Source organism: Eschrichtius robustus, chromosome 3 (assembly GCF_028021215.1).
Source record: "Eschrichtius robustus isolate mEscRob2 chromosome 3, mEscRob2.pri, whole genome shotgun sequence".
In the NCBI taxonomy this organism is placed as follows: domain Eukaryota; kingdom Metazoa; phylum Chordata; class Mammalia; order Artiodactyla; family Eschrichtiidae; genus Eschrichtius; species Eschrichtius robustus.
The window spans coordinates 6,226,604-6,298,692 of record NC_090826.1 but is presented as its reverse complement, the minus strand read 5'-3'; the positions used below and the strand labels follow the sequence as shown (position 1 = coordinate 6,298,692).

General features: G+C 43.1%; 1 long non-coding RNA gene across 1 annotated transcript; it reads right to left on the bottom strand.

Annotated features, from left to right (window-relative positions):
• Positions 1 to 46,620: 46,620 nt before the first annotated feature.
• On the bottom strand, positions 46,621 to 65,233 carry LOC137760827 (uncharacterized). Its single transcript, XR_011073369.1, has 3 exons — positions 65,038 to 65,233; positions 64,778 to 64,846; positions 46,621 to 46,865 (listed from the first exon to the last, which is right to left on the bottom strand). It is a non-coding gene; the product is annotated as an uncharacterized lncRNA (long non-coding RNA).
• Between the last annotated feature and the right edge of the window lie 6,856 nt (positions 65,234 to 72,089).

Below are 72,089 nucleotides of genomic sequence, written 5' to 3'. Positions count from 1 at the left end.
TTCCCAAATTAGCTAGTGATGATATTTGCACAGCTCTGTGACTACACTGAAAGCCACTGAAGGGCCTTCCCTGGTGGCGCAGTGGTTAAGAATCCGCCTGCCAATGCAGGGGACACGGGTTCGAGCCCTGGTCCGGGAAGATCCCACATGCTGTGGAGCGACTAAGCCCGCGCGCCGCAACTACTGAGCCTGCGTGCCATAGCTACTGAAGCCCGCGCGCCCAGAGCCCGTGCTCTGCAACAGGAGAAGCCAATGCAATGAGAAGCCCGCTCACCGCAGTGAAGAGTAGACCCTGCTCGCCGCAACTAAAGCCTGCGCACAGCAGTGAAGACCCAATGCAGCCAAAAATAAATAAATAAGATAAATAAATTTATTAAAAAAGAAGAAAAAAGACACTGAACTATATACTTTAAAAGAGTGAATTCTATGGTCTGTGAATTATCTCCCTTTCTCTGTCTGTTCAATGGTTCTGTTTTGTTTCTTCCTGACAGGCTGTGAGCCATGGGTCTGTGACGTGACAGGGGTTGGCGGGAGGAAAGGCCACAGAGGTTTCCAGTCTTGGAGGTCACGGTCAGGGGTTTGGGCTTGATCCTCCAGGAAATGGGGAGAAGCCATCCAAGGCATCAGCGTGGAAGGAATGTGGTCAGAGAGGTTTAGGAAAGGCCGGAGGCAGGAAGACCACCTGGCAGCTGTCATAATATGGCAAGAGGGCTGAGGAGAGAGTGGACTTGGGTACCAGGGGAGAGAGAGACATGGGAAGGCCCTAGACGTGTTCAGGTGGAAGAATCAGTAGACTAGAGACTGGTTAGTCACAAGTGTGGGCAAAGGGACCAGGCAGAGATGCCTGTGGTCTCTAGATTCGGAGTCGGGTCCCGTACGGATGCCTGCGTCCTGGGACCCAGGAGGAGGCGTAGGGTCACCAGTGGGACAGCAGGACCCTGAGAGCACATCTCCTTCCAGCCTGGCTCCCAGGACGGCCAGGTGGAGCGTGTGGGCACCAGGCGGTGGTGAGTTTGTGTCTACAGCCTAGAAGGAAGGGAGACAGGCTGAAGATACAGATTTGACAGCAGTCCATGCGGAGGTCAGGTATCTCGAGGAGAGAGCACACGGCAGCAGGATTTCAGAGGGCTAAACATGGGAGCTTTGGGAGCACCCACGTGTAAGGGGCAAGGAAAGGGAAGGAAGAGATCCGGGCAGGAGAAAGTGGAAATGGCCAGGGAGCCAGGAGAGGGCAGAGAGATTCATAAAGGAGGGCTTTGAATACTACGGGGCAGTTGTGGACGGTAGGGGCCCCACTCAGATTTAGGAGAGGCACTTACACATCCCCGTGGGGATAAAGCCAGCCTGCAGGGGACTGAGAAAGGAGCCCAGGGGTGGGGGAGAGAGGGGCGCAGGAGCAGGAGGGTGGGGCGGTGGGGGGATGTTGGGGGGAGATACAGTGATGGGGGCTGGAGGGAGGGCGGCTGGTTAGAGGGGAATGTGTTGCTTCCTGCTCCCAGGCAGAGGAGGAAACACCCCTGAAGGTGTCCTCCAAAATAGAAAGACTCAAAGATGAGCGGTAAGGAGGGCATGCAGGTCTGGCTGTCCTGAAGCTCCTGCTGCTCCTCCTGCCTGCCAAGAGAAAACAGAGAAAATGGGAAGCCAGGCCCCCCGAAGAGGGAGGGGACAGAGTGGAGGTTCACCTCACACGGGAGTCCAGAGTTAGAAGGTCAGAAAGTATGATTACACACTCTATTTGTCTCGAGTGTGAATTTTAACAGGATCACAAACCTGAATGTGCAAAAAAAGTCCCAGTGATTGTTCGTTTAATGTGTCAGCTTGGCCAGGATGTCGTGCCCAGATGTCTAATCAAACACCAATTGGGATACTGTCGTGAAGGTATTTGGTAGACATGGTCAGCCTCTGCAATAGTTGGCTTCAAGGAAAGGAAAGGACTCCTGATGATGGAGGTAGGGCTCACCCGATGAGTCGGAGCCTTAAGAGCAAACACTGAGGTTTCCTGGAGAAGAAGGGATTCTGCCTCGAGATCGCGCCGTCCATCTGGTCCACCTGGGATGCTCCCCACCCCACCCTATTCTTCCTTCCTTATCCTAGGTGGGACCTGGATTCAGGGGAGGTTTACACAGCATCTGGGAGTCACGGACAGAGATGGGCACAGCTGGTCCCTGATGCTCTGTCCTGGCCGCTCCTGGGAGCGACCTGTCCCACCAGGTCTTGGGCTTTCCCTCCGTCCCTGTGGCCCTGTGATGATACCTAAGGGTCCGTCAGGGCCTCTCGCTGTCATATCTTATGCTCTCTGTTCTCAGTGACCAAATTTGAGGCTTCCTCTTGTCCTCCTGTCCTCGAAGTCACTTCTGTGTCCCTCTCTGGGTGTGCAGACCTCCCATCTGTTCCTCCCCAATCACACTGGGTGTGCAGGTCTCTGTAAGGCTGCCCTGGAGCCCGTCTGCACAGATAACTTCCGTGGCCATTGCTCCAGAAGCTTCTCGGCAAAGCATCCACTCTCTAGGGCCAGGAGGATACAGGGTCAGGGGTAAGTGTTTTTAGGGTTGAAAATACCACACTCTGTGTATATAGCTCAGGTAATGATACAAGCATTGTTAGAAAATTCAAAGGGCCCAGGATATGGCCAATGCAGGCCCAGAAACTCTTTTTCTAGGGAATTCCCTGGTGGTCTAGTGGTTAGGACTCCGAGCTCTCACTGCCGGGGGCCAGCATACTAAGATCCCGCAAGCCATGCAGCGTGGCCTAAAATAAATAAGTAAGTAAATAAAATTTAAAACTATAAAATAAAATTCTAAAAAACAACCCTTTTTTTTCCAGATTGATTTGTGTTAATATGACATATGGAAAATAAATTACAAATTAATAAACCAGAATAAATGTAAATGTCTTATAAATAATAAATATAATATGTTTATATTAAATATATATATATATATATATAAACCAGAATATAATTGCCAAGCGAACTGTTTTTATTCACACCACCTTTGACATCAAATGTGTGGGTTTCTTCTCACACCAACACCAACAGGGTGTCCAAGAATTCAATTCATTTCTGACATTACCTGTCAGACCCACAGTTAAAGGCTCAGTCCCACGTGACTGTCCTCACTTTGGTTGCCAATCTCATGTCCCCAGGTCACTCGTCCTTCTGATGGACGAACAGGTAAACCAGGGGTTCCCACCTGATTTATCCAAACCTCTTCAGGTTTGATAATTTGCTAGAATACCTCAAAGAACTGACGAAAGAGCTTTCCTTTCTGTTACTGTTTTATTATAAAAGATACAGCTCAGGAACAGCCAAATGGAAGAGACACACAGGGCAAGGTATATTGGAAAGGTGGGAGTTTCGTGCCCTTTCCGGGCTTGTCACCCCTCCCAGAACCTGGACATGTTCACCCACCCACCCCGAGCCTCCCAAACCCTGACTTTGAGGGGTTTTATGGCGGTTTCATTACAGAGGCATGACTTACGAAATCTTTGGCCATGGATGACTAACTCAGTCTCCAGTCTCTCTTCCCTTTCTAGAAGTTGGTGTGTGTGTGTGTCTGTGTGCGTCTGTGTGTGTCTGTGTGTGTGTGTGTGTTTAACCCTCTAATCATGCCTTGAGCTTTCTGGAAACCAGCCCCCATCCTGCAGCTATCTGGGGGCCCCCAGCCAAGAGTCATCTCATTAGCATTCAAAAGAGTCATCATTCCAGAGATGTCAAGGGTTTTCGAAGCTGTACACCAAGTACTGCAGACAGAGACCAAGTACCTATTCCCCACTGCACCACACCGAGTATACTGACTATTTGTGTCGACCAGTCTGCACCTCCCTTCCTAACCGTGAAACCTAACCCAGTCATCCAAGCGGACACTGCTCAGTTCATATAAGAAAAGTCTGAGACTCACGAAGGGGCGTCATTGACCTGGAAGTAGCAGAGGGAACCTCCCTCCACCAGAGATGAGCCCAACCTCCAGATAAGAGTCCTCCATCATTAAACCCCCAGAGCTTCTTTACAACGCAGTTGACTGTGTTTAAAACAAAATAAATCTACATTTACTGTAGAAGCTGGAGGCCCAGGCATAAAGGTTTAGGGCCGGTCAGGCCAGCCAGGGGGAAGAACAGGAGAGGCAGCTGCTCTGAAGGCCGCGGGTTGGTGGCAGGGTGACTGGGAAGAGAAGCGTGGAGAGGCTCTCTGGCCCTTGGAGGACGAGCCCGCAGTGCAGCGCTGCGCTCCAGAGACCTCCTCCCTCCTTCCCTTCTCCTCCACCAGCCATACCCTCAGAGAAGCGGAGGCTGAAACCAGTTGTTTCCATCGGGACTGGGGAACCATGGCCATTGCCTTCCTCTCCCGGTCCTTCAGAGTCTTCCGGGAACCAAAGGCCTGGCTGGGCCCACAGAGCAGATGCAGAGCAGAACACAAAAGAAGCAACTCGTGAGTTCACTACGTGTAAATCTCACCACAAAAACCACATTGCTTTTAAAAAATGTTAAACCACCTGAACATAGTAAATGTCACTGGGGAATGCCAGGGTGGGCTCTTTTAAAAGATGGAATGAGGGACTTCCCTGGTGGCACAGTGGTTAAGAATCCACCTGCCAATGCAGGGCACACGGGTTCAATCTCTGGTCCGGGAAGATCCCACATGCCACGGAGCAGCTAAGCCCGCGCGCCACACTACTGAGCCCGCGCACCACAACTACTGAAGCCCGCGCGCCTAGAGCCCGTGCTCCGCAACAAGAGAAGCCACCATGGTGAGAAGCCCGCGCACCACAACAAAGAGTAGCCCCCGCTCGCCCCAAAGAGGAAGCCCGCGCGCAGCAACGAAGACCCAACACAGCCAAAAATAAATAAATAAATATATAAATTTTTAAAAAAGAAAAAATAAAAGATGGAATGAGGACCCATTGATCCTTATCAGTGCCTAGGATGCAAATGTCTCTATACCTTGGCTTCCTAGGACAAGGGTCAGACAGACGAGGTGGTTCTTCCCTTTCCAATAATCAAGGATTATGTCATTTTACTGCTTTTGCTCTTTTTACTCCATTTTCCTTTTTTTTTTTACTATTATTTCAAAAATATTTCTATTTTTCAATAAATCTGTAATTTAAAAAAATTTCTGACCCTGCACATAGCCTACATCTTTCCTTTCAAGAAAACATATCCAAGATGTAGTCCAAAGAAATGTCTTCCTTCCACATCTAAAGAAATGGGAGATCTCAAAGAACAAAAGCATACTCACATCGATCTTTGTTTTCTAGATGAAAAATGCAGTTTATATTTCTCACTTCTGACCACGGAGTCGTTTCACGTGTAGTGTGGATTTAGTCTTCACAAAATGACGTTTGTATGTATGTATGGCGTGCTTTACCCTGGGCTGTCCGTCCTAAGATAGAGCCAGCTGCACCGATAATAATTCCTGCAGAGTCCACGGGGTCGGCGGGCAGAGAAATGCTTCTCATCCATCAACCCTGGCAGCTCAGCCCGCCACAGGCCAGAGATGCTCCTGAACGAGTTCTTTGTTCTCGAGGGATGAAAAAAGTCCAGGCTTCATTCACCCCAGAGCTACCATCCGCATCTGAGTCTGCCATCTTTGTATACAATAGCACGAAACTTAGTGATGGAGAATTAACACTCTTTATCCGGCTTGAGTCATTAGCCTTAAGATTCACTTAAATAGCTTCATCTTTACCACCCCTTAGTTACAAAAAAAAAAAAAAAGTTTCAAACCACCATCACACCAGAAGTGCCTCGGGTGGGGTTTCTCCTCAACCAGGCAAAATAAACACCCCCCCCCCAGGACCATCAGCCACCTATGACTAAGACCCAAATCACAGCAGCTGGGGTTCTGCTGACGGAGCTGTGGCCTTCCCCATCCACACTCAGGCACTTAGGCCAGCAGGATGTGTGACGAGATTTTCCTTTCATGCTGAATGATAGAAAGCTGCTGTTTTGGCTTGGGGGTGAAAGGTGTTGAGAGGGTCAGGAGGTCAGAGTTTCCTAGCCCTGTTCATGACTGATCTGTAAGCTGGCGCCCATCTCTCCACTCCTTAGGTCAGCGGCCGTCGCGTGAAATGGGGCTTTCTGTGCGGCTGCTCAGAGCCCTGCAGCCCGAAGAGCTCCCGTCTTCGAGACGGCAGCTGGCTGGAGTAGGACAGCGCAGGTCATGCAGGTGGCAATCAGGCAGGCTGCTTGAAGGCAGTCACATGCCCTCCTCCTTCTGGGTGGTGTCCCCACCCACACGAGGATGAATGCCCTAGAATTTGGCCTGACCCAGAGCAGTAATTTTCTGTGAGTGGACGTGTCAGGCATATCACTTAACTGATATCAACCTGGGTCCTGGAACCAGCTCTGCTGGTAACTAGCCATGTGCCGACGAGCAAACCACTTACAACTGTCTGGGTCCCTTCATCTGTAAATGAGGGGAGGGGGTCCCTGATGGGTAAAGCCCTTTTTATTCTAACAACTATAGTATCATGATTTCCTTTGCCAAAGCAAGGAAAGGAACAAGAGGATTATGTCCTAAAACCCTAAGCCTCTCATAACAAGAACACTGCTTGTGTGTTGATTTTTAAAGTAGCCCTTTAAAAAAATTGAGCAGATAAGGAAATGTATAAGCATACAAAAGACATCTGGCCCAGTCTTGACGCAACTTAGAAGCTGAGGGCAAATCAATGTTCATAAAACTGGATCATGGTAAGCACTCATGCAGAAGAAGGATGTTTTCATCCTCTACTCCACTCTATCCCCCAGTTAATCTGCCTTTATTAACTACAATGTGACATCAGGCACTTTGGGATTTTTTTAAAATAAGAGGGTTGATACGAAATGTCTAGTGAAAATCCAATCAAGGTCATCCCCCATTATGTTGTTTGTCCCTTAGGAATAAAAATTGTGGGGCAAATTCACCTCCGAATCCGTCTGTCTCACCTGACAAACTGGTCTATTTCCTCTCTGCAGACAATACACTGTGTACTCCATCCCTTGCTTGCTGGAGAATTCAGAATAAAGGTCGGTGTTCAGCTGAGTACTTTTTCTTATCCTGAGTTCTCCATTGTAATTGTACCTGTCACTTGACTCTTATTTTAATGGTTTTTGGTTTCACAGAGGTACTGCTTCTTTTTTAATGAGTTCATTCATTCATTTGAGATGTTTTTTCAGTTTACAGAAAAACTGAACAGAAAGTACAGAGAATTCCCGTATATCCCCTTCCCCTCCTTGTATACAGTTTCCCCTGTTATTAACATCTTGCATTAGTGGTACACTGACTACAGTTGATGAGAAGGTATTGATACATTATTATTAACTAAAGCCTACAGTTTACACTAGGGTTCACTCCCTGTGTGGTGTTCTAAGGGTTTTGATAAACACATAATATCGTGCATCCACCACTGCACTATCACACTGAATAGTTTCACTGCCCTAAAAATCCTCTGGCTGCACACCTATTCATCCCTCCCTTCCCTATAACCCCTGGCAACCCTGATCTTTCTACTGTCTCCATAGTTTTGCCTGTTCCAGAAAGTCATATAGTTGGAATCATACAGGATATATGTAGCCTTTTCAGACTGGCTTCTTTCACTTAGTAATACGTGTTTGAGGCTTCATCATGTCTTTTTGTGGCAAGAGAGCTCATTTCTTTTTTTTTTTAATAAATGTATGTATGTATTTATTTATTTATTTTTGGCTGCGTTGTGTCTTCATTGCTGTGCGCGAGCTTTCTCTAGTTGCAGCGAGCAGGGGCTACTCTTTGTTGCGGTGCACGGGCTTCTCATTGCGGTGGCTTCTCTTGTTGCGGAGCTTGGGTTCTAGGCGCATGGGCTTCGGTAGTTGTGGTTCACGGGCTCTAGAGCGCAGGCTCAGTAGTTGCGGTGCATGGGCTTAGCTGCTCTGCAGCATGTGGGATCTTCCCGGACCAGGGCTTGAACCTGTGTCCCCTGCACTGGCAGGCGGATTCTTAACCACTGCGCCACCAGGGAAATCCCAGCTCATTTCTTTTTATCACTGAATAATATTCCATTGTATGGACGTGCCACAATTTGTTTACCCATTCGCCTACCAGAGAAAATCTTGATTGCTTCTAATTTTTGGCACTTATGACCAAAACTACAATTTCTACCAATTTTCATTATTATTATTATTTCTACTGATCACTATTATTTTACTGTAAGCTGCCTCCAAGCCCTTTTGGAAGTAGATGGGAATACAAGTTAGTATTGAAATATGCTTAACTGATGGTTCACACTACAGAACATCACTTTTTAAAACCCTGCCAAAGAATATGACTATAATGGGGTAGTAAAAGGGAATTTCTTTGTCATGATGGGATTTTCTGAATCTTGATTATTGTAGTTATATGAATCTATACATTTGAAAAAATGCATAGAACTGCATACATACATACACACACATACCACAAATCTATGTATGCAAAAATAGGTGAAATCTGAATAAACCTGTAGCGTCCTTAATTGCATGGTACCAATGTCAATTTTGTGGTTTTGATATTGTTTTATAATCATGTAAGATATTGTCATTGTGGGAAGCTGGAGGGAGGAAGGGTACACAGACCTCTGTATTATTCCTGCAATTTCTTGTGTGTCTATAATTATTTCAAAATAAAAATTAAACAATAAATAAATAAAATAAAATAATAAAGCCCTGCCAAGTAGAATGAGGTTTACCACGGATCTAGCTAACAGAACTGACATGTGGGATGACTCTGTTACCTATAGCTCTGGGAGCCCAGTGTGTCCCCTGCACTTTCTAAATATGATGTGGACCAAGCATTGCTGTGTTAGGTAAAGAACTCAGCAGGGGTTCACCTCAACATGTACAAAAATTACAGACAGCAAATTTTCCTGCTTCCTAGCTGGAATCAAGCTCAAACTGATGTTCATCAAGACTCACAGACGTAGAGAAAAGACTGTGGTTGCTGTCGGGGAGGGATGGATTGAGAGTGTGGGATTAGCAGATGCAAAGTATTACATATAAAATGGATAAACAACAAGGTCCTACTGTATAGCACAGGGAACTATATTCAATATCCTATAATAAACTCTAATGGAAAAGAAGATGAAAAAGAATGTATATATATGTATAACTGAATCACTTTGCTGTACAGCAGAAATGAACACAACATTGAAAATCAACTATACTTCAATAAAATAAAACTTTTACAAAATTGCTTTTTATCAGACATAAGCAGACAGTATTGCACTTTCTGCTATTGACGACACTCCGGAGTTCTTAATAAGTAGCTAGTTGTTTTTGTTCCCAACAATACGTTCTAATTGTGCACTTAGAGTGTGCACAGCTTGGTTATATGCCAGAGATAAAAAGGGGGCAGAAGTTCTTCATGGGGCATAAACTGGGTTACACTTGCTTTCTGCGAGATCTGGGCAGGAGTTGGGAACTGAATAAAAACCCAAGCTGTTTTTAAATTTTTATTAAGGTGCAACATGGGTGTCTGGTTCCTTTGGGTGTCTCTTGGCTTGTTTTGTCAAGTAGTGTTAAAAGGCTTATTACAAAACTGAAACAAAACAAAAGAGCGATCTCTTGCCCCACTCAGTTTCACTGGATACTTCTAACTCTTGCAGGTCTTTTTTTCTCCTTTCTTCTTTTGTTCTCTTCTCTTGTGATTTGATGACTATCTTTAATGTTATGTTTGGATTCCTTTGTCTCTTGTGTGTGTGTGTAGATTTTTGGTTTGCGGTTACCGTGAGGTTTTAGATAGCAGTCTCTATAGACACGTAATTGTTTTCAGTTGCTGATCTCTTAATTTCAAAGGCATTTTCAAAAACCCTGCATTTGTACCCTCCTCCCCTCACGATTACTATTTTTGATATCATATCTACATCTAAGTGCTTTGTGTGGATACTGCCAACTCTTAGCAGATTCTTCTGAGAGTTACTTCCATATTTTTAAGTACAGGTATAGTACAACTCTGTCTTTTTTTTTTTTTTTTTTAATTGAAGTACACTTGATTTGCAACTCTGTCTTAATTAATCTATTACAGATACCATCTACTGTCTTTCCATCATGGTAGCTGAGAATTTAGTGCTCTGGCATCCAAATAGAGTTACAGTATTACTTTTGGTTAGATCAGTATTCAAAATCTATACTCTTAGGACCATGTGAAATATTGTTCACGGCTGAGTCAAGGAATAGACTATGATTATAGTTCCTTTCTTTTGCAACTTTTTGTTTGTCTCAAAGTTAACAGTTGCCCTATATTTGGATTTCCTTCACTTAATTTGTGTCTGTGCTGTCTCCCTGCAGCCCTTAACGTCCCCTCATTCCATCTGATAATCAGTTGATTCCATTTTTGTTTCCTGGAGACTCCTTCCTGGGCCCCCGCTCCCTGGTTCTGGCTAAACTTGGTTCCCGTGGCAGGTGCCATAAATTCGCCCTTGGACTTCCCCTCACCATCACCCTGGAAATTCCCTCTGCTCCTTGAAGCCCTCCTTCCTGGGATTTCCTCTTCCTTGCTCTTGGCTGTTCGGGTCACTCCCTCCCCCTGATGGACCACATCGTCCAGCGGCTTCCTGAGAAAGTGTACAGAGCTAACTGAGAGGTAGGTGCTGGAATTAGAGAGATGGGGAACCAAACAGCAGCTTTCTCACTGCTGAGGCTGTATGGAGGAGGCGGCTCCTTGTCTGCCGGCCAAGGGCGCATTCTCCCTCGGCATCCTAGAATTAAGCGCACCCACTCAGCTGTGCCGGAAAGCGGCAGCCTCCCCAGATGGGCGAGAGTGACGGGACACCTGCTCTCTGCAGGACGGCAGAACCCAAAGAGCGGAGGGGGAAGGGCGCAGGGTGAAGTCCAGGTCCTTCTCCCCACTGTCCCCAGCCATGTAAGTCACAGCCCCGGAGAGGAGGCATGAGTGGAGGGGCGTGGGCTGGCCTGAACATCAGCATTTTTTAAAAATTTTTATTTATTTATTTATTTATCTGTGGCTGTGTTGGGTCTTCGTTTCTGTGCGAGGGCTTTCTCTAGTTGCGGCGAGCGGGGGCCACTCTTCATCGCGGTGCGCAGGCCTCTCACTGTCGCGGCCTCTCTTGTTGCGGAGCACAGGCTCCAGACGCGCAGGCTCAGTAGTCGTGGCTCACGGGCCTAGTTGCTCCGCGGCATGTGGGATCTTCCCAGACCAGGGCTCGAACCCGCGTCCCCTGCATTGGCAGGCAGATTCTCAACCACCGCGCCACCAGGGAAGCCCCCAACATCAGCATTTTTAGAGCTCCTTAGGTGATTGGATGCAGCCAGGGCAAGAACCTCTGGCTTAAGCAGAAGTGAGCAGGTGCAGAAAAGAAAAAAAAAAAGGGGGGTACTTCCCTGGTGGTCCAGTGGTTAAGACTGCGCTTCCACTGCAGCGGGCACGGGTTCGATCCCTGGTTGGGAAAATAAGATCTTGTGTGCCCTGTGGTGAGGCCAGAAAAAAACAAAAAAAGGAAGTGAGCAGGCCGTTTCTAAGGGCTCCTGTCTTCAACCCCCTCCTCGGCCAGGCTCCCCTCTACTCCACAGGCGTGGGGCTCCTCACCTCCGTCTGCCCCCACTCCATCACCAGTGATGGTTCAGTTGTGTGATTCTCTCCTGTTTCATCTAGGACGGAGTTTATGTCTCAGTTTCTTCTTCTTCTCGTTTTAAGAGAGATTTCCACGCGTGGTTGGAGGGGAAGAAAGGTGTTCTCTGCCGTCTCAAAAACAGACTATGGAGCCAAACTGAATGACTTCTTTTACCAAGCATTTTTCTGACACTTTTTAGAAATGACCCGGAGAGATAACAAATGGGTCTATTTCTCTGCAAATATTTCTTGTTTTGAAAGGGAGTTGCAGACAAAGTGTCATGAGCGGCCAGAGCCAAGAACGGACGGCCTTCAGCTCACACACACGTGACGGAGGCAAGTGGGACCCGGACCTGCACACGTCGGCCAGACGCTCTCTCCTCATGGAGCCTCTATAAATTACATGATATAGTTCAGTTTATTATGGCAACTTCCCCCAATAGCCCCTTTACTCAGCACCACACAGCATAACCATTCATCTTCTCCACGTGAGCAGGGAGTCCAGATTCTGGACTTCACCGACAGCTACACAATCTTGGCCAAGGCATTAACCTCTCTGAGACTTGCTTTTAGCATCTCTGAAATAGAAATACCGTTATGTGCACTCCATGCCTCAAAGAGCTAATATGAGGCACTGACGCAGTCACGTGTGGTGAGCTGGAAGGTGTTAATCAGACGTGTTACCATTACAGTCCACTGAATCCTTTTTCCTCCGAGGCAAGCAGGCAGAGCAAATCCCTCTGCATGGCCGAAATAAATAAATTAAAAGTTTCAATCTACTTTCACAATCAAATACAATTATCAGCAGAAGGGAAAAAACACACGTAAGTCCAAACATGAAATACCCTATATTTTTAAACAAGTGGTGCAGCTAAATTCTTATACAATATCCTGGGAAGGAAGAATTTAGAGAAGCATGCACTAGATTTAAATGTGAAGTGAACTGGGGGCAAACTACACTGTAGCAGTCTGCTCAGGCTGCCATGACAAAATACCACAGACAGCAACAGAAATTTATTCTCTCACAGTTCTGGAAGCTGAAGGTCCAAGATCAAGGTCCAACATGGTCAGAGAGCTCTCTTCCTGGCCTGCAGATGGCCGCCTTCTGGCTGTGTGCTCACATGATGGAGAGAGAGCTATGGTGTCTCTTCCTTTTCTTACAAGGACACCAGTCCTGTTGGATTAGGGCCCCACCCTTATGACCTCATTTAACCTGACTTCCTTAAAGGCCCTGTCTCCAAATACAGTCTTATTGGAGTTTAGAGCTTCAACACATGAATTCAGGGGGACACAATTCAGTTCCTCCTCTCACATGTGGGTTCTGTCTGCCTGAATGAGCAATGATAGACAAGGTGAATTTCTGGGACTGCAGCAAGAGTCTAGTCTAGACCAGAAGTAGAAATAAACTGGAATTCACAGAATTAAAACTATGGATTGAAGCCAAGCTGGTCTCCTGGGCTTGGTAGAGCTTTCCAGACTCTGGGATATCAATACGAACTGTCTCCTGAAAGCCCCAATATCTGCTCTCTGCACGTTAATGCTTTTGGATATCGTTTGAACCCTTGTAAGCATTCAACCACTATTCTGAAGCATAGCTGTCTTCACGCCAATGATTCTGGAAGCATTTTCTTTTGATAACTCATCGGAGAAGGGCAATGAAAATACTACATTTCTGAATCTGAAACCACAAGAAGATTTAAGTCTCTGCATGTTGGCGGTGAGGTCAGAGGATCTGCCACCACGGAATTCAAAGTTCTTTGTGGTTTGACATAATAGCTACCTATTAAGTTTGCCTTCTGCTTGACCTGTGCAACTGGCTTTTAGAAAAGGGAAAGCTATCATCCATCATGTGTCTTTATAAAGAACTTCTTTAAACTTTATCTTATGAAACTGCTTTCATAATTATTTAGCTTAGCTCAGCTTCCAGAATGCTGTACAAGATGTAGAAAGAGAGAAAAATTGCAGTGCTCTAGGATCAGGTATCTTCCAAACTAACAAGAATAAAAGGGGTTTATAATTTTTTTTTCCTTGAAGAAAGGACATAAATCATCATGAAATACGCCCAAATTCAAGTCTACTTAAAAAAACAACAACAAAACTTCCAGATTATGTCCTGGTGTTAGTTGGGTGATTCATTCAGCAAGCATAATTCAATGTCCTTATGTTCACACCACTCTACAGTGATAACTAATGCTCAGAATGCTGATTCTAAGGCCCAGAAAAATCCTGAATCATGATTCATGATGAACAAGTTTGCACCGGAAGACAGAAAAGGACACTAAAATATCTGGTTTCTTGGATAATTTGCTGACTTTAAGTCATATAAAAACCATAGCTTTATGCATATTTTTTAAAGTTCATCATTATGGGGCTTCCCTGGTGGTGCAGTGGTTGAGAGTCCGCCTGCCAGTGCGGGGGACACGGGTTCGAGCCCTGGTCTGGGAAGATCCCACATGCTGTGGAGCGACTGGGCCTGTGGGCCACAACTGCTGAGCCTGCGCGCCTGGAGCCTGTGCTCCACAGCAGGAGGGGCCGCGATAGTGAGAAGCCTGTGCGCCGCGATGAAGAGTGGCTCCTGCTTGCCACAACTGGAGAAGGCCCTCGCACAGAAACGAAGGCCCAACACAGCCAAAAATAAATAAATAAATAAATTTAAAGTTCATCATTATGAAGTATACTGTCAAGGTAGGAGGATAGAACATATTTTGTTTAACAGTTTGTTCACTTGATTGAGAATTTTTACATTTGGACACGATATGTGGGCCTCGTTTGTACTCTTGCCCAGACTCCACAAAGGTTAGGGCAAGCCAACTCCCCACAAGACGCCATTCCAGACTCCTTTTATCTTTGTGCTCTACCACCCTTAGCATGTGACCTTTGGCTTCATGTTTTTTTACCTCATGGTCTCAAGATGGCTGCTTCAGCTCCAGCTTCATGGCCACATTCCAAGCAGGAAGGTGAAGACAAAGAGAAAGAGGATAAGGCGATGCTGTATCACAAAAGCAAAATATTTCTAGAAATCCCTGGCAGACTACCCACACAAATCAGAACCACATCACCTGGCCACCCTTAGTTGAAAAGAACTCAGGAAAGGTAGTTATTTTAACTGGGTACAGTGCCACCCTAAACAAAATTGGGCTTCTGATAATTAGGGAAAAGAAGACAATGGTTATTAAGCAGGCAAGTAGCAGTGTCTGCCACACACAAGGCCCAAGAACAGTGACTCCTAGGGGCACCTGGTCCCAGGATTTATGGTTCACATGAAGCCTACTAATCACACCTGGTTGACTGTCCACACCAGATACTACAGGAAGGTCAAAGTTCTGACAGACTTAAACATGGAAGCTCGGGTAGGGCTGAGACCACAGAGAAGGGGCCTTCAGGGAGCCCAGCTTGGAGCAGCTACAGAAGGAAGAGGCACATGGACCAAGGCACAAGGTTCCCAAAATTGTTCTAGAAGGCAACCCAGCAACTCATATCAAAAGCTTTGAGGGGCTTCCCTGGTGGTCCAGCGGTAAAGAATCTGCCTTAAACTGCAGGGGACGCGGGTTGGATCCCTGGTCAGGGAATTAAGATCCCACATGCCGCGGGGCAACTAAGCCCATACGCCACAACTACTGAGCTCTCGTGCCTCAGCTAGAGAGAGAAAGCCCACGTGCCACAACTAGAGAGAAGCCCGCTCGCTGCAACAAAAGATCCTGCACGCCTCAACGAACATCCTGCGTGCTCCAACTAAGACCCTACGCAGCCAAAAATAAAATAAATAAATAAATAAATCTTTTTTAAAAAAAAAAAAAAGCTTTGAGAAAATGGGAACTTCCACTTCTGAAGAGGCGGCCCGTTCGTTGGGCTACCCAATGTCCCCGGAGCTATTCTGAGACCAGGGGACTCAGCTTCTTCTCCCTTTCTGGGGGCGTCCCCATGACCACCTCACATATTCTTTTGTGCCTCCATCAGCCAGAGTTGGTTTGAGTGGCAGCCCCAGATCTTCCACATCAAGAGCCTGAGGGGCAGGGGCTTCCCTGGTGGCCCAGTGGTTAAGAATCCGTCTGCCAATGCAGAGGACACGGGTTCGAGCCCTGGTCCGGGAAGATCCCACATGCCACGGAGCAACTAAGCCCGTGCGCCACAACTACTGAGCCTGTGCTCTAGAGCCCGCGAGCCACAACTACTGAACCCACGTGCCACAATTACTGAAGCCCACGCACCTAGAGCCCGTGCTTCGTAACAAGAGAAGCCACTGCAATGAGAAGCCCGCGCTCACCGCAATTAGAGAAAGCCCGCACACAGCAACAAAGACCCAACGCAGCCAAAAATAATGAATTAATTAATTAATTAAAAAAAAAAAGAGCCTGAGGGGCAGCTTTCCAGTGGTGAGTGAGGTGAAGAGACACAGCAAATGCTGCCAGGCAGGATTTGCACAGCAAGATGCTGGCATTTGCAGATTACTTTTTATTTAGGTTGCTCAGAGGGTAGTGGGGGGATTAATGGTAAATTTCTACTGCAATCCCCAAATCCCAACTTATATAAAAATATTTATTTCAGCTTTATCACTTTTAAGGAAAGACGTATACTCTTTAATTTACTATATATGAATTACATGGGGAAAAGTATGATTTATCAACAAATTTTGAAGTAATATATTTTATGACAAATGTAGACTCAAATATAGATTCAAAGTTAAGTATGTATTATGGCATCAAAAAAAGATAAAAACTGGTTCTATGAATTGTTTGGAAATTTTTGCATTTTTTTAAACTGAGTTTTAATGACCGAGGTTTTTATAGATAAATCTCACTATTTTGCTTCTAAATGACAGATATAGAAGGTTCCAGACTGCCAGTTGTAAGCACCCCTCAGCAAAAGCACAATGTGGGTGTGGGTAATCTTTATTCCTAGCCAATGACAAGCAGGATTGGATGTCATCGTCCTTATATTTTTAGCTTTTAATTTTGGAAAATTTTAATTTGGATCTGATGAAAACAACTAAGAAATCCAGGAAACCGTATTATTATTATTGCCAATTTGTGGAAATTTTATCATTCTGTTTTAGCCTTTATTTTCACCATTAGTGTTCCTTAAGCTTTCTTTAATCTGAGATGTATTATGTGTAGAAATTTAAAAATGGGGACTTCCCTGGAAGTCCAGCGTTTAGGACACTGCAATTCCACTGCAGGGGGAACAGTTTTGATCCCTGGTCGGGGAACTAAGATTCCGCATGCCATGTGGCACAGCCAAAAAAAAAAAAAGGAAAATAAAATCTTAAAAAAAATTTAAAACTGAAAATGATTTCAGTGTGTATCAGCTAAAGATCCAGACTGAGGGCCTGGGGTGTTGATACCACTAACGGCTCAGAGAAAACCAACCGTCCCACTTTGAAGGTTAAAAGAAGTTTAGTCATTGTTTTACTTTAAAAAAATAGAAATGGAAGTATACACTTTTCTGTCTTTAAGGATATAAACCTTTGGGTCCGCCATGACAAACTTCACTTCCTCCCAGATCTCTTGCTAACATCTCAGATCCCGAAGCTGAGGGACCATCTTTTCAGCCGACTGATTGTTCCTTCGTCTAATTCTGGTCAGATGTCCTGTAATTTCTGTGACCAGAGAGAACAATTCAGCCGTGCTGTCCCTTGGCCAAGATGAACTAAGCCTGCTGTCCCCAGAGAGCTGGTAAGACAGCAGCTGTAGAAACATACAGTTCTGTGTTTCAAAATGCAAATGACCACATTTCCCTGACCCCGGGTGTCCTTGGAAACATTCCCCACCAATGATTATAAACCCTGCTCTTGGAATGCGGTAAATTGAGAAATTCAACACAAATACCCTAATCTGATAGTCTTCCTTCTGGCCTTTCATGGTATTGTTTATGGAGCTAGATTTTAGAAAATGCATTCCTTTAGGCTCGAGGTTTTAGGCCTTTTTCCTTTTTCACTTAAGCCCAGAAACTAAATTTTTTCATAATTGGAAGCTGGTTGTGGTCCTCTTGCTTTACGGGAAGGGAAAGGGGACTGTTCTGGGTTTCAGTGCCCTGTAACCATCCTCCCATCCTGATGGCACCTGAATTTCCTTTTATGGAATTGCCTCTTCCCCTTTAGGGCAATCTGATGGGACTGGAAACCCCAGCCTGTGCATCCCCCTGAGGATGTGGAAGGGACGTGTTTCCAGCTCTCCAGAACCGGAAACGGAACCGCATCATTTCCATTTCCCAACCCAGAGCCTCAACCGCACATCCCTTCTAAGAGTCCCTGGGGCCCTTCTAATGCATTCCCTTTTGCTTAAACTAGATAACCGGTGATCCCAGTGTGAACCACAGGAGCCCATCCATATCTGCTCCGATCAGCTCCCTGGGCAGAACTTAGTTTTAGCTCAAATATATATTCTTCTTTCAAAAACACAAGTGGGGACTTCCCTGGTGGCACAGTGGTTAAGAATCCGCCTGCCAATGCAGGGGACACGGGTTCCTTCCAGCCCTGGTCCGGGAAGATCCCACATGCCGCAGAGCGACTAAGCCCGTGCGCCGCAACTACTGAGCCCGCGTGCCACAACTACTGAAGCCTGAGTGCCTAGAGCCCATGCTCTGCAACGAGAGAAGACACTGCAATGAGAAGCCGGTGCACCGCAATGAAGAGTAGCCCCTGCTCACCACAACTAGAGAAAGCCCGCGTGCAGCAACGAAGACCCAACACAGCCAAAATAAATAAATTAATTATTTAAAACAAACAAACAAACAAACAAAAAAACACATGTGGACCTGTTAGATGTTGATGAGACTTTCTCAAACTTCCTGGAACTCCGGCCCAGAGATGCATCCTGACTGAGTCACAGTTCTTTACCAAAGTATTTTAATTGTTTTCTTTTCCGTGAAAATCTTCAAAGGATTAATACAATCTTCTTACCGTGGGATTATGGGCCTCACACCAAACTCTGTATCAAACATTCATCTTAAGGAGCATTAATCCAGAGTCCTAAGGTCAACAACTGCTGGGAAACACACTTTCCAGAACTTCGGGAACCTGGAAGCAGAGCTGGAGTTCAGGGAAACCCAGGCACCAACTCCAATTTCTCTTCCCCAGTGAGGAAGTGACCTGAAACTGAGTTTGGTTCAAGAAACAGGAGAGTCCAGTATTGATAAGCACTCTCTTGAACACAAGCATGATTATGAGGATAATGAGCCCAGAGTATACAAGTTCAAGGGCACAGCAAAAACCACAGACAGCATTGATGGGCCCTTTTAAACCCATAGGGGTGTCCACTTTGGTCCCTGGAAAGCTACTCTGAGATATATCTCAGAATACATCTGCTTCCACCCTGGTGCAGGAGGGGGCACCCTATTTCCTATAAGCTTCAGTAGCCTTGGTTCAAAAAATTGGGAATTTAACCTAATCTTATAGTGAAGGGGTATGTGCGGGCTCTTCCCGCTAGATGTTAGTCCAACAGGCATACAATAGTTGCTGTCAAAAATGAAATTGGCATCATCATGCTTACAATATTCAGCAAGTTGAAAGAAGAAACAATGAACTAACTATTGCCAAGATGAAGACAGACGAGTCCATGGTGTGAGGCCAGGGGTGGTTGAAGGACTTACACCCGTGGAATTTATCCAGTTCCCTAAATGAGACCATTCATGCTCAGTGATGACTCAAAGGAAGCGGATCTAGGGCAGGGTAGCCCACTGACTGCTTCCTGGCTTCTCCCAACCATATCAGCCTGAGATATGGGACAGCTCTGGATCCCAAAGGGAGTCAAAAACCTAAGGAACCTTGGGTATTCTTGCCCAAACAGAACAACAACAAAAGACTGAACCTTACCAAGCTTCTAGAGCTCACTACCATTACACCAGGAGGACAGAATTGGTCACATTCAACATGTGAGGAATTTCTACAGGACTTGCAACCCAGGTTCTCCAACAAATAAATGTCACGGAGAAAAAAGGAGGAGGGGATTATTCCAGATTAAAAGAGACATAAGACACCTAACAGTCAAATGCAATGTGTGGATCTTGTTTGGACCCCAATTTGAACAAATCAACTGTCAAATCCTGTTATTGAGGCCCTGGGGGAAATTTGAACGTGGACTGGATATCAGATGATTGTGGTGGTTTGTACTGTGTCATCTTGGCTAAGCTGGAGCTAGATTACCCCAGATCCCTTTCTCGAAGTAGCTCTGGGTTAGAAGAGGCCAAGAGAGGAATTCTCACGAGACTTGGGAGGTGGAAGGAAGCAGGTGTTACTCTCCAAGGTTTCGATGAGGCAAGACAGACAGACACAGAGGGATCAGTGGATTCCAGCTTCTCCTCCTCCTCCTCTGTCCCCACCCAACACTTCTCCCCGACCATCAACTCTGCCAGCCAACAACGGCCCTGAGCCCAGCCCCAGATGCTTGGCTGTGGTCCACTTTGACCCAAGCAGTTACTATTAAGGGGTTTTGTTAATTGTGTTAGGTTGATAATGGTGTTGCACTTAGCTTAGCAAAAAAGGAAAAGTTTTCATCTGTCCCAGGCACATGCTGAAGTATCGATGGGTAAAATTATGTCTTGTCTGGAGGATGATGAAACATCATTGAGAAACGATGATGATTGTTAAAGCTGGTTGGCGAGCGTTGCTCTGTTCACTCTGTGTATCTTGTATGTTTGAAAAGCCTCAAGATAAAAAGCGGGGGGGGGGGGGGGCTTGGGTAGTTAAGGAAATGGAAAAGACCCTGAAGACTCCCTGAAGATCCTCTCCTCAGATTACCAAAGTATAAGATGGGGTGGTGGGCAGGGTGGGGGCGAGAGCTGGAAAATTCTTTGATTCTTCTTGAGGATTAAAAAGGAGGAAAAAACTAAGGGTGGCAGGAATCTGATGAACACACACCCGAGAAGAAGAAAGAAAACCAATTAAGTCTTACTATTACTTTCAACCGTAATACATTTTAACATGTGCGAGCTGGTCTTGCTGTTCTTACAAACAAGGCTAAAGAGATCTGTGACCTTGGAATTCTGAGATGTGTGTAAGCTGTTGAAGCTTTTTAAAATGATGTTTGGAGGACAGGGTTTCAGACGTAAGTATGTACTTTTTAAAAGGTACCTTCTAAATTGAATTTTTAGATATTTGAGACATAGAATTTTTTTTTTTTTTTTTTTTTTTTTTTTTTTTTTAGGAAAAATGTAAAAATCTGCATTATCTCAGGCATTGTTTTGTTAGGAGGGAAGATGACGGCACAGGACTGGAGCCAACCAAAACAGAAGGGCGGAGGATGGCAAGGGGCCCGTGGGTTTTGTTCACAAAAGTTCTTTTCCAAGGCTAAACTTCTTGGAAAGGGGTTTATTTTGTTTCACTCTGACCCAGCTCCACTTCTGGGTCATTTTAGGATCTCAGCTGGTGGCCACAGCTTTTGAGGTTTTTGAGCCAAGCTCCTTCTTTAAAAAAATCCAGGGGGGGTGGCTATTATTTAAGAGGATGCTATATGAACAATATTAAACAGAAGAAAAGATTTTGTCTTGGAAAAGTAAACGATCAGTGTTCACAGAGTGTGTGAAATCAGTGAATTCAGACACAACATGAATCGGATAGAAACAAAGTCAAGAGAAAAAATACCGCATGATGTTTTTAAAGCGATAAAAGACATTCCTAGCGCCTCAGCTCAGGATGCAAGAGCAGAGAGGGAGGAAGGGGGAAGGTTAGACAGGAGGGGGTGCCCAAGGCAAGAGGGAGGGAGGAGGATGCAGGTTCAGAGACAGCGACAGGGAGATATTCAAGATACAAAATGTCAACCCCAGCGGAGGCATCCGCTCAGTCCTTGAGACTGGCATGAGGCTCCCGTACCTCCTTGTCCCACGATCAAGTGACAATAAAATGGTTGAGGAGCCAAGGTACCAAGTCTTCGAAAAAGTTCGGTTCCTGGTGGTTTTCCCTAGGAAGGGGATCAGAATTCACCACTCCAGAATATGCCTCTTTGGCATAAGGATTATTTTGAGTTGAAAGCCATTGAGAATCAGCAAATGCAGGAAGAGCTCTCTGCCCTCCCCGTAACTGCCTAAGAGCAGGGCACAAATTTCCAGTTGTGAAGGGGTGCTTTGTCCCCACCCCCACTCCCCAGATCCCACCCTCCCACCCCACCCTGTACCAGAAGAGGAGAGAACTCATGACAGAGGCGAAAAATGACGCCAAGACAAGTTTGCATCAACAGACCTGACTGTACGAACCCTTATCTTCCATCACTTCCCCCACGTATTTTCTAGTTACGTCCCCATGATTTATCATCTCTTGAAGCCCAAACCCCTTTTCCTTTGTTAAAATGATATCTAAGCCCCCAAATCTACTGCTTCTTTGAGTTCCACTTTTTTCCTGTGAACCCTCATGTATGTAATGTTTTTAAAAATTGCGTATTTTTCTCCTCTTAAACTGTCTTTCTTCGTTTAATTTGAAGGCCCTCTGGGCAGAACCTAAGAGGGTGGAGGAAAGAATTTTCTTCCCTCAACACCTGAAAGCAAGGACTAACTAGAATTAAAACACAAAACAGAGCCCTCTGGTTAATTACCAGCCCCCATGAAAACAACTCATTGAAGGTAGTTACGATCGTGAGGCCACCGTGACCTGACAAAAGAATTTATTTCTAAAATAAATTACTGGCCCAGGCCCTTCCCAGGTCCAAACAGAAAGCCCAATATCAGGTTGACCTGTTCACATTTTGACACAGCCAGCAATGGTAGTACTGGTTTTACCATTATTGTGTACCACATATTTTTTTAAAAAGAGCTTTATTAAGACATAAAATAAAAGACATAAACTGTACGTTAAAAAGTGTACAATTAGATAAGCTTTGACATATGCATACACCCATGAAACCGTCATCCTAATCAAGATAGTTAACAGTGCCATTACTCTCCAAAAGTTTCCTCACGCCCTTTTGATACGCTAGTATTTTTTTATATTAATTAATTAATTAATTAATTTTTGGCTGTGTTGGGTCTTCGTTGCTACACGTGGGCTTTCTCTAGTTGTGGTGAGCGGGGGATACTCTTCGTTGCGGTGCGCGGGCTTCTCACTGCGGTGGCTTCTCTTGTTGTGGAGCACGGGCTCTAGGAGCATGGGCTTCAGTAGCTGTGGCACACGGGCTCAGTAGTTGTGGCGCACGGGCTTAGTTGCTCCGAGGCAGGTGGGATCTTCCCGAACCAGGGCTTGAACCCGTGTCCCCTGCATTGGCAGGCAGATTCTTAACCACTGTGCCACCAGGGAAGTCTGATGCCTTAGTATTTTTAGGTACCAAAATAGAAGTATGTTTGTGGGTGTAACAACATTATTTTAGACTTTTGTGGGCAATTTGCTTAGCCTTCTGGCTCTTCAATCCCTTTTTTGTCTGTACCCCTCCCAACACTCACCCAATTTGGACACCTGCACTCCAAGCTCTCCCAACCCTCAGCACCACTTACCCCTGCAACTCGCCACCAAATCCTCTTGCCCCCAGCCTGAAACAAAGCCCCCCACTCAGGGACAGTGGATAGGGTCTGCAAGCTCACAGGGCTCCGAGGTCTCCTAGGGAGGGGTCTGGAAGTGAAGGAGGCAGCAAATCCAGGACAAGCCAGACTCCAAGGGACATAATGTTTATGGAGGTTCAGTTTTATCTCCAGTTTCTCCATTTTATGAATTTGAAAACTTTTAAATAGAATTCTGATGTCATTAAAAATGGCATTTTGGGCTTCCCTAGTGGCTCAGTGGTTAAGAACCTGCCTGCCAATGCAGGGGACACAGGTTCTAGCCCTGGTCTGGGAAGATCCCACATGCCGTGGAGCAACTAAGCCTGTGCATCACAACTACTGAGCCTGTGCTCTAGAGCCCGCGAGCCACAACTACTGAGCCTGCGTGCCACAACTACTGAAGCCCGCCCTCCTAGAGCCCGTGCTCCGCAACAAGAGAAGCCATGACAATGAGAAGCCCACGCACCGCAATGAAGAGTATCCCTCGCTCGCCACAACTAGAGAGAGCCCATGTGCAGCAACGAAGACCCAACACAGCCAAAAATAATTTTTTTTAAAAATTGCATTTTGATATTACTTGAAATAAACACTAAAATACCAGTATTGTCATTTTACTATGATACTGGCAAAAGCACATCTTACTGGGACTGAGCCACCAGATGACCCAAATGAGGTAACTTTGACCTTTGAGATGTTTGAGTTCTGAGGTGCTCATATAATCCACTCAAAGAGCTGGGTGTTTATGTTAGAACTTTCTATGGTTGTCCTGGTCTTACTTCTATTTTATTTATTTATTTATTTATTTGGCTGCATTGGGTCTTGGTTGCGGCACACAGGATCTTCATTGCAGCGTGTGGGATTTTTCGTTGTGGCGCACAGGCTCAATAGCTGTGGCACGTAGGCTTCTCTCTAGTTGTGGCACATGGGCTCTCTAGTTGTGATGAGAGAGCTTAGGAGTTGCGGCGTGGGGGCTTGGTTCCCCACGGCATGTGGGATCTTAATTCCCTGACCAGGGATCAAACCCAGGTCCCCTGCATTGGAAGGCGGATTCGTAACCACTGGACCACCAGGGAAGTCCCTTTCTTCTATTTTAAAAATCCCTAAGATGTACCACTTCCCAAGGTAAGTGCAAAGTAAAATTAAATTTTCATCTGAAGTATGTTATAGCTCCAATAGTTCTGAGGGTTTTTTGGTTTTGTTTGTTTACCAATTAATTTTAATGGAACCAGACAATACTGGTTCAAGCTTCCTTTTGAAATGTTACACTTAAAGTTAAGGGGTACCTTTACACTTTCAAAGTGTCTAATAATTCTTAGTGTTAACCCAGTTGTATTTTTCTGACATTCTTAATTAGCTTTAAGAAAGTTGAATTGAATAATACGGAGATAATAAATATCTATGCTTAATTAAATGACAAAACTATCTGAATAAAAAACAGTGGTGCTAATTCACATTTTAAAAAATGGACAAAACCCTAAAAGGGTATATTTATCTGTCTTTTCCCTTTCAGAGATATGATCTCATAATTGCATGGAATTACATCTGAGATATCAGATGTCCCATACTTATATTCTGCATGCTCCTCTGGAGAGAAGCTAAAATGCTTCATTCTTTTCAGACAACTGGTTCCTCAATGACGCTGACAAACCGGATGGTCCAGAACTGCACACTCTGGAGCTGATTCCTAGGTGGCTGAGACCAGGATGGATGGATACAGATAGGGAGGTAGAGAGAGGAGTTGAGAGGTGGCTGAACCAAGGACACCTGTGCAAAGTAAACATGAATTCTGATGTGATGATAGATAATACGGTACTTCAAAGGTGCACCCAAGAAATCGGAAGCTAAAAAACTGTAAATGGCCCTTCCTGTTCTCCTTCACATACCTCTTCCCCTCCCTTCCCTTTTTCTTTCTCTTTCTCCCTTTCTCCTTCCCTTAGTTTCCTGTCCCTTCCTCAACAATTAAGTCCCTAAGTCACGAAGAGTGACAGAGCAAGGGAGGTGTCTGTGAGGAGAGGTGACCCAGAGGGGGGGACTCAGAGCCTAGGCCTCTGTGTATGTTATGAACACAAATGGGGGGTCAGAGCCAGTAGAGAAGGGAGTCCACATGGGGGAGGGGGTGGTGGTGGAGACTGATTCTATACAGGGCATGGATCAAATAAGTAAGTATACTTAGAAAAGTGGGATCCAGGTTTCTCATGGTCAGAGAAAGTAGTTACGAATAAGGAAATGGAGAAAACAAGAATGAGCCCTGTGGTGTTGGGCTGGAATTGAAGGTATTGATGTGAACTCAAGGATTTCAATAAAAATACATATAGAAACAAATGTGCATGTATTTACACATGCATATATTTTCTAGCTCTGTCTACCAAAAGGCTCTCGGTGCAGCAATAGCTCCATAGCAATGAGCACACCTAGTGCCCAGATCTTGGTTTCTAAATACCATTCCCCACTAAAATCTCCTTGGAGAAGTAGCTGATTCCAGGGCTAGGAGAGGGAATGTAGAAGTTGAACCTAGAACATCTATCTGGGTCAGAAAAAAATGGAAATGCTCAAAAGATGATTAGGAGGTGTCACAAGGACACAGAAGTCAGCTTGAAGGGGAACCAAATATAGGACAATTTGAGCATTAAAAAAAGACTGTAGGGCTTCCCTCGTGGTGTAGTGGTTAAGAATCTGCCTGCCAATGCAGGGGACACGGGTTTGAGCCCTGGTCCGGGAAGATCCTACATGCCACGGAGCAGCTGGGCCCGTGTGCCATAACTACTGAGCCTGTGCTCTAGAGCCCACGAGCCACAACTACTGAATCCATGTGCTACAACTACTGAAGCCCGCGCACCTAGAGCTCGTGCTCTACAACAAGAGAAGCCACCACAATGAGAAGCCTGCGCACCACAACGAAGAGTAACCCCTGCTCGCCACAACTAGAGAAAGCCCGCGCACAGCAACAAAGACCCAACGCAGCCAAAAATAAAATAAAAATAAATAAATTTATTTAAAAAACAGGTTATAATCTATTGAATAAAACAGAAAATCATGAATCCATACTGAATTAAGGATTTGATGAGGAATGGGATGTTTTTCAGTTCCTCCCTCAAAATACATAGTAATCACAGAGAGCAAAAGAGTGGCTTCACAGTGAAGAAGCCCAGCAGATGCCACTTATCTAATGATGGGACAATTCAAAGTCCTGCACCGCAAGTTATGATGCAGTGAAGAATACAACTCTCTGAGACGTTTCTGCTAAAGATGCACAATTTAAATCCAACCACGAGGAAACATTAGGCAAATGAAAATTGAGGGACATTCTAAAAATGTCCCATTCTCTTCAAAAGTACAAGGTCACAAAGGTCAAGGAAGGATTGAGGAAGGGGATATGACAACCCAATCAGTGTGTGACCATGAACTGGATCCTTTCACTGTAAAGGCCATTCTTGGGACAACTGGCAAAACTTGAGTGGAGTCTCAGGGTACGGTGGTGATGAGTCACAGCTAACATCGTGACGCTGATGGTCACATGGCAGTTACGGGGGAGAATGTCCTTGTTTGTAGAAATACATGGGATGCGTTTGGGTTTGATGGGTCATCAGGTGGCAACTTACTCTTAAATAGCTCAGGAAAAAAGTTTTTTTGTACTCTATTTGCAACTTTTCTGTAGGTTTGTGGTGCTTAGTAAAAATATAACAACAATTTAAATAAATAAGGCATCATATTATTTTCTCTTAAATATATGCCTTAAAGGAGTTCATTCACCACCTTAAAGAAGTCAGTCTAGAAGCAAACAGACAGTAAGAGGGAGACCTTCCCTGGTCTGGATGAATCACTCCCACTTTTTGCCTTTCCTTTTTTGCCTTTCCCAACCAAAAGTCCAGGACAGAAGCTCTCCTTGCGAATTTTTGCATGACCCTCGACTTTGCCCATCACAGCATTTTTTATACTCTAATTGTAACTGTCCATTTCCTTATAAATTTAATGAGACTGGGGACATTGTCTGACTTGGTCACTGCTATATGCCCAGAGATTAGGGCAATTCCAGGTTGTTTAGGAAAAACACACTGTTTTCCTCTACCCCAGTTCTTCACTTCTGACACCAGATGTGGGTGGGTTTTCCCACACCAGACAATTCTCCAACCCTCCTGCAGACTCCAACTGCGTGTCCTACAATTCAACTCAATTCTGACACCGTCTGTCTGGAGGTAGCGTCAGATCCCACAGGGCAAGGGCTCAGTCCCATAAGAAGTCCCCCACTCCAGATACCAACTGCATATGTAGGTTGTCATCTGTGCTTCTGACCAACTGGCTATAAATCAGGATTCCTCCAACCCCCTCCATGGGATCGAGCAGATGCTAGAACAAACCACAGAACTCAGGAAAACACTTAATTTACCGGTTTATTATACAAAAAAGGATAACATATACAGATGAAGATGTACACAGGGTCCCAAGGGTCCCAAGCCCAGTAGCCTTTGTCCCCATGGAACTGGGGTGTGTCACCGTCCTGGTCTGTGGATGTATTCACCAACAGCAAGCTCACTGAACCCTGTACTTTGGGGACTTTTTATGGAGACTTCATCATGTAGGCATGACCGATTATTAACTTTCTCTAGAGAATGGGGAGCATGGCTGAAAGTTCCAAGTTTCTAATCATGGCTTTGTTTTCTGGTGACCAGGCCCTACCCAGGAGCCATCCAGGGGTCACCTCATAAGAACAAAAGGTACTCCTCTCACCCAGGAAATTACAAGGCTTTTAGGAGCTTTGTGTCAGGAACCAGAGTCAAAGACCAAGTAGAGGAACCTGGGGCAGAAACATACACACACACACACACACAGTTCATGGTAGTTCCTGAATAAGCATTTGCTGAATGAACAAAAGAAGAGTTCACACTGACCCCAAAGAAGTCTTTCCTTGTAGTTGTGGAATTCTTTAAATCCAATAATTAAAAGGTAAAGAGCAAGAGACACAGCTGAATTAGGTCTGATGGAGCCCTTCACCCTCCATCATGGAACCATCCTGAGGTTTCGCAAAGACTCTTGAGTCTTTGCCGAGGAGGCATGGAAAGGCCTGGCATGAGTCACTGCTGTAGGTCACCACGACCTTGTTCTGCGAAGGGCTCGAAGTGGGGAAACCTAAAAAGGAAGAAAATCAGAGAGCTGCCAAGGCTTCTGAGCAAGGGTTCTCGGATTACAGCCCAGTCACCAAGTTTCAGACTCTTAGTAAACGAGGTTATCAAGTGATGCATAATCCTCCATCCCTTCTCAAACTGTAGAATAATGCCCGGCCTTCTGAAGCACTCAGAAGAACTTCCTTTTAAGACAACTATTCTGCGTGACCCAAGGACACTTCAGCCTAACCTCCTGAAAGTCTACAAATTGCCCACAAAGCAAATCTCGCTGGATTTTCTCACTGCCAATCCAGGCAACCTCGAGGGCCTGTGGCAGAGCTAACTTCTGTTCAGTCTCTCCACTGGAAAGAGTTTGTGTAAAAAGAAAAAGAAACCAGTATTCATTCCACAATAGCGGCAATTGTTCTGAGCTGCCACATTCCCTTAAATGTTTACCTTTTTGTTTCACAATCTCACAGGAAATGAGGGGGTCAAGGGTTTTTGATTCCCCTCTTCCCCTCTGCTCAAGACTTAAGGGGATCACTGTTTTTGCAGTTGCTCAAAAAGGAAATGGTAACAGGTAAGGAAATTAACACTTAGCCAGAGACCCCGGATGACAACTTTGGGTTTCAACCCAATTCCCCAGCAACTACATGAAGTGGTTCATAGGAATGACAGAGGGATGAACCTTGGTTGACCTTTTCCTGCTTCCGATGCGCTTCTGGGATGTTAGCAAGCGGGGCTGAACATTTTAACCATTTCTATCGATCCGTGTACGCCATCGCAGGATGAAAAGCTGGCCAGAGAGATCAGGTTCCTTACTCACCAAATGCACATAGGGTGGTGATACAAAGCTGTGAAGAATTGGAAAGGAGGCCCGGGGGCTTCACAATACTCTCTTCCTCCATTTCAGACTTATTCTTCAAGACTAGACCATTACCAGCTTTGGCTTCTAGGCGAAGTCAGTACTTGTGTGAAGGTCCATCGGTAGAATGGTCCAGCTGGGATGGAAATCAGACATGTGAATCCAGCTCTACCACAGAAAAGCAGAGGAAAACCTCGGTGGGCTAGAGTCTCTTAATATGTAAGTTCAAGTCACAGAGTGGAATACCTTTTAGGGCACTTGTAGCTTTTTAATTGCCTTGAAAAATAGCACAAAATTATTTCAAAAAATTAGAAATTTGTGGGCTTCCCTGGTGGTGCAGTGGTTGAGAATCCGCCTGCCAATGCAGGGGACACGGGTTCGAGCCCTGCTCTGGGAGGATCCCACATGCCGCGGAGCAACTAGGCCCGTGAGCCACAATTACTGAGCTTGCGCGTCTGGAGCCTGTGCTCCGCAACAAGAGAGACCGCGATAGTGAGAGGCCCGCGCACCGCGATGAAGAGTGGCCCCCGCTTGCCGCAACTAGAGAAAGCCCTCGCACAGAAACGAAGACCCAACACAGCCATAAATAAATAAATAAATAAAAATTAAAAAAAAAATTAGAAATTTGTAATTCCGTTTTAAACACGATTGTCATAACTGAACAAAATTAGGGGTTTTCAATACTTCTGTATATTTCTGTATTAAATACTCAGTCTCTGAACTTATAAAGCTTGTGTTCAAATCTTGTCTCAGCCCCTAACTAGCTGGGTAACCCCCGGGAAAAGTGCTTAAAATTTCTGTGCCTCAGTTTCCACATCTATAAAATGGGGGAAATGACAATATGTATTTCATGGGTTTTTATGAGGATGAAAAGGGTTAAACAAATAAAGGGTTAAAACAAACAACCTGACACACATTAAACACTCAATAAATGCTCGCACGCATCATTGTTGTGTTGCTACAGCACTTTGAGAAAGAATTTTGTGTTTGGGAAAGAACGTGAATGTTAAAAAACAAAACAAAAGACGTAAAATGGGCAAATCTGCAGACAGACCAAAGATTTGTACTTTCAAATGATTTTTTTATGAACACTGAAGTTCGACCTGCATTTTCGGATCACAAGGGGGAGTTCGCTATGGCTTTCCTAGTGGTACATACATCGTACTTTCAAGACCCTTTCCAATGTAAATCATGCAAACTGGATTCATACTAGCTTAGGAAGAGGTGGTCTAGGCAGGGCCAGGTAAGTACACCGCAGAAGGCAGGGATAGAGTTTGCCTTAGGAGGTAGATAGGACCCATGTCTCTCCGTGTCCCCTGAATGTCCCCTTACTCTCACCTACTTGAGCATCAGTCAGACTGCCTGACTTGGAAGCCCCTTAAATCTTATCTATCTGCAGACCCTCTCTCTCCAAGTAGCAGGAACCCTGGCTGCCAGCAGCTTCTGGTCCCACATTCTAATAATTCCAAGGGCATGGAGGAAAGTGGATTTTCTTTCTCAGATCCATCCAGCTTGAAAAGTCTTGAGGAAGAAGTATGATTGGTGTACTTTGGGTCTCCTAAACCCTACGCCAAGACCTAGAACTGAGCTCTGGCAGAGAGGAGGGTGGCAAGAAGATGGAGACTAATCAGAATAATGACAGAGAAGGAGACGAACAAAAGCATCAGGTGTCCACCATGACCTCCATGACTCTCAGACAACACCAGGCCCACTTTTATAAGTGCTTTATGAGTCAGAGTGCCTATGAATTAAAAGGATTTTAAATAATAAGTTCATTTGTATCATTTTTTTAGATTCCACAAATAAGTGATATCATGTGATATTTGCCTTTCTCTGTCGGACTTACTTCACTTAGTATGATAATCTCTAGGTCCATTCATGTTGCTGCAAATGGCAACATTTCATTGTTTTTTATGGCTGAGTAGTATTCCACTGTACATTCGTACCATGCCTTCTTTATCTGTTCATCTGTCGATGGACACTTAGGTGGCTTCCACAGACACAGAAAACAATCTTATGATTACCAAAGGAGAACGGGAAAGAGGGATAAATTAGGAATTAGGGATTAACAGATACACACTACTATATATAAAATAGGTAAACAACAAGCAGTATATACAGTAGTATAGCACAAGGAACTATATTCAATATCTTGTAATAATCTATAATGGGAAAGAATCTGAAAAAAATAGAGACATATATGTATAACTGAATCACTTTGCTGTACACCTGAAACTAACACAATATTGTAAGTCACCCATACTTCAATTAAATTTTTTTAAAAGAAGGATTTTACAGCAGGAAACCATAGTCATGTCTATAGCATGTATTAGGCTGTCCTGGGAACAGACCGGTTCATGACCATCCATCCGTTCATCATTCTCGAGAGGCCCACTGGTCATAAAGTTCTGTTTAGGCAACCACCATGGGGTGCTGCCCGCCTACCAGACCCCAGGCGGGCACTGCGCATAAGAGATAAGCCAAGTGGTGCCCTCCCAGGACACACAGAGAAGGGACAGCTGTCCCGGTCTTCAGGGAGTGACTTCATTACCGAGCTGGAAACTGATGAAAACAAGCGTTTCAGATCCACTTCAAACCCCTGGATTTCAGTGGACTTTACGTTTGTAAAATTTCCACTATGTAACGCAGTTGTAAATTTGGGTTAAATGTGTTTTTTTGGTCTAGCTCTGTCCTCTGACTTCCTCACACTTTCAAGTTCGTTTTTAGTCCCTCAGGTCTGTCTGGAAGTTCTAAGAAAGACCTTTTTTATACATTTTGCTCAACGTTGCAAAGGACCGGTTTGTTTTGATTCGTCATGTACTGACAAAGGCCCACCTCCAGGTCTGTGGGGAACTGTATGAGGCATTTTCCAGAGTTATTTCCAGAATAAACAAGGCTGGAAAGGCCAGCCTCGCTTAACCACGGCCATGGCTTCACGTCTCCACTCCAGGCTGGAGGAGAAACTCTTTGACCTTCTGTAAATATTTCAACACAGCCAGTTCTCTGAGGAGTTAGAATTTGTATTTTTTTAATCCACTCTGAAACATCCATGAAAAAGGCCCCTTTTTTATTGCCGTGGGCACTTTAGTGATGTTGAAAAGTTCCAGCATGATATTTTTACAGTTATTAACAAAGGAATTAAACAGCCAAACCTCTCAGGCAGAAAGTGCACAAAAGAAGCGTGGACGTAAAGAGGTTGGAGGGGCCACGGTACCCAGCGTGGCAATGGGACGAGCTCAGGAGCATTCTATGTGATTAAGAAATATTTCTGGCCGCCGGTGCCACCTGCTAAATTGGAAACACCCAACGCCCTGAACATGGAACTTAAAAAATGAAAACACGATGTTGGTATGAGGACAGAATGTTACCTACATATTAAAAGTATTTAAACTACCCAATTTGTCAGTGACGCATATACCAGGGGAGAGGTGGTGGCCTGTGCTCAAAAAGGGATTCCTAGGCTTTCTACTGGCCCCCTCTCTGTCCACACACATGGGGGAAGAAGTCTATACATTCACTATTATGGGAAAGGAACACCAAAGGTATTTTGAGACTACCAGTTAGTTTCGCGTGTTGCAAAAGGTGGGAACTTGAACTCACCTTTGCCTTACATGCTCCTCAGTTTGGGAAACACTTGATGAACCTAGAGTCACTCAAACAGAAGAAGCATGTGTAGATGGCGTTAGCCTCCTGGGGTCTGGGCTGTGGGACATGGAAGGGACCGTGGTGCACAGGAAAGGACATGTCTGCCCCAAAAGGCAGCCCTGTTCATCTCCAGACAACTGGTGCCAATGCACCATTATCGTGGTCCCTTCTTATGCTTTGAGAGAAACAAGAAATCTTCAAATTTTTAATATTTAAAACTAATTAAAGTTAAAAAGGCTGTGAGCCAATGCTGAATGTGTGTAGAGATAATCAACAACTTTCTGATCTTCCCGTGATGACTTCTTAACTACTTTCTCTGAAATCTCAAATATAAAGTTTCTTCAAAGGATGCTGTAGTACCCAGCCGGTGTGTCATCTTCGTCATCCCGCACGGGGCTGCCCATGGAATAAGTGGAGGTACCAGAAGGGCGCCTGTGGTATCATATGAAATATATTTGTTCTTTGCCCCTTGTTTCTGGCACAGAGTTCCTAAAACCCTTGGAATGTCCTGAGTGATGGGAATGTCTTTTGTTATTCACTAGGAGCCCCTTTTGACCACACCTGAGTTTATGCTAATGAGGTGACTCAGGGTGGGGCCCTAGATCGCCTCTGATTGGGGCTGGTCGCCAGAGAGCCAGAGGATTAGAGGGATGGAACTTTCAGCCCCACCCACCAACATCCAAAAAAGTGTGTACGTGGTCGGGGAAGGGAGGGAGCTGAAGATTCAACTCTATAAAAACTTGAACAGCAAGCTTTGATGAGCCTCCCAGTTGGTGAATGCAGGAAGGGGCTGGGAGAAAGGTGTGCCCAGAGAGGACAGTGGCAGCTCCCAGCAGCCCCCCACCTCCCCATGCCTTGCCCCAGGCATGTCTTCCATTTGGCTGTTCCTGAGTCTCATCCCTTACAATAAACTGTAAGCATAAATGAAGTGTCTTCCCTAGTTCTGTCAGCCGTTCTAGCAAGTGATCAAAATTTAGGAGGGGGTGGTAGTGAGACAGGAAATGGGCAGGGCACAACGTTTAAAAGAATGACACAGCTGTTGAGGACACAACATAAACAGGCTAGAACCAACCAGGTCCAAGATGGCAGATGAGTCGACTTCCACTAGACCTTGAGCCTCAGTATACGCTCATTGTATCACATCAGCACGCTAAATGACACACCCACAGGCGCCACGACAGGCCAACCATAAAAGGCCAAAAAGTGGGCAGTGACCTAATTCCTGGAAATTCCCGTCTCTTCCCCAAAACAGTTGGAATAATCCTCCCACTCATTAGCCTATGAAATTATCCACCCCTATAAAAACTGACAGCCCCGTACCCTGGTGCTCCTCACCTTCTGAGATGGCCCACACTCTGTCTATGGAGTGTGTATCTCCCTGAATACCTAACCTTCTTTCACTTTACGATGGCTCACTCTTGAATTCTTTCCTGTGCAAAGCCAAGAACCCACATTCAGCGGCCATCCTAGGGACTCACCTGAGACTTGGAACATGACCGTCCTCTCGTGCCCCACTTTCTTTCCTGCAGCAGTGGGACCCCTGATTTATAGCCAGTTGGTCAGAAGTACAGGTGGTCCAGGACTTGCACTGGCTTCTAAAGTGGGGGCAGTCGTGTGGGACTGAGCCCTGAAGCTGTGGTGTCTGCATTAACTCCAGGCAGTTTGTGTCTGAACTGAATCGAACTGCAGGACTCCCAGCTGGTGTTGGAGTGGTAGAGAAAATGTGATTGACATTGACTCCAGAACCCTCCAGAACACCCAAACCTCAAGGTTTGGGCCTCTGGATTTACAAGTCAGTATATCTTGCACCCAGTTTTAAGCTTCCTAGTATCACCTGTTACATCAAAGTTTTGGCAAAGTTTTATTGAAAGTAATAGCCTGGTCTTTGCTAACTTGCGGGAAGGGTGTGGAAAGTGATGGAGTTTCCCGGCAGGAATGTATCAAGTGAAGACTGGAATCATAGCCTGACGGCCGACTCAGATGGATTTGTATACAAGTAAGTGAACTTGGGGAGAGGAACCTGGTGACAAACAGGTCAAACAGAACTTCCTGCAGGTAGGCAGGTAGTGTTACTGAACTCAGGTTCAGCTGTTCGTGGCTCAAAAGCCAATACTCGAGAGGCAAGTGTTGGTTGGTAAGGAACAGTTACTTTATTCAGGAGGCCGGTAACCTGGGGAGATGGCAGACTTGTGTCCAAAAACCAACTCCAAGTATTCTGCTTGACCATGAACAATTTTTAAAGGGAGAATCATTTGGGGAGGGGGGTCAGAGTTTTCTTTAGCTTCACTGTGGGCAGACTTTCTTCTGATTGGTTGGTAGTGAGGTAACAGGGGTGTTCCAGGAATCACGTGCTCAGCCTGAAGTTACCATCCTCCACCTGGGTGGGAACCTTAGTTCCTACAGAAGAACTCAAAGGTATTGTTATGTCTATTCCTTTAGGAGAAACTGGGACCCTGCCCTGTTTAAATTTTATTTAATAGTTAAAATATTTAAATAATAAAACACTGTGTTCCGTGAACGTAAGGATGGTTTAACATCAGAAAACCTACCTATGTAATTCACTATATTGATTTTTTAAAATTATTTAATTTATTTTTGGCTGTGTTGGTTCTTTGTTGCTGTGCGCGGGCTTTCTCTAGCTGTGGCGAGTGGGGGCTGCTCTTCACTGCAATGTTTTCTCTTGTTGCAGTTGCAGAGCACGGGCTATAGGCACGCGGGCTCCAGTAGTTGTGGTGTGTGGGCTCAGTAGTTGTGGCTCACGGGCCCTAGAGCACAGGTTTAGTAGTTGTGGCACATGGGCTTAGTGGCTCCACGGCATGTGGGATCTTCCCAGACCAGGGCTCAAACCCACGTCCCCTGCATTGGCAGGTGGATTCTTAACCACTACGCCACCAGGGAAGCCCTATATTGATGGTTTAATGGAGAAAATAATACTATTATTTTAATAGAAATAGAGAAAGCATTTGATAATGTTCAACAATTTATGGTTTAAAAACAATTTATTTGGTAAGGCTGTATACCAAGAACATAAAACAAATATTATGTGTAATAAAGAAATTTTAAATCCAAAAAAAGTCAACATTAGACAATTGTAAAATATATAAAAGTACACATACACACAAATTTGTAATCTCACTGTGGTTGGCAGAATTCTAAGATGCAACCCGCCCACCAAAATTCCAGGCTCCTGGTACATACACACACCTTCTTCTAGTTATTCAATCAAACACTGGGTACTGCCAGGAAGAGGATTTGTAGATGTAATTAAGGTACCAAACCAGCTGACCTCAAAATAGGGGAAATATTCAGGTGGGCCTGACCTAATCACATGAGCTCTTTAAAAGCAGTGTTTTCTCTGTCTGGTCACAGAAAAAGAAGTCAGAGATTTGAAGCACAAAGAGGGTTCACTGCACCATTGCTGGCTCGAAGAAGGAGTGGGTCCCATGACAAGGAATGTGGGCAGCTTGTAGGTACTAAGAACAGGCCCCAACTGATAGTCAGCAAGGAAACAGCGCCTCAGTCCTACCTCCCCAAGGAGCTAAATTTTGCCAACAAGAAAGAGCTTAGAAGCAGATGTTCCTGCTGAGCCTCCAAACAAGAAATAAACCCCGTCTGTATCTTGATTTCAGCTTCGTGTTACCCTGAGCAGGAAACTCAACCACACCATGACAGACTTCTGACCTACAGAACCATGAGTCAGTAAATGTGTTGTTTTAGACTGCTAGATCTGTGCTAATTTGTTATATAGCAATAGAAAACGAATACTCCCTCCACCTGAAATTTTTTCCAGAGCATTTATGCGTGTTGTGAATGTGCATATTTTCCTTTTACAAAATGAAATCTTATTGTATGCACTATTTTATAACCAGCAAAAGGTTCAGTTTGCCAAATTCCACCAAACAAAACAAAACACCATTTTGAAATTTTCACTGGAATAACATTAAATCTATAAGTCAGGGGAGAATTGATATGTTTAAGAGGTTATGGAAATAAGTCAGACGGAGGAAGACAAATATTATATGATATCACTTATATGTGGAATCTGTAAAAGCCAAAATCATGGAAACAGAAAGTTGAATGGTGGTTACCAGAGACTAGGGGGTGGGTGGGGAAAATGGGAAGATGTTGGTCAAACAGTACAAACTTTTAGTTAGAAAATGAATAAGGGGGCTTATCCACTGTGGTGCAGTGGATAAGAATCTTCCTGCCAATGCAGGGGACACTGGTTCGATCCCTGGTCCGGGAAGATCCTGCATGCCGCAGAGCAATTAAGCCCATGCACCACAACTACTGAGCCTGCGCTCTAGAGCCTGCCAGCCACAACTACTGAGTCCGCGTGCCACAGCTACTGAAGCCTGCGCGCCTAGAGCCCATGCTCCGCAACATGAGAAGTCATCGCAATGAGAAGCCAGCGCACCGCAACGAAGAGTAGCCCCTGTTCGCCGCAACTAGAGAAAGCCCGCACGCAGCAACAAAGACCCAACACAGCCAAAAATATAATTAATTAATTATTTTAAAAAATGAATAAGATCTGGGAATCTAATGTAGAGCACTGTGATTGCAGATAACAATACTGACTACATACTTGCAATTTGCTAAGAGACTAGATCTTGTATGTCCTCACCACAAAAGAGAAATGGTAATCATGTGACATGATGGAGGTGTTAGCTACTCCTTTGGTGGTAACCACATTACAATATAAGCATGTATCAAATCAACATGTTGTAGTTACTCAATGTTAGATGTCAGTTATATCTCAATAAAGTTGGCAGAGAAAGAGAGGGAGGTTATGTCTTTGAAAGCATGCTGTAACTCTCCATCTGTTTAAGTCTTTAATATCTGTTGAGCAAATTTTATAACGTTCTCTACAAAAGTCTTGCTCATTTTTATGAGACTTATTCCCAAGTACTACTGCAAATAGAATTGTTTTTATTACCTATTTTTAACTATTGTTGGTGCAACAACGTTGTAGAAATGACCTTTGGATTTTGTTTATGTCACCACTTTTCTAAAACCCTTTATTAATGTATCTGTATATTCCTTAGGATTTTCTAAGAAGACAGTCAAATGCATCTTGAATGGTTTCTTTTTTTTAAAATGTTATTCAAGTTAGTTGATTTACAATGCTGTGTTTAATTTCTGCTGTGCAGCAAAGTGACTCGGTTATAATATATATTCTTTTTCATAGTCTTTTCCATTATGATTTATCACAGGGTATTGAATATAGTTCCCTGTGCTATACCGTAGGACCTTGTTGTTTATCCAGAATGGCTTCTGCTTTACTTCTTCTTTTCCAAATCTTTAAAGTTCTTTTCTTTATTGTCTCACTGCACTGATTAACATCTCCATCACCACGTGGATCAGAGAGGTGGGACTTGGTGCCTTTGAATTGTTCCTAATTGTAAAGAGAGCGCTTTTAATGTTTCACCATTAAGTTTGAGTTTTGCTGTAGTTTGTTTTGTTTTGTGGTTTTTGGGGGGTGGGGGGCTGAGGTGCAGGGCAGGCGGAATCTTAGTTCCCGGACCAGGGATAGAACCTGTACCCACTGCAGTGGAAGTGCAGAGTCAACCACTGGGCTGCCAGGGAAGTCCCAAGTTTTGCTGTAGTTTTGTTTGTTTGTTTGCTTGTTTTTTAATAAATGTCTTCATTAAGTTATGGATATTCTCTTCTACTCAGTCGAAGATTTTTTAAAATCATGGATGAATATTAAATTTTATAATTTGCTTTTCTACATTGATTGGGGGCAATCACATCATTTTTTTCCTTTAATCAACTGATGGGGTAAGTTACAACGGATTTTCCCAGGATAAACTTTATCTTTCTCATATATTCCTTGATTCTGTTTGCTAATATTTGGCTTTTTACAGCTATATTCGTGAGTGAAATGGGTTAGGAATTCTCCTTTCTTGTACCATTTTTGTCTGGTTTTGGTAACATGGCTATACAAATTGATTCGAGTTTCAATAAATTTGTTAAGGCATGCTCCCTTCATCTCTATTAGTTGGAAGAGTTTGTGCAAAGTTGGAATTATTTCTTCCATGAATGCCTGGTAAAAGTTATATGCAGAATCATCTGGGCTTGACGTTTCCTTGAAGGAAGATTTTGCCTTGTGTTTCAATTTCTTTAATGGGTTTAGAACCAGTCAGGTTTACTTTTTCTTCCTGAGTCATTGTTGGTAAGTTATACTTCTCTAGGAATTTATCAATTTGTGGTCCTAAAGATGTTTGTAATATTCTCTTACCATTTTAAGCTCTGCTCCACCTGTATTTATGTGCCCCAATTCAGTTTTAGTATTGTTTATTTGCACCTTCTCTCTTCCTGTCTTGATCAGTTTTATTGGGGTGCGTGTTTGGCACATGGCATGCACAGTACTTGGAATGAATAATAAATGATTCTTCTATTACAGCATGTCTGTAATTTTCACGTGTATATTATGGTTATATACATATGGTTAGCTATATATATGCAATATGGCTAAAGTATTATTATATCTTGTACCAGTCACTAAATGTCTTATTTTAAGCTACACAGCTGTTTGAGTGGAAGGTGTGAGGTGAACACGATCTCGATGTCTCACCAGTTACACTCAGAGTCAATACCCTAAGCTACAAAGGGCCATATCAGCGACATAGAGCCTATAGACAAATTCTTGCTGTCACACAGCGCAAGATCTAATTTCTGTATAAAAGATTAGAAAAAATCTTTCGTTTTACTACATACCAACTTTGCCCAGGTCTTTACAACACAGTTCCATTTTTCATAAGGACACCTGATGACTGAATCAAAAAGATAATCTAAATTCTTGATATAGTCCATGGGTCTCAAATCTATTTTGATTTTAAATGGGGAAAAAAATCTCACACCGCCCCCCCTCAATTTTCCTTTTCCCTGACTTGACCTCATGCAAAACAGGTTATTACCGCTGGACTAGATAATTCATTTAGTAGTCAGTTATGGCCTAGAAACGAAATTAAGAAGATAGACTAGGGGCTTCCCTGGTGGTGCAGTGGTTGAGAATCTGCCTGCCAATGCAGGGGACACGGGTTCGAGCCCTGGTCTGGGAAGATCCCACATGCCGTGGAGCAATTAGGCCCGTGAGCCACAATTACTGAGCCTGCGCGTCTGGAGCCTGTGCTCCGCAACAAGAGAGGCCGCGATAGTGAGAGGCCCGCGCACGGCGATGAAGAGTGGCCCCCGCTCGCCGCAACTAGAGAAAGCCCTCGCACAGAAACGAAGACCCAACACAGCCATAAAATAAATAAATAAATAAATAAATAAAAATTTTTTTTAAAAGCAACATACAATTAAACAAACAAAAAAAAAGAAGATAGACTAAATGGTCTGAGAGTCTTGGTTCAGAGAAAAAGAAAAGGTATCCATTTTAAATAGAAAGGCCATTTTTTGTGTTTGTCCTGAGGACCAGAAAGACAAGTAATTGGCTAAATTTGTTCATTCATTCACCATGTGTTCATGTAATATGAATAATGAATAATGCAAGTATAATTTGTCGTATCTCCAGCATCCCTCCGGGTGACCCACAGCATTCTGTTTGACTTGGTAGCTATGATTTATAGATCTCCTTTCCGTGTTGTAATCAACACCTTGAGCTGCTTCTTCCTCCTAAAAATAGTTTAAATTATATTTCTTTAAATATATGTACCATATACTTATCCTCATGGTGCTCACCTACTATTTGCCCAATCACTCAGACTGCCCTTGCAGCTGGGCCCCATCACCTTGAACTTTCAGGGTACCATGGCCACATCACTTCCCCATGGTGCTCATTTGGTAATCATAATACATGCTTAGCACATTAGGGTCCTCGGTAAACATTGAAGTAACAACAGATTCCTTCCTTGATAACTACTGACTTCAAAAAATTAACGAGGCGGTTGTCTTTGTACCTCAATACGGGCAATACAAACCATAATTACTTGCTGCTATGAAATCTACCTGTGGCACATGTGTCTTAGCTGCACGTCAAGCTGTGAATTCAGGCATATCAAGGTGTGTCAGAAAAGGCAGGTCAACCGGACACAGGAAGTAGGGGTCACTGTGTCCTTGAGGGCCTCAGGCAACGTCTTAGTCTCATTCCTACAGACTTTCTCCTCCCTTAGCGAAGGGACTTCCTTCCCCCCCCCCCACCCCCGTTCTGTTAAAAGGAATTTTCTTTACCTAAGATGTTTTTTCTTCCCAGCCCATGGGTTTCTCAATTTTGCAGCCAGTTTTAAACTCTGGGCAAAGAGGAAATGCCCCTACTGCAAGAAGGCAATGGTAGAATAAGAGTTGTGTTGGTGGTACCAAGAAACGACAGGAGTGACAGCTGGGACCACAAAGAGTACGGTCAGTGCAGAAACCAGAACGTCTGCAGACAAAGAACCTGCAAAGAGGAGGTTCCATGTGCTTTTAAGAAATCACTCTAATACTGTAGGATTCCACTAATAGGAGGTACCTTGAGTGGTCCAGTTCATAGAGACAGAAAGTAGAATGGTGGTTGCCAGGATTTGGGGAGGGGAAATGAGGAGCTCTTGTTTAAGGGCATAGAGTTTCAGTTTTGCAAAATGAATGGAGAGTCCTGGAGATTTAAATGCAACTTTACTGAAGAAGAATTTACATAAAAGAAAATAGATACACTTTACGGCTTCCCTGGTGGCACAGTGGTTAAGAATCTACCTGCTAATGCAAGGGACATGGGTTCGAGCCCTGGCCCAGGAAGATACCACATGCCGCAGAGCAACTAAGCCCGTGCGCCACAACTACTGAGCCTGAGCTCTAGAGCCCACAAGCCACAACTACTGAGCCCACGTGCCACAACTACTGAAGCCTGTGCGCCTAGAACCCGTGCTCCGCAACAAGAGAAGCCATGACAATGAGAAGCCTGTGCACCTCAACGAACAGTAGCCGCCGCTCACCACAACTAGAGAAAGCCCGCACGCAGAAACGAAGACCAAACACAGCCAAAAAAAAAAAAAGATACACTTTAAATGTACACTTTGTTGAGTATTAACAAATGTATAATACACCCATGTAACCACCATCACAATTAAGATACAGATCATTTCCATCACCCTAAAAGTTTCTCTTGTGTCCCTTCCCAATAAATCTGGACCAAACACGCTTGGCCCAAGGCAACCAGAGATCTGCTTTCTAGACTCAATTTGTCCTTCCTAGAATGTTATATGAATAGAATCATACAGTAGATACTCTTTTGCATCTGGCGTCCTTCACCCAGCATGTTTTTAGAAATTTGTCCATGTGAATCATTAATTTCTTCCTTTGTATTGTAAAATAATATTTCATTGCTTGGAGATATCACAATTTATTTATCCATTCACCCATGGATGGACATTTTGGTTATTTCTAGTTCTTTGGCAATTATTATGAATAAAGATGCTACGATCATTTGTGTACACCTATGTTTTCATTTATCTTGGATAAGTAACTGAGAGTGGAATTGAATCATACATGTAACTTTATAAGAAACTGCCAAGCTGTTTTGCAAAGTGGTTGGACCAGCAGTAGATGAGAGTTCCAGTTGCTCCACAGTCTCATCCACACTGGTATCATCATGCTCTTAAATTTTAGCCATTCCAGTGGATGTGTGTGGTTTTACTTTGTGTTTCCCTGATGCCTAATGATGTTGAGCATGTGTTCATGTGCTTATTGTATCGTAAATACTGTCTCCAGGTCTGTGATTACTTTTTATTTTTTATAAACTTATTTATTTATTTTATTTTTGGCTGCGTTGGGTCTTCGTTGCTGCACATGGGCTTTCTCTAGTTGCGGCGAATGGGGGCTACTCTTTGTTGCAGTGCTTGGGCTTCTCATTGCGGTGGCTTCTCTTGTTGCAGAGCATGGGCTCTAGGTATGTGGGCTTCAGTAGTTGTGGCGCTCGGGCTCAATAGTTGTGGCGCACAGGCTTAGTTGCTCTGTGGCATGTGGGATCTTCCTGGACCAGGGCTCAAACCCGTGTCCCCTGCACTGGCAGGAGGATTCTTAACCACTGCGCCACAAGGGAAGTCCCAATAGAGCCCATTTTTTAGTTTTTTTATAGTTCATGTTTTTGTGTCCCAGTTAAGAAATTTTTGCCTATCCCAAGATTTCAAAGATTTTTCTCCTATATATTCATCTACAAGTTTTATATTAAGGGACATGAACCATTTTGATCATATCCCTTAATTTTGTGTAGGACATAAGGTAAACATCAAGGTTCCTGTTTTCCATGTGGATACCCAGTTTTTCCGGCACAACTTGTTGAAAAGAGCCTCTTTTCTCCCAACTGAATTATCCTGGCCACTTTGTCAAAAGTCAATTGACTAAATATGTGTGGGTCTATTTTTAGTACTCTATACTGTTCCATTAATCTATGTGTCAATCTTTATACCAATACCACACTGTCTGATTATTGTAGCTGAATATTACATCCTGAAATCAAATAATGTGAGTCTCCCATCTTTGCTCCTTACTTTCAAAATCTTTTTGGCTTTTCTAGGTTCTTTGCATTTCCATATAAATTTTAGGATCAGTTTGCTGATTTCTACAAAAACCTGCTGGAATATTTTAGGATTGCAGTGAATCTATAAATCAATTTGGAGATAATTGACATTTTTTAAAAATTGAGTCTTCCCATCCATGCACATGGTCTACTTATATATTTATATCTTTTAAAATTTCTTATAGTAATATTTTGGAATTTTCTGTGTGCTGGTCTCATACATATTTTAAGATCATCCCTGAGTACTTCATGATTTTAGAAGTTATTGTAAATGGCATTTTTCATTTGAATTTTCAGTTGTACATTGTAAGTATTTTTTTTTTAATAAATTTATTTTTTTGGCTGTGTTGGGTCTTCGTTGCTGCACGTGGGCTTTTCTCTAGTCGCGGCGAGTGGGGGGCTGCTCTTCATTGTGCTACACAGGCTTCTCATTGCGGTGGCTTCTCTTGTTGCGGAGCATGGGGTCTAGGCTCATGGGCTTCAATAGTTGTGGCATGCAGGCTCAGTAGTTGTGGCTCACAGGCTCTAGAGTGCAGGTTCAGTAGTTGTGGCACACGGGCTTAGTTGCTCCACGGCATGTGGGATCTTCCCGGACCAGGGCTCGAACCCATGTCTCCTGCGTTGGCAGGCAGATTCTTAACCACTGCACCACCGGGGAAGTCCCCATTGTAAGTATTGTATATAGAAATCCAATTGATTTTTGTATATGGACCTTGAATCCTATAACCTTACTAACTTCAGTTATATCTAATGACACTTTTTTTTGTAGATTTCTTGGGATTTTCTACGTACAAGATTATGTTGTCCATGAATAAAAAGTTTTACATCTTTCCAATGTGTATACTTTTAATTTCTTTTTCTTGCTTTATTGCACAGCACGGTGTTGAATAAGAAAGGTGAGAGTGGACATCCCCATCTTTTTCCCAGTCTCAGGGAAAAAGCATTCTGTGTCTCACCACGAAAGATATTGTTAGCACTAGTTTTCTGTGGACGCCCTTTATTACATTGAGGTAGTTCCTTTATAGTCTCAGTTTGCCACTAGTTATGAATAGGTACTAAATTTTGTCCAAAATTTTCTTTGGGGTGTGTGTGTGGGCTCCATCTGTGGAGATACATGGCAGGCTGAGACTGCTGTCCTTTGAAAGGCCTGTTTGCAAGGTTAGCCTTTGGCTGCAACCTGGGACATAGGTTTTGGGAGGTTTCCCACTGTTCCCAGGACTGGTGAGTGGGTCACTGTGCCTAAACTGTTTGTACAAGCAATGTGGTTTATGCTGAACACCTGCTTTTGTTCTGGAAGTCTGGAATTTTGGTATGTGCCAAGTAGACTGCCTATGTGACTAGCCCCCCAAGAAAAACCCTGGGCAGAGTCTCTCCTGAGCTTCTCCAGTAAAGAGCATGCTGTGACAACACGTCGCTACAGGAATTAAGAACAGAGAGAGGACTTTTGGAAGCTTACACCTGGTCTCTTCCAGATTTCACCTCATTGCTGACTTTGGTTTATATCTTTTCACTGCAATAAATCTTAACCATGAGTATGACTATATGCCGAACCACAAGTCCTCAAGAATCATTGAATCTGAAGGTGGTTTGGGGACCACCAACATAGATATCACATAGTTTTACTCCTTTATTCTATGAGTCATATCTGTTGATTTTGAAAATTAAACCAATCTTGAATTTCTGGTACAAAGCCCATTTGGTATATATCCTCCCTATATATTATCCTCTCTGTCTCTCTTCCTCTCAGTATATATTTATATATATTGAAAGAGAGATTTGTTAATGTATTGTTAAGGATTTTGCCTCTATGTTAATAAGGAATATTGGTTTATGGTTTTCTTTATTTATAATGATTTTGTCTAGTTTAAGTATCAGGGTAATCCTAGCCTCATAAAATGAGTTGGAAAGTGCTACTTCTCCTTCTATTTTCCAAAAGTTTGTGTAGGAGGGGAATTATTTCTGTCTTAAATATTTGACAGAATTCTTTTTTTTTTTTTCAAGTGTTTCCTACCCAATTAACTCATCTGTTTTTTTTTTTGTTTTGTTTTGTTTTTAAATTTATTTTTGGCTGCATTGGGTTTTCATTGTGGTGCACGGGCTTCTTACTGTGGTGGTTCCTCTTGTTGCAGAGCCCGGGCTCTAAGCTCACAGGCTGCAGTAGTTGTGGCCCACAGGGTCTAGAATGCAGGCTCAGTAGTTGTGGTGCACGGGCTTAGTTGCCCCGCAGCATGTGGGATCTTCCCGGACCAGGGATCAAACCCATGTCCCCTGCATTGGCAGGCGGATTCTTAACCACTGCGCCACCAGGGAAGCCCTGATAGAATTCTTTAATGAAGTCTTCTGGGCCCAGTGTCTTCTTGTCAGAAGTTTTAAAATTACAAATTTAATTTATTTAATCAATATGAGATTTTTCTGTTTCTTCTTGTGTCAGTTTCAGTAACTTGTATCTTTCAAAGAATGTCTGTTTCATAAGTTATCAAATTTCTTGGCCTTAAATTGTTCAAAATATTCTCTTATAATCCTTTTATTATCTGCAGGAACCATGTCATTCCTGATATTGGTAATTTGTGCTTTCCTTCTTCTTTTTTAATCTTGATCATTCTGGCTAGGGGTTTATCAACTTAATTAACCTTTTCAAAGAACCAGCTATTGGCTCCATTGATTTTTCTCTATTGTTTACCATTTTCTATTTCATTTAGCTTCCACTCTTCTCTTTTCTTATGCTTATGTTTGGTTTAATTTGCTTGTCTTTTTCTAGTCTCTTAAGGTGGAATCTTAGATCATGAATTTTAGACACTTCTTTTCTAATATATGTATTTAATGTTATAAGCTTCCCTCTAAACACTGCTTTGGCTGCATGACACAAATTTTTTAAAAAATATATTTATTTATTTATATATTTATGTATTTATTTGGTTGCGTTGCTGCACACTGGATTTTGCTGCAGCGTGCAGGCTCAGTAGTTGTGGCGCGCGGGCTCTCCAGTTGTGGCGCACGTGCTCTAGAGCACGCAGACTTAGTTGCCCCGCGACATGTGGGATCCTAGTTCCCTAGCCAGGGATCAAACCTGCATCCCCTGCATTGGAAGGCAGATTCTTAACCACTGGACCATCAGGGAAGTCCCCACGACACAAATTTTGATATACTGTGTTTTCATTTTCATTTAGTTCAAAATACTTTCTAATTCCCACTGTGATTTCTTCTTTGACTCCTGGGTTATTTAGAAATGTGTGTAATTAAGAAATACTAGAAATTTTGTTTCCCTAATATTTAGAGATTGTTCAGAGATTTTTCTGTCCTTTGTTATTATTGTTGGCTTACTTAATTTTAGCTAAGTTCCAGTGGCAGGGGATTGGTAATAGTTGGTGTTGTCCCTCGGCCGAAAGCTTCTCAGGCATTTAAACTATTTAACGTACTTAGCAGACAGATTTTTTGTTTTTTTAATTTTATTTATTTATTTATGGCTGTGTTGGGTCTTCGTTTCTGTGTGAGGGCTTTCTCTAGTTGCGGCAAGCAGGGGCCACTCTTCATCGCGGTGCGCAGGCCTCTCACTATCGCGGCCTCTCCTGTTGCGGAGCACAGGCTCCAGACGCGCAGCCTCAGCAATTGTGGCTCACGGGCCTAGTCGCTCTGCAGCATGTGGGATCTTCCCAGACCAGGGCTCGAACCCGTGTCCCCTGCATTGGCAGGCAGATTCTCAACCACTGCGCCACCAGGGAAGCCCAGCAGACAGATTTTTTTTCATGGCTACTGCAAAGGTAAATTTCAGACACATGTTCTGAATTAATGAAATCTTAATATGAATGTTGACATTTAACATTTAATATTATATGCTTTAAGTAAAAATATTAATGATTTTTAACAACCATTACATTTAAGTTAAACACTTGGATTCTTGTGCTTTTTAAAATTTTTAGATTTTAACTCATTTTTAGATCATTAAATTTAAAACTAAAAAAAAAAAAATAAGATCTCAATAGGCAGAGCACAGAGGTTTTGAGGGCAGTAAAACCTCTCTATGTGCTACTGCAATGGTAGATACATATCTTTATATACATTTGTCCAACGCCAAGAGTGAACTCTAATATAAACTATGGACTTTGGGTGATTATGATGCGTCAGTGTGGGTGCATCGGTTGTAACAAAGGTACCACTCCGGTGAGGGATGCTGATGGTGGAGGAGGCTGTGCATGTGAGGGGTCAGGGGGCACATGGCCTTCCTGTACTTTCTGCTCAGTTTTGCTGTGCGCCCAAAACTGCTGTAACAAATAGTCTATTTTAAAAAAGTAATAATAATGAGATCTGGTGACATTCCAAATGCTAGATTAACATTTCATACTACTTTTGCATTTTTTGCTGCTACTAAATCATTTGTTTCTCCAATCCCATGTGGTTTCAAATGTGACTTTTAAAAAATCCCCCTTAAACTTCAATAAGCTTTGCCAGGGGTGACAGTAAAATTACTTAGATTAAGCCCATATTATTTTAGAAATGAAGCATTTGAGGAGTCAATCAAGTCCCTGGGATGTGAGTCAGCTATTAAATTAATATCTTAAGGAAAAAGTACCCCCTTTACTAGTCACTCACTGCCTTCTCTACTGAGAGTATAAGATCAGCATTACATGTGCCATCCAGCTGCCTCTCCTAGGAGTTCAGTGGAGCGTGGTAAATAATATCAGAACTGAGTCATTTATGGTTGAATGACACAGAATGAAAAATAAATGCCTTTCATCCAGTTCCTGTTGCCTAATATGGACTAAGAAATAGACACTTTAACTAAAGTGCCCCACCTGTGACCAAGTGAACCTTTCCCTGCAAGGGTGTTGATCTGATTTCCTGATCAAAAACGGAATCCAGAGATACTGTAAATGACCGGTCAGGCCTATTTTCTTTTCTCCAGGGCCTTGCTTGTCAGAGGGTGTTTTGTTTTTTTTGAAGAATTTCAGTTAAATCTGCTTTTTCATCCTAGCAAAAGGCCGTATGGCCCAACTGTCCTACAGGTGGCTAGAGTTTATTGCATGCAGAGGCAGAAACAAGATAACTGAAAACAGAGAATTCATATTTAGAACTTGGGGAAAAAAACTAGGAGTGGTATTTTTACAGGGTTTTTTCAAAACAACTATCCATTCAACTGTGACTTATAAGGCCAGAACAGGGATGTTTCAGATAATTTACATCACTAGTCTCTAGGCCTTCTTACCCACTAATAAAGGTGAAATTTCTCAAGAAGTAGGACAAATGAGGTTAAGATGACAGCTTTCAGATAACTGAATTAAACTTTAAAAAGCCATAAGGAAAGGGAGCCCTTTCCCAAGGACGTGACGACAGATTCATAAACTGCATGACTCATAAACTGCTTTCAAATTGCAAAACTGATTATGAATCACTGAAGAAAAACGTAAAATCACCCCAAATCTGAGTTCTCTTTTAAAAATCAACAAATGCATCCTCTGCTGTTCATTAACATATTCTTATTCACTGACCTGAAATAACCTTTGGGTGATCTTAAAATAGGTCAGCTTTCACAAAACACTGCTTAGAAATATGTGTTCAAAAACTTGATTTGGCTCTAGGTTTCTTTTGAATGAATCACAAGAGACTGGATGATAAAAAGAATTATGTGTAGAAAAATGCATTAACGCAGGCATGGGATAAAAAATAATAGAAATGTCTTTTGGTAGAAATCTGTGTGTTTCTGAACCTTTCTTCAGAAGGTAGTTCCCTTGAACTAAGGTGCTGGTTGAAGAGTAACGTGGTAAAGGAGGAATTGGCCTTGACCATCACGGCTACCAATTAAGAGGGGGAAGTGTTCAAAAGTAGAGACCAACAAGGTGGTTCATTAGGTAAAAAGCCATTAAGAATAGATACATGGGGATCTCTCTGGTGGTGTAGTGGTTAAGAATCCGCCTGCCAATGCAGGGCACATGGGTTTGAGCCCTGGTCCGGGAAGATCCCACATGCCGCGGAGCAGCTAAGCCCATGCACCACAACTACTGAGCCTGCACTCTAGAGCCCGCGAGCCACAACTACTGAGCCCGCGTGCCACAGCTACTGAAGCCGGCGCGCCTAGAGCCTGTGCTCCGCAGCAAGAGAAGCCACCGCAATGAGAAGCCCGCGCACCGCAACGAAGAGTAGCCTCCGCTCGCTGCAACTAGAGAAAGCCCGCGTGCAGCAAAGAAGACCCAAAGCAGCCAAAAATAAATAAAGAAATTTATTTTTTTTTAATTTACAGAAAAAGAATAGGTACGTGTATATGTATAACTGAATCACTTTGCTGTACACCTGAAACTAACGCAACATTGTTAATCACCACAGGTGGGATTCTCAAGAGATCAGAATCTCTATCACGCTGTTTAAGAATCTACACTATCACAGGATATTGAAGAATCTTCACTAGGCTGTTTCAGAACTGGAAACTAATGGATGACACAAGAAGGTTCCCAAGAAATGATGAATAACGTCCACGCAGAGAAGATTTTAATCATTAACTTCAGGGTAACCTTAGACTTTTGCCCGATTTCAGGGACAAGTGAGAAAGGACAGTAGTAGCGAAGATGACATATTATTTAACTGCCGGAAAGGCTTGGAGACCGTGTAGGCAGATAAAAATACTATTGAGTGTTGGGAATTTTTTGTCATGTTTATATAAGGGCAGTTTTACTACCAGTAGTTAGGAAACTGAAATATAAATAAACAATAAAAATTTATCTAGACCATGTAAACATTATGGGTTTTACAATTTGGCCTGAAAATCTCCTAAGATTTGCTTACTGGATTTCCAAGCGATAACCTCTTTGGATCTTAAACCCCAAAAGGGGAAGGGTGGATGAGAAGGGATCTTGAAACCAAAGGGTCCTCAGCTCTGAAGTCTATTGGTCAAGAGGATTTTAAATTCCCTTCACTTCAGGGTAGAGGTACATTTTTTTCCATCAGCCTAGAGATGTGTCTGGTTTTTTCTCACGGAACGGCTGCAGTATTGGAAGAGCAGAGCATTTACAACCTGAAGACCTGGGTTTCGGTCCCTATTCTGCCATTTACTACTAGGAGATTAGGGAAGTTATGTGACCTCCCTGAGCCTCAGTTTCCTTATCTCTAAAATGGGGAGGGATGATAGGGAATTCCCTGGTGGTCCAGTGGTTAGGACTCCACGCTTCCACTGCTGGGGGCCCGGGTTCGATCCCTTGAGGGAACTAAGATCCCTCAAGCCGCGCATCGCAGCCAAAAAAAAAAAAAAAAATGGGGGCAATAAAAACATCTCACAAGGCTGCTGTGGTCCCTCAATAAGGTAAGATATGTGAAAGCCCGGTGTGAGCACCCCGTGAATATTTAGCAGATGTGAATCTTAAAGCAAATGGGAATCCTTACTTTCTGTTTGTGGTGTTTCATGGTTAAAGTCTTTTGAAAATCATTATTATCCAGAGAAAAAAAAATACTCTCAGTGTCATTACCAAAGATACTAGTTTCAGAGATTGTATCTGTGAAGACAGCTTTGCACATCCATTCTAAACACCCATCTGCAAGCGCTTGTAATAACCTTAGCAACTATGATAGGTAAATAGATGTATTATATGGAAAGAGCTGAAACTGTGTCTGCTTTGTGCGGACAACAACCTTCTAACCATGGTAAATACCCTACAAGTGCGCATGGAGACTAGTGTTTACAAGGAATTTGGAGGGATTCCGATGTTTTCCTGCCTCCCCGACTTCAGCTCACTCTCCTGTGGAAAATGTCGCTTTTACTGACCACGGATGAGCTACTAGCCCCTTCTGATTTATAGCCTTTTCCTGTGAACCGCCTCTCTCAGAGCTAAAAGCAGGATGTTACGTTCGTATTTGTTTTACCTCTTCCCTCTCGCCAAGAGTTTAAATCTACTTAGATTAAGAAACCAAAATCACCACTATCCTTTTTTTCTATAAATTTACTTATTTATCTTTGGCTGCGTTGGGTCTTCGTTGCTGCGCGTGGGCTTTCTCTAGTTGCAGCAAGCGGCAGCTACTCTTCGTTGCGGTGCGCGGGCTTCTCATTGCGGTGGCTTCTCTTGCTGCGGATCACGGGCTCTAGGCGCGCGGGCTTCAGTAGTTGTGGCGCGCGGGCTCAGTAGTGTGGCTCGCAGGCTCTAGAGCGCAGGCTCAGTAGTTGTGGCGCATGGGCTTGGTTGCTCCTTGGCATGTGGGATCTTCCTAGAACAGGGCTCGAACCCGTGTCCCCTGCATTGGCAGGCGGATTCTTAACCACTGTGCCACCAGAGAAGCCCTCCACTATGCTTTTTGATCTTTGGTTGAAGTTCAATGTGTCAAACCTACTCACTATGTAAGGTCCTTTTGCCCTTCTCCTCACCTCCAAGGATGATGTGGAAATCACTGGGTCTCAGAGAGAAATACAGAACCAGCTCATGTCTGGGGAGCGGATGTTTCTCCCTCTGGGGACTCTCATGAGAGGGTGGCATTCAAACTTCTAGATTCCCTTCGAAAAAAAGAGTTATCATTAAATCTCTGCCAAGATTTAAAAAGTGGATGGAGTGACTTCATATTTGAATGAAAGAGGCAGTTCATTGGGTGGAGTTAATAAGGGCAGAGGTGAGTCATGGAGTCCTGGGTTGTGAATATAATTACAGCCCATTTAGAAATGAGCACGTATATACATGACCTTTATTCTCCACCAAAGCTGTACAAACATTCACTTCCAAGCTGACACAGACAACCCGTGGAAATCCATCCATACGGCAGGAGCCAGACATCTGATCACGTTCGTCAAGATTAGATGGCTCTAAGCGGATGAGGAGTTGAGAAACACCACGGTCCCATTAATCACACACCTAGAGGGCTCAAGGGACCCAACCTAGAGCAGGCTGGTCTCCACGACCCAGGTCATTTGAGTTGATGATAATTCTCCAGGTTGAGATGACGTCTCTCAACTTCCCTATTCCAGGATGTTCCCTATTCCAGCTTCACATTGATTCAACCCCTTGGAGAAATCGTTACCCCTTCCTTCCCTTCAATAATCCCTGATATTTGGATGGCTTTTCACAGTTCAAAGACCCAAGTCGTGTTCATTTTCCTCTTTGACATCTCATCCCTGCTCGTCTCTCCTGGTATGTTCACTCCCCACTGATCGTCTCTCCTCACCTCTAATACTATTACAAGAGCCTCCACATTTCGGCTTTCCTTCACCCTCGAGTTTATCCCATATATCACTGCTGGCTTCGTGTCCCCAAAATGCCCTTTGCAAATGTCACGGCTCAACTCAGAGATCGTTAGTACCCCCCACTGTCTGCAAACTCCTCGGCCTGACTTTCAAAGACAAAATCCAGGGACTTCCCTGGCAGTCCAGTGGTTAAGACTCTGCAGTTCCAATGCAGGGGGCAGGGGTTCGATCCCCGGTCTGGGAACTAAGATCCCACAAAATCCGGCCCAAATCTACTTGGCCAGGTTTTTCTCCTGGAACTCCCTCGCTCCAGGATAACTGATGGCCACCCCTCTGTAACACACCCATCAGGTTTCAGGACTGGCTCTTGGCCTGTAATGTCCTCCTCTTGTCTTCTCTGTGCCCAGGAAGTCCCACCTGGCAGGTGCAACCCCTCTGAGAAGCGTTACCCAACCATCACTTGGCTTCTTTATTCCTTCAACTTGAATGCACTGCCGGCCAGCTGCTCAGACATCAGCTCTTCCACAAAGCAGCCCTGATCCTCCGAGCTGCAGGGACTGTCTCCACCCCCCCAACCGCTCATGACCGCTCATGACACATATCACCAACTGCCTGATCTGAGAGTTATTTCCCTGTTAGATTATAAGCTCATTGGCGATAGGGACCGTGTCTTAGTCATCTTTTTTACGCCCTGCAGCACCCAACATAGTATATGATTGAAAAATAGCTGTTGAAGGAATGAACAAAGCAGTTAAGGGGCCCTGTCAGAGCAACAGACATCTTGACCCCAATTCATAGAAGTCCTTTGGTGCCCTCCTCAGAGCCAAGGTCACATCAGTTATCCTGTGTCTTTAAGAAAAAGCCACCATCTCACAGAAACAGTCCAGACAAAATCAGCTGGGAACAGTAGAGGTAATTTTCTAGACTCTTTGGACAGATAATCCTGCTTTAAAAGATAGCAAAACAGAATAAAGTCTTTCTGAATTACTTAAAAAAAAAAAAAAAAGGAAAGGAAGAAAGGAAGGAAGGAAGGAAGAAAGATACACCGTGGTCCACCTCATTATTCATCCAAAGTTGCAGCCAATTATATGAGATTTCACAGTTTTCTTTGAGAAATTAATGTGTAATAAGGAAAACAAATATCACACATTTCAATATGCCTACAATTATCCATGGCATACGTGTTAGAGGTCAACCTTGCCAGTGTTTTGAACATGCTGCACAAAAATACAAGTTATCTGAACAGTATAGAGGTTCCTTAAAAAACTAAAAATCAAACTACCATATGATCCAGCAAACCCACTCCTGGGCATATACCTGTAGAAAACCATAATTTGAAAAGATACAAGCACCCCAATGTTCATTGCAGCACTATTTACAATAGCCAGGACATGGAAGCAACCTAAATGCCCATCGACAGACGGATGGATAAAGAAGATGTGGTACGTATATACAACGGAATATTACTCAGCCATAAGAAAGAATAGAATAATGCCATTTGCAGCAACATGGATGGACCTAGAGATTGTCATACTGAGTGAAGTAAGTCAGACAGAGAAAGACAAATATCATATGATGTCACTTATATGTGGAATCTAAAAAAATGATACAAATGAACTTCTTTACAAAACAGAAACAGACTCACAGACTTCAAAAACAAACTTACAGTTACCAAAGGGGAAAGTGGGGTGGGAGGGATAAATTAGGAGTCTGGAATTAACATATACACACTGCTATATATAAAATAGATGATCAACAAAGACCTACTGTACAGCACAGGGAACTCTACTCAATATTCTGTAATAACCTATATGAGAAAAGAATCTGAAAAAGAATGGATATGTGTATATGTATAAATGAATCACTTTGCTGTACACCTGAAAGTAACACAACATTGTAAATCAACTATACTCCAATATAAAACAAAAATTTAATTAAAAATTTAAAAAATACAAGTTATCCTAGTCAGATATAAGAACAGAGTATTAATAAGGGAGAAGGTGTCACATGTACTGAGTGCCATATTCTGGCACCAGGAGGTGATGTACTAAAGTACACACACTATCTCTTTTTCCTTCATTCTCCTAAAATGTCCGTCCCTTTATAAGTAGCATTGCAAAATCCCTGGTCGGATACATTGAAATGTCCTGAAATTAAATGTCATCCCTCTTACCACCCATTTCTTTCCAAATTCACACCAGTCTCCTCCTGCCCGCCCGCGGTTTTTCCTGTCCGTGAACGTTTTTCATGCTAAAATATCATGTGTTTCTTATAATAACGACACTAATGGGTCCCCACCACAGTTCTATGTCATGTGGATTTCAAAGACACTCAGAGTTACTTTATGACCATCAGATTATTGATGTGTTACTAACTGACATAGTAATTCCATAAAGTAATTAATAATGATGTCTCCACTGAGGAAACTAAAGCTCAGAAAGATTATGTCATCAGCCCTAGGATATTACAAGGTCAAAATAAGACCAAAAGTGGAAACAAGGTCTTCTAATTCAGTGCTGTACTTGGAAGGCGATGCTTTCTTATCTTTCCCCATGGTGTGCTCTGAAAGATACAACAAAAAACCAAGAGCAGGGCATTGTTTTTTAAATGCTATCTTTTAAAAATAACATCACACATTTAATCCCCAAACGCTCAGTTATCTGAACAATTACCGTGCATTATTTTTTCTTCTTTGGGGAGACCTGACCTGTCTCTAAACATTGGGAACAGTCTTTCCCTTCTTCAGGAGAATTTCTGTTCTTCTTTCTCTGGTTCAATAGAGCCTCTTAATTGCTCTCTCTGCTTCGGGTGCTAAGACACAATTCAGGTCGTGTCACTTCTCAGCTCAAAAACCTCCCGTGGCGTCCTCCATCATTAAGAGTGAAAGCCAAAGTCTTTACCCGGAGGCTTTTTATGATGTGGCCCCTGTTCCATCTCTATCCTCATCCCCAACTACTCTCCCCATTGGTCACTACATTCTAGCTGTGCCCTTGTGTTCCTCAGGCACACACCTGCCCCAGGGTCTTTGTACATACTCTTCCCTTTGCCTGGAATGTTCTTCCCCAGATGCCCATATGACTCACATACTATCGAGGTCTTGACTCAAATGTCACCTCCTCCATGATGCCTTCCCTGACCACTCCATATATCATTTCAACTGCCTTCCTGCCTCCAGCCCAGCATGCTTAAGATTCTGTCCTTGCCTACTTTTTTTTTCCCCTAGCACTTAACACCATCCAACACATTGTACTGATTTATCTTGGGTGTTGTCAAGAACCCAGTACATCCGTTCAGTGACCACAGTGGAATAGAAACACACATCTTTGCGTGGGGGTTACTATGTGCAAATGTGACTAATGCTGTCGTAAACTGTGCTCGATCCCTTTTTATACTACTGCTAAGCACTATTACAAAGTCACTTGTGGTTGGAATGACTTTAAAACTCGGAATACTATTAGTTTCCGGTGAATAATTCCAAGAAACATGGTACTTGGGGAAGAATTAAAATGTTTTCAGAGCAGCACAGAAAGCTGCCTGCTGTGGATCCAGGGGAAAAGACCATCTTGCTGAAGTCATTTTCCTGTTTAGGAAACCACAGCAGACAGCTAAGTGGATATTTGGAGATTTACTGTACTCTGATTCATTCAAAATGAGATTCCACATGATAATATGTTTCCTTAAAGTGTTTTGGAAGAAAGTCATTTCCATTTCAGTTTGTATTTTTTTATTAAAAAAGAATGTACCATTTCCAAGTTTAGAAGTTACTGTATTCTACCAAAAATTTCTTACAGTTTACTCAAAAAGATTTTTAAGAGAAAGAGAGGGAGAGAGGTTTAAATGGACACATGTAGCTGGGAAAACTGTAAAACAGCTACATGTAAAAGAATGAAATTAGAACACTCCCTAACACCATACACAAAAATAAACTCAAAATGGATTAAAGACCTAAGTCCGGACACTATAAAACTCTTAGAGGAAAACATAGGCAGAACACTCTGACATAAATTGCAGCAAGATTTTTTTGACCCATGTCCTAGAGTAATGAAAATAAAAACAAAAATAAATGGACACACCTATTCAACTAAATTCAGCATCCACTGGGTGCCTTCCATGGTGTGTCCCCCAGCAAATTATTTAGCCACCCTTTTACCTTATTTTGTGCACGTATAAGAGGTGAAGGGGCCTGTCGCTTTATACGGATACTGACTGTGTATGCCCCCCTCCACCCCATGAAATCAAGCTGGGTACAGCACTGGTTTGCCGGTTCAGCCCTGACTCTGCTCCCATCGCATCTTGGCAGCTGCCTCCAGAGCTGAGAGTTGGTGCCAGGGGACTAAATGCTTCCCAGTGCCATCTTCCACTTGGCCATAGAGCTCTGGGCCCTATGTTGGGTTTCATTTTGGTCTCACTTGTTCCCTGTTCCCAGTCCACAACCCAGAGCTTGCACCACAGCTACAAACACCAACGCACGGTGTTACCATCAGAACTACTGGTTTTGACGATTACTGCATGTCTCATGAGATTTGGAGGAAACCAACAAGATGATGATTGAGAGTCTTCAAGGAAAGTTCTCTCTGATGGCATCCTCATGTATCTTGAGTGCCCTAAAATATCCACCAAACAGCCCTCTGTCTGCTTCATGCCTGTATTCCCAAACGCCCAACACAGTAACTTGCATATAATACATGTTCAAGAAATAATTACTGAACCAGATTTTTGTTGGATGAATTTTTCAACATTAAATATCATAAGGGATATTTATCGGCCTATACAGAGAGAGTCTAATCATCTTTTAACACTGAGCTTTTTGACAGAAAAACACCATGCATTTATGCAAAAGGCAGTATGTATAGAGCTGAATTATTTAAAATAATTTAAAATGCATGGAGCATGGGCCCTGTAACACCAGAAGAATCTGAAGAACCAGATGAAAAAAGGCTAACTGCACATACACAGGAAACCTTCACTTTTTATCCCTGCATTTCAAAACTTGATTACCAATAAACTGTGGTATGTTTAAACAATGGAACTCTACCAGCAGTAACAGCAATAAATACTGCAACATGGATGTATTTCAAAAACATTGGGCTGCGTGAAAGAGGCTTTACACAAAAGAATACAATGATATGGTTCCATTTATATGAAGTTCCAGAACAGGCCAAAGCAACCAACAGTGGAAAAAAGTGAGAATACCAGTTGTCTCAGAGGCTGGAGCAGGAGGTAGGCATCTGAGGGAACACTATGAGGTTACGGTAAGTGTTGTACATTTTGTTAGGGGTTTGCATTAACAAGTGCATACATCTGTCAAAACTTACCCAGTGGTACACTTAAGATTCGTGCATTTTATTGCATGTGAATTTTACCTTAAAAGAAATAAAGAGAGAAATGTAACCATACATGAAAATTGAACTCTAGTTAATGATGGATATGCTGAAGTGTTCAGGGGCGAAGTATACTGATGGCTGCAACTTACTGTGAAGCACCTCAAAAAGTAAGATTCATGTGAGAAAGGAAAGAATGTGTGGAAATGTTCATGGATTTGCTCATTTCTGTAAAATAAACATAGGAAGGATAAATCAGAAACAAATGAGACTGGTTACCTGCAAGGAGTAGATGGAATTCAGTGGAAAGAGCGTGTATTTCTACACAGCCCTGACTTTAGAATCGCAGCAAAGTTTCCCATATTGCCCCTACCAAATAATAAATATAAATATTTAAAATCAATCAAGGTACTTCCCTGCTCAGGGAACTAGATCCTGCATGCCAAAACTAAGACCCAGCACAGTCAAATAAACAAGTAAATATTTTAAAAAGTAAAAAATAAAATAAAATCAATCAAGATGTGGAGGAAACCCCAAATGGAATACAAACAGTAACAAATGAACCTAATCGTACTAGAAATGAGTAACACAATCACACTGAAGAGGGTGGTGAAGAAAAGAACTAAGCTAAGGAACTTTGGAAAAGAGTATTTTGTCTATAAGCTAGAATGCTAAAGACAAAAAGAACTGTATACAGATATTGTACGTGGGTTAGTAAATGTGTTTCTCACGGAGGTATGGTTTAGCAATTCCAAAACTACTTTATGTGTATGCTAGGGCTGAATGAATAAGTAAATATATTGCGGATAATGAGAACCAATTTTTTCACTGCTGGAGAGAGAAATTACTAATAAAGAGGAAGTCCAGAATGAACCTATGGTGCTGAATTGGACTAAAGGCATAAGTATGAATTCATGATTTCATATAGATATAAATGAATATATGCACATATATACTCACAGAGATGGATAAATACAGAAATGTAGATATGTATAGGTGTTAATCTACATATATGTCCTAGCTCCATCTGCTGAGACGGCCTGAAAGCAATGACACCCCCATAACAACAAGCACACTTAGTGCCCAGATCTTGCTTTCTAAACACCATTCTCCAATTAAAGAAGCCAAAGCTCCTTAGAAAAAAGAGGGAAAATACAAAGTGAGCTTGCAACATCTTGCAGTGCCAGAAAGTAAGAAAATGCTCCCCCAAATGCCGGGCCATGTTAAAAGGACTCAGGAGCTAATCCAAAAGGAGCAGTCAATGATCAAACTGAGACAACTTGAGCCACAAAATAAATAATTATAATATTGGATTAGAACCCAAAGAATAAAATAAATATCCCTGACTCCATCCTGATATAAGTAAATAATTGAATAAATAAATAAATGGGGAAGAAGGAACATCTCTTCCTTACAGTTCAGTTCCAGCAAATGGGACTTCCCTGGTGGTCCAGTGGGTAAGACTCCACGCTCCCAATGCAAGGGGCCCGGGTTCAATTGGGGAACTAGATCCTGCACGCATGCCTCAACTAAGAGCCTGCATGCCGCAACGAAGATCCCACATGCTGCAACTAAGACCTGGCGCGGCCAAATAAATAAACATTTTTTTAAAATTCCAGCAAATGATGAAGGATGTAGAAAATTGCCACTTGAGAACCACAGAATAACTGCTGCAGGCAAAATCCTGCAATGCAATGAGTAGGTGAACATTTAAGGAGAAGCAGGATATTTGCATGGTCTCAAAGTATCTCCTCCAAAATACTTATTATTTACAAAGTGAAAAATAGTAAATTTACAGTGGAGAGACCTGGCAGACAGCCCCTTACCAAGTGATAAAAGATAGCATCAGTAATCAATCATTAGAGAGTGTGCTGTGACGTACCCTCCCACCAAATACAATGAACTGAGAAAGGTATAATCACTCTTGTATAATCACATTCTTGTAAAAAGTGCACAGTCTCAGTCTAACCATGAGAAAACTTCAGACACAACCAAAGTGAGGGATGTTTAACAAAATAAATGGCCAGTGCACTTCAAACGAGGCAAGGTTATTAAATACAAAAACTGAGGAACTATCATAATCGGGGGAGGCTTAGGAGACACAGCAAGTAAATGCAGTGTGGGCTGCTGGATGGATTTTGCACCAGAAAAAGGACATCAGTGGGAAAATTGATGACATTCAAATAAGATCTGTAGATTCATGAATAAATAGTGTTATGTTAATGTTAATTTTCATAATTTTCATAATGCAATTTCATAATGCAATTTTCAACCTTGCATTATGGTTTTGCAAGATTCTAACCTTAGGGGAAGCTGGTGAAGGATATTTGGGAACTCTGTATTATTTTTGCAATGTTTATTAAGTCTAACATTATTTCAAAATAAAAAGTAAAAAAAAATAAGATGGCTTGATGGATGAATAGATGGTTATATGACAAATAAATATACTAAAATGCTAACTGTAGACTCTAAGTGATGGGTATGGAGGTGATCACTGTACAGTTTTCTCAACTTTTCTGTATATTTGAAACTTGTAAAAGTAAAATGTTGGAAACATCCGATTTTTAATAAACAAAATTTAACTTTGATTTAAGTTTAAATGTATCTGTTCGTAACTGAACATAAAGAGCTTTGTAGTCAGTAATTTGACCCGATTAAAGTGAAATAAGATGACTTTTGCTGATCAGGATGACACAGGGCAGGAGACCCACATTCTGCAGTTAGGAATCAAACAATGTAATCTCAACAACAAAGGATCAAGTAAACAAGAGCAAGAGAAGAACACGCAAAACCTTAAAAGTAAAAATGGACTTATTAACAAGAGAGCCTTGCCTATATTTTTAGGTTCATAGACTCCTCTTGTTCTAGATGTCCCTTAGTAGAGACACGGTCTCATTAAGAATCTCACGCTATATCTCCTAGTCAAGGCCTATCCCTGTGAGTACAGATCAACCCTATCAAGCTACTGATTAGAAGGAGGAGGTGATAGAGTCAGCTAAGCCAGGGCTGGCGTAAGTTGGTACAGTTGCCTTATTTAATATTATTTAATTGCTAAATAAACTGATTCAGTGAATCAGCCCCACAGTAAAATGATGCAACAAGCAATTAATCTGCACTGGTAACCTTTGGTGTTCTGTATGAATGTGTACACTGTAACCCACATATTTATCATTGAATGCGGGAAACAGTGGAGTTGTAATGAAATACACACGTGTTCCTTGGAGACTGAGAATCAGGGGATGATGAAGGGAAAAACATGATCTTCATGCTCTAAAGATTCACAGATCAGGAAACGTCCTATGAGATAATTCAGAAAGCTTCTGGTTCCCCGTATAGAACAGGAAACGCCAAAGGTCCAATTCAGCCCTACGAGGATAATTCCAAAATCTCGTCTTCCTGGGAACTCAGAAAGGAATCAGACCCAGAAGGTGGAGACTTCATCGGCTGCTAAATGTATCTGGTTCTACAAGTTAATTGTGACTGCTTGAAAACTTTGTAATACGCAAATATGTTTCAAAGCTGGATGGAAGTAAAAGACACTTTCCCAATGATGAATGGTTGTCTTTGAACGTGCATAGTATAAAACTTGGATGTCTCGGTCTAGAACCAGCAGACCACATGTGTAGGGAAGGAAATGTGGTCCATGATGATAACCCTTTCGGGTCCAGTGTTGGTGACAATTTCCCTAAACCCTCCTCCTCCTTTTCCAGCACACATAGGAATCTTTCTTACACATGAATTCACATGTGAAAGGAATGTTCAGTGTTTCCAATTGAATCCGAGGAAGTGAATAATTCTAACTAATAATTTTTAAATACAATAATACCAAATGTTCATTAAATACAATGTACCAGGCCCTGTGCTCAGGAGTTATTTGTATTAACTCATTTAATAATAATAATTTCTTCCCCGAGTGCTAACTGGACCTCAGCAGGACACAGAGCTGACCTGTCGTTTACTGGCAATTCTAGGAGATAGGGTGATGACCACTGAGCATAGCCTTTGAACCTCTTCCATAGCTTGCTTGCTTGCTTTTTTTTTTTCTCGTACACACTGAAGGTTTGCCAAGGGTTGAATCGAAAATGATTCCAGCTGCATTTATTTCAAAATTGCCGAGTAGGGCCACTCCTCCATCCAGTACTGTGCTATTCATTTCTAAATCAACATGGTGCGCTCAGACCACACGTCTCTCTCTGATCTTCAAAAAACATGCATTTATAGAGAAAAGTCATTTTGTGACAAAGCTTTACTCAAACCTGGAAAAGCATAGGAGACATCACAGATATGCAGATTCACTCAGAGATTCTGCAATAAGAATCTGATGTGTTAAAAAAGCAATCAAAACATACTCCATGCTAATGGGTATTCCATAGGTATACTTTTTTTTTTAAAAAAAAGGAGGGGAGATGAACATTAATCCCTTCAGATCATTTTTTTTCAAAGGCCAATGAACTCTAGTTCTTTTTCTGAATTAGGACATTAAATAAGCACATTTATTGGGATTGACATATTGACACTACTATATATAAAACAGATAACCAACAAAGACCTACTGTATAGCACAGGGAACTCTACTCAATACTCTATAATAACCTATATGGGAAAGGAATCTGATAAAGAACAGATATATTTATAACTAAATCACTCTGCTGTACACCTGAAACTAACACAACATTGTAAATCAACTATACTCCAATATAAAATTTAAAAATTTTTTTAAAAGCACATTTGGCTTGGTAGATCTGACACACAATTTCTCATTGTGTCTTTCTTATTAAACTTTAAAAAATGAGTCTGTTTTTAAAGATAGATTGGAGTCAGTGGTGTTCCTAAAGCTGGACCACACTGTGAAAATTAAAAGGAAATTAACATGCCATCTGTTAATACAGGCTGTGTAGGTACCTCATCTCTAAGAAAGTGACCCAATTCTCCCAAGTGGTAAAGCAAGTCTCTGAGTACATCACTCCCTTCCTCACTCTGCTCTAACCCCCCAACCAGCCCTGCTCCCAGTGGTAGAGCAAACCACCTCGTGGATTCAGGAGAAAGAAGATTGCTTAATAGAGCTCAATATACCAACTTGACATTTGGACTGTTAAAACTCCCTGACTCTGTTTCCAATTGTAAAACTTAAGCGTGGACTTTGCGGGGACTTCCCTGGTGTTCCAGTGGCTAAGACTCCACGCTCCCAATGCCGGGGACCCGGGTTCGATCCCTGGTCAGATCCCGCATGCCGCAACTAAAAAGATCCCGCAAGCAGCTAAGAACCCGCGCAGCCAAATCAATCAATAAATACAATTAAAACAAACAAATAACAATCATGGACTTTCATGCGAGGGACAAGGAGGCAATGTTTGTGCACGTGCACGGATGGCAACCATGTCCCTTCCAGGAGCCATCTCGGAGCTTACACCGCTCCTCCTCCAGAGCTGACGCTGCCCTACTGTTTCCATGGCTACAGCCTCACCCCTAACACATCAGAACCCCTCTTTGTGGATCAAGACTTCAAGCCTCAACTTGGCTCCTTTCTAACTATAAACGTACCTATACATTATCCTCGCCTTACAGGGCTCTGTGTTTCTGATTCTAGTTGCCATATATCCCCTGCTGGTTTTGATTTCTTCAAGTTCTCCCTCCTCTGGTCTTTCCCTCACCTACAATTAAGCTCCAGCACTCAGCCACTGAGGAAAAAAAAACTTTACTTTGTGCAGGACGTCCCTAAATCACTGTGTTCTCCCTCTTACCTTCTGGCACTAATTTCAGCTCCAACCTAGTTCTTGAATCCATCTGCTTCTCTTTGCCTTCATTGCCAGGATGCTGGTCCAAGCTATCATTAGTTCTCACCTGGACTCTTGATTGCAAAACGAAAAACTGATTGCGTTCCACCCTCCACACATCAGCAATCTCCGGATTGTTCTCAGACTTAGAGCCTCCCTATCATTTAAAAGACCCAGCAGGGACTCCCGTCATGCCCCTTGGCTCTTTCCACCCTCTTTCCACGTTGCCCGGAATATTCCTCTCCCTGCCCCTACCCCCAACTATTTTACTCCTGTTCGTCCTTCAGGTCTCAGCTCCGACCTCCTCAGGACCCTTCTTTGACCCCAGATGAGGTCATGTTCCGTGCGGGGCACCGTGTTTCCTCCTGCCGAAGCCTGACTCAGTTTGTGACGATTCACTTACTTTGGGTCACTATTTGATCAGCGTCTCTCTCCCACGAGACCCTAAGATCCACAAGCACAAAGCTTATGTTACCTTGCTCACATTCGTGTCTACACTGAGTGATACAGGTCCCGGCCCTTCTCAGGAACTCAGTAAATATTCACTTTTGTCAAATGTCAACCTTCCAGAAAGAGAAGTCTGGACTTACAGTCCCTGCTCCTGACTCGCTTCTCTACTCATCATAACACCCCTTCCAGTCACACCGATGACTTCCTAATGGTCCCTCCTCCCTGCCCTCAAGACACCAGGCTCTCCACATCCTCCTGACTTCCGAGATAGATTTCTGCCCTCCTTATCTCTTTGACCTCTTTCCCTGTCTCCTCTCTGCTTCCTCCTTAAATGCTGATTTCCCCGCAGAGTCTGACCTTTTCGCTCTTATCTATTCCCATTCTACACCAATGATTCGTTAACCTTTGGATACCTCCCAGAGTCTGATCAAAGTTACTGACACAGTCTCCCCCAGCACGCCAAGTGGAAACTCATAGAAACCATTGCTTATAATTTCTGCTGGTTATAGAGCCTTGAATCCTAATCACCAAATCACCGTGGATTCCAGTTAAGGACCCCATTCCACATGCTCTCCTGACACCATCTCCAACTTCTAACCACTACCGTTGTCTGCTGAATCTCTTTCCAGCTCCGAATTCTCTTGAAATCAAGCCCTGACTTCAGATGGCTCTTTCTATCGCTTCCTAAGTGTCCTAAAAGCACCGTCAACAAGGAAACTCATTTCCTCAAACCTGCTACTTTTTCCTGCTTTTCCCATCTCAAGCAGTTGCCAAGCTAGATATCTTTCTGATTTTAAAGAATATCTTTTTTTCATCCATGGTGTTTGTACAAAACCAGCCAGGATTCTTCCCAGAAAAAAAAAAAAAAAGAAAAGAAGGAAAAAAAAAAAAAGAAACATTAATGTTCTCAATCCAATTTTCTTGTGGTTGTTGTTTGTTTGTTTGTTTTTAATTGAAGTATAGTTGACTTACCATGTTGTGTTAGTTTCAGGTGTCAATCCAATTTTCAAATAGTTTTTCAAAATGCATTCAACCTCTTTCCTGAAAACAAACCAATTCCAAAACAGACTGATGAATAAATTAAACATACACATGCAAAGAAAGGAATGATGAAATCATATTAACAGACCTCACCCACCCCTCGACACCGCCAAGAATATAATAAATGTGCTAAGGAACAATTGAAGAAGAAGACAGTGTCCTGGGTGTGAAATAGGGAAAAAAAGAAATACCATGAATGTGGCCCGCATCCCGACCACAGCACCTCTGGAAGCTCTCTTATTTTATGAGCTGCCCTAATACCACAATTATGCTCCAAAACATCTTGGCCGGCCTCCTCCCTGACCCCTTATTTTTTCAAATTAACCCTCAGTTCTGCTGTGATCATTCCACCAAGCATGCGTCTCCACTCTGTTCTGACTTTTCAAATTCTTCTCAAGGCCCAGGACAAATGATTCATGTAGGGGCAGCCCATCACCATCCAATGACCCCTCTCTGTCTAAAGCAGAACCTAAGCTCCACCTTCTCAAAAAAGCCTTCCCTGATTCAATTACGTCAGTAAATGCTTACCAAGCCCTGTTATGTGCACAGAGCTGTGTCCCGTGGAAGGATTGGTGAGGAGGTGAGGGGGGAGGGGGAGCTGCTGAATGTACTAGAATAGAGAGGAGATAGAAAGATGAATATAAGATAGCCTCCAACTCAAGGTGTCTATCATCCAGTAGAACAATTTTTCGGAAACAATACTAAAGCCAAGTGAAATGCTAGGCCGAAAGGCACAGGCATTAGGGTCCAAGTGGAGGCAAAAATAATTTCTCCTTTCTCTGAAATTGCATCTTTTTTGTACTCCTTTGTGGTTCTATGATTCTTATGTGTTAAATATCCACAACTGGTTCAGAAAGCTTTCTGAGGGTAGGAACTACATTTTTCCTGTCTCTAAAGAAATCTCAAGAACTGGCCTTTGATCAGAGGAGAGGTGAGGGGGAGACAGAAGAGGTAAGAGATCACCCCATTCAAAGGACAAGTGCTAATAAAGGGAGCTCATCTCATACTTATCATGAAGCAGTAGCAAATAATAACCAAGCCTGAAATGAACCACAACCTATATTTTTCAAGGAATGCATCATTTACACACCAAAGGACATGCATCAGAAATTTCAACAATGTCATTGTCAATTAAGTTGGCCTCAAAGCATCCTCAGTTGAAAGTCAAGATAAAATATGTCTTCCAAGATCTCTTAGTAGTGACTGAGAGCTACATTTGAAGAAAAATGAATCAAAGTATCCGTGTTTAAACCCCACCGTTATTATCCCGTGAAGGTGATAGCAACGGTCCAAGGCAAAGCAAGCCAGGTCAAGTTGAAGCAGAAGCTGCTCTGGGCAGCCGACGTGGTACATGTCCAGCTGGTACAGTAGGTGGTTTGCTCTGGCCTATGAGTCACTCGGAAAGTGCAGTTCTCCACCAGGACTGTAGGCGCTAAGATCCGGTATTTGCTTTTAGACCGTGGGAGCAAAGACTAATAAAGAAAATACAGCAGAACAGCTGGGAAACAAGTTCCCTTCTGACTGCACAGAAAGCGCTACTGCAAAGTCATTTTCCATCCTAGAGACAGGGGTCCAAGAGGATGTGTGCTTTCCTGTCCTTCAAATTCATTTCTTTTGCCTCACTTATAGCTTTACACTCCCCCCGCCCCTTAAAATGATACCAAGCTTCGACTCTGCTTTGTAACACGAAGCATGGCAAAAATATGTCATTGGACAAGCAGCTAAAAATTTTTTCATTTTAGCGTTTTTCTTTTCTCCTTTCAAACACTGCCTATTCAGCAATTTTGAGATCCCAGATGTATGTCAGTGTTAGCTTGTAGGGTGGCATGATTTTACCTCTTCCTACCAAGACAATTTTCTAATTTCATATGATCCTTGTGATCTGTGTGACCAAAATGAATATTTGGACCTCATCAAACACTACTGGACAGAGAGAGAATTCTAGGAGCCTAAGAGAATGCAAATTAACACTCACCCTTCTCTTGATTTCAAGAGAGGGTGAACAGCCTTGTGAGGGTGATTGATGGTCAGGAAACCATCAATTCTCTTGGAAAACCACTTGGATTCCAGCAAAATCCCTGAACAATTGGAGTAAAACAGCTGTCAGAAGAACTCACATGGTTTAGGCACTATGGTTTATTGTTCAGTGCTTAGAATTAAAAGTATTTTTTTGACCAGGCAATTTTTAAAAAATTTTAGCCCAGTGATAAATCCATTTTTCTGGATACAATGGTCTAGCAACACATTTCCCTTTATTAACATTCATTTTTGTGCCATGCTCAGTCCTGCAGTTTCAGTAACACTTTTCCTGACCTGGTTCTTCCTGTGAGATGTTAGTTATGAACAACATGTATTGGGGTGTTCCTATGGAAAGGATGCTATCTTTTTTTAAATTAATTTATTTTATTTATTCTTTTTTTTTTTGGCTACGTTGGGTCTTCGCTGCTGCGCGCGGGCTTTCTCTAGTTGATGCGAGTGGTGTCTACTCTTCGTTGTGGTGTGCGGGCTTCTCACTGTGGTGGCTTCTCTTGTTGTGGAGCATGGGCTCTAGGCGCATGGGCTTCAGTAGTTGTGCCACACTAGCTTAGTTGCTCCGCGGCACGTGGGATCTTCCCGGACCAGGGCTCGAACCCGTGTCCCCTGCATTGGCAGGCGGATTCTTAACCACTGTGCCACCACCAGGGAAGCCCAAGGATGCTATTCTTGTAGAGAATCTGCAAAATGTATAATCTCATTGAGGAAAAGTATACAAACTAATTGTGCCTAGACATAAGTTATTTTTTTACCCAGACAGACCTGATCAACTTATAGCCTTTCAGCATCATCCTAGCCCTGTAGCTCTCCTGGCCCACAGCTCTGCTAAAATGAAGGAGTAAAGCTGCCGAAGAGAAAATGCAAAATTAGTAATATCTCACTTATTTTCATGGCAGCTTCAGTTGATTGGAACTCTGCTGAGAAGAAGAGAAAGGAAAAGAAGTGGTGATTCCCTGGGGAAGGAAAGAAAACTACTGTAGAACAAGCCAGTTTGGAGGCAAAAAAGCTCTAACTCTCTCCAGAGACCTCACACGCCTATGCCTGTAACAGGATAGAAAAGCCACCAACACATAGTAGGCCCTCAGGATGCTGAATGATGGAAAACGACTGCTCTAAATGATGACCCAAGACCTCAGTTATGAGATCATTCTATTTAATCGTACTTAGGTATGGCCAGAAGCAGAGAACACTTTACAATTTTTTTTCAAAAAGCTTTTTATATAATAAAGCAAACATCAGGCATGGACAATGGTTCTGTTGGTTCTAAAACAGAAACCGGGTTGTTGTCTAAAAGAAATGGAATTGTGTCGTGCTCCAGCAGGAAATGGCCAAGTGTAGAAGTCTATACAAAAGGGCAATTTTAATTTCCGTTCCTTTGGGTCAATGTATGGTGTTTCTTTTTTTTTTTTTTTAATTTATTTATTTGATTTATTTATTTTTGGTTGCATTGGGTCTTCTTTGCTACACGTGGGCTTCCTCTAATTGCTGCAAGCGGGGCCTACTCTTTGTTGCGGTGTGTGGGCTTCTCATTGCAGTGGCTTCTCTTGTTGTGGAGCACAAGCTCTAGGTGCGCGGCTTCAGTAGCTGTGGCTCGTGGGCTCGGTAGCTGTGGCTCTCGGGCTCTAGACCGCAGGCTCAGTAGTTGCGGCACGTGGGCCCTAGAGCGCACGGCCTTCAGTAGTTGTGGCGCACGGGCTTAGTTGCTCGGCGGTATGTGGGATCTTTGCGGGCCAGGGCTTGAACCCGTGTCCCCTGCATTGGCAGGTGGATTCCTAACTACTGTGCCACCAGGGAAGCCCCTGTATGGTGTTTCTTTACTGCACATACAGATGAAAGAAAATTGTCCTCTTCGACGTATTACTTTAGTATTCAAAAACATGCTGGATAACCAAGAGGCATCTCACGTTTGTGGAAGCTGAGGTCCTCGCCTGTCTCCCCAAAATTGCTCTCCCACAGTCTCCCCATTTCCTTATTGGCAACTCCATCCTCTGGCCACCCAGGCCAAACCCCTGGGAATCATCGCTTTCCCTGACATCTCACACCCGATCCATCAGCAAATCGTCTTGGCCCTTCCTTCAAAATAGATCTAGAATCTAAACCCTTCTCAGCATGCCCACCACTAACACTCTGGGTCAAATCACCTCCATCTTCTGCCTGGATTATCGCAAAACCTCTCAACGAGCCTTCCTGCTCTCTGTCTTGCTCCCTTGAGTCAATTCTCCAGATATAGTTCAGAGGGATCCTTTTAACATGTAAGCTGGACTTACACCCCTCCTCTGCTCAGACCCTCCAGTGGCCCCCTTCTCACGCAGAATAAAATTAAAGCCCTCAATTCCTCCTGCTCTCTCCCCAGCTCACTCTGCTCCAGCCCACCAGCCTTCTTGCTGGTCCTTGAAAACGCCCACTGCTGTTCCCTCTGTCTGGAATGTTCTTCCCCAAACATCCTTCTAGCTCACTCCCTCACCTCCTGCAGGCTCAAATGCCACCTCCAGGAAGCCCTCCCTACTAACCTATTAAAAATGGAAACATACCTCCTACCACCTCACCTGGCGTTCCCCATCCTCCTCCCTTGCTTTCTTTTTTTAATTTTTAAAAAAAATTTATTGAGGGACTTCCCTGGTGGTCCAATGGTTAAGACTCTGCGTTCCCAATGCAGGGGGACCGGGTTAGATCCCTGGTCAGGGAACTAGATCCCACATGCCGCAATAAAGATCCCGCGTGCTTCAACTAAGGCCAGGTGCAGCCAAATAAATAAATATATATATATATATATATTTTTAAAAACTTTTATTGAGGGGCTTCCCTGGTGGCGCAGTGGTTGAGAGTCTGCCTGCCAATGCAGGGGACACGGGTTCGAGCCCTGGTCTGGGAAGATCCCACATGCCGCGGAGCAACTAGGCCCGTGAGCCACAACTGCTGAGCCTGCGCGTCTGGAGCCTGTGCTCCCAACGGGAGAGGCCGCAATGGTGAGAGGCCCGTGCACTGCGATGAAGAGTGGCCCCCGCTTGCCACAACTAGAGAAAGCCCTCGCACAGAAACGAAGACGCAACACAGCCAAAAATAAATAAATAAATTTTAAAAAAGTAAAAAAAAAAAAAAAAAAACTTTTATTGAAATATAGTTGATTTACAGTATTGTGTTAGTTTCAGGTGTCCAGCAAAGTGATATATATATATATATTCTTTTTTAGATTCTTTTCCATTATAGGTTATTACAAGATAGATATTGAGTATAGTTCCCTGTGCTATACAGCAGGTCCTTGTTGTTTATCTATTTTATATATAATAGTGTGTATCTGTTAATCCCAAACTCCTAATTTATCCCTCTCCCCACCTTCCCCTTTGGTCACCATAAGTTTGTTTTCTATGTCTGTGAGTTTGTTTCTGTTTTGTAAATAAGTCATTTGCATCATTTTTTTAGATTCCGCATATACATGATATTATATGATATTTGTCATTCTCTGTCTAACACACTTCATTTAGTATGACAATCTTTAGGTCCATCCATGTTGCTGCACATGGCATTATTTCATTCTTTTTTGTGGCTGAGTAATATTCCTTTGTGTATATATATATATATATATATATTAATACCACATCTTCTTTATCCATTCTTCTGTTGATGGACACTTAGGTTGCTTCCATATCTTGGCTATTGTTAATAGTGCTGCTACGAACTTTGGGGTGCACTTATCTTTTCAAATTAGAGTTTTCTCCAGATACATGCCCAGGAGTGGGACTGCTGGATCATATGGCAACTATAGTTTTAGATTTTTACAGAACCTCCATACTGTTCTCCATAGTAGCTGCACCAATTTACATTCCCACCAGCAGTTTAGGAGTGTTCCTTTTCTCTCCTGCCTTCTTATTCTCCAACACTTGCCATCAGCTAACATGCTCCATACCTGGCTTCATTTATTATCAGGCCCTCCCTACTAGGATATAAACCCCACGAAAGCAAGAACGTGTGGCTGAGTGTTCATTGCTGTGTCCGCAGCCCCCAGAACGGTGCCTGACACAGAGTAAGGGGATTAATAACTGAATGAATGACTGCCGTGATAGACTCAATGTTCTGTCTTGGGCTAGGTGGCTGTATCACTTCTAGTTCAGGGAACACACACCTGGAACCTCTTGCATGAGGCACACCCCGTGCTCTGCAGGATCTAGGGGTGTAGAGGTGAACTGGAGAGGCCACCCTTGCCTTTGTGGAGCTGACAGTCTGGTCTAGCGAAGGAGACATTAGAACATCGCAAGCGTCAGGAACAGAGATGCTCAGGAAACAGGTCACAAGGACCCTCAGTCTAGTCTAGGGGCTCAGGAAAGGCCTACCATGAAGAAGTGACATTAACACTGGGACCTGGTTGACAGTACAGTTGGCCAGATGCAAAGAGAGAAGAGAATATTCCAGGCAGAGGAAAGAGCAGGACAAAGTCTGAGGCTGAGAAAATTAGATCCAGCTCATTGGAGGATAATGAGAGAGGACAATGGCAGAGACAGAGACAGAGAGACATAATAGGGAGAACCAGCTCCAGGAGGATCCTGGGCTTTATTCCCAAGCAGTGAGAAGTCAGGCTTTAAGTGATATGATCAGATTTGCAAGTTTTTAACATTTGCTCTCTATTAGGAGAAATGACTTGAAGACAGGCACGAATGGATGCAGCGAGATAATTTAGGTGGCCAGAGCTGATAGGGGTTTGCCCTAGGCTAGTGGTCATAGGAAGGACGTACCAGGAACGTAGTATGAGTTTATATAAAACTATCATCTTTACTCAGGTACTCCATCTCCCTCAAACCCTCATGATTCAAATCACCCAACAACCTGAACAATGAGAGAGGATAGAGTTGTAGATGAACTAAGATAAAAATGATTCTATTATTACAATTTTATGTTTATTTTAGAAACATATTGCAAAGTATGTTAATATTGTCTTGTTATTTATATTGCAGGAATAATCAAAACAAAATATTTTAGAGCATTTGCCAAATTAAATGTGCCATTAACAAAGAACAAAAATGGTGTTCTTAATGGTGTTAAAGAAGATAAAGCCCAGAAAAGTATTTTACTCCATTTTACAATTGAGGAAATTGAAGCTCAGAAAGGTTAAGTCACTTCCCCAAGGTAATACAGCAAAAAAGTGATAGAGCTAGGACTTAAACCTAGTCTTTTGGACACCAAGTCTGGTTTCAATCCACTGACTTTTCTCTACAGT